We start from the raw sequence: 72,089 nt of genomic DNA, 5'->3' as shown, positions 1-72,089 counted from the left end.
GATCAATCAAAGTCAAAAGTTTTGGTCTTTGGAAAACAAATGTGGCCAATGCAGCAAGTAACACCTTTCTTTACTCAGTGTCACTTTTCTCCGAGACGGAATCTTGGATCTGCCGTCATCAAAGGAGCTCACCTAAAGCAATGGCAGGATTGAACTTAAAGTTTAAATGCTTAAACTTAAAAAGGAAATCATAGCTATCCAGCTTTCTCCCCAGTTATTAGACAAGTATATAATGCCAAAGTTACCCCCAAGCCCTTCTATTGAACTGAAGTTTGGGGCTTAATATCTACCTCTACTGGAACAAGCCCAATCAGAGCACCTGAGGAGTATTTGGGGGGTGGATAAAAGGACTTCAGGTGCTGATTCAGAGCTGAGTTGGGAATTTCCACAATTTCCCCTTTCTCTAAAATCAGAGGAAATACAGTCATATGAAAAGGAAAGTCCGCCCTATTTGGGTTCTTACGATTTTATGTATCAAGACATCGGATAAAAAACCACCTGCTCTTTAGCACTTCTTAAAAGGAGGTAAATACAACCTCAGATGAACAACAAAATAGGACATATTACACCATGTGATCATTTCTTTCACGAAAAGAAAGCCAAAACGGAGAAGCCATGTTTGAAAAACTAAATGCACCTTATGATACAATAGCTGGTAGAATCACCTTTAGCAACAACAACTTGAAGTAATCCTTTTCTGTGTGACTTTATCAGCCTCTCACATCCTTGTGGGAGGAATTTTGGCCCCCTCTTCTTTACAACAGTTCATTAAGGTTTGTGGGGGTTTGTTTCTGCACAGCTCTCTGGAGGCCCCACCACCTCATTTCAATTGGGTTGGGGTCTGGCATGGACTGGGCCATTGCAATGCATGGATCCTTTCCTTTTTCAGCCACTTGCTGGTCGGCTTGGGGTCATCAGCCTTTTGCATGACCCAAAGTCCACCAAGCTTCAGCTGTCAGACAGATGGTCTCACATTGGACTCTGGAATGTATTGGTAGACAGAGGAGTTCATGGCCGAGTCAATGATTGCAGGGTGCCCAGGTCCTGTGGCTGCAAAAGAAGCCCAAATCCTCACCCCTCCATCTCCATGCTTGGCGGTTGGTGTGTCATGGTGCTGATATGATGTGTGTGGTTTCCACTAAAAGTGGCTCCATGCATTATGGCCAAACTTCTCCGCTCTGGTCTCGTCTGTCCAAAGGAGAATGTTCCAGAAGTCTTGTGGTCTCTTCAGATGCAACTTGGGAAACCTCAGCCGTGCTGCCATGTTCTTTTTAGAGAGCAGTTTCCTCCTGGCAACCCTTCCAAACAAACCAAACTTCTTCAGTCTTTCTCTGATTCTGCTGTCAGGAACTGGAACATTTACCAGGCTCACTGAGGCCTGTAGAGTCTCAGGTGGAACTCTTGGATTTTCTGCAATGTCTCTGAGCATTGCACAGTCTGACCTTGGGTGAACTTGCTGGGATGGTCCCTCCTGGGAAGATTGGCAGCTGCCTCGAATGTTTTCCCCTTCTGAACAATCTTCTTTGCTATAGAATGATGGACATTAAATTGTTTGGAAATGGCCTTGTAACCCTTCCCAGATTCATAGGCAGCAACAATGGCTTCTCTCAGATCACTGCTGGTGTCTTTATCCTTTGCATTGTGTTAACACAGACCTCAATGCTGGAGACCAGAAAACTCCTGAAACTTTGGCTTTTATAGAGGCCGTCACACTTGTGATGATCGATTAATCCAGGTCCCTTGATCAGCAGCACCAGGCTGCCTCTCAGCCTCTTCACACCTATGGAAGCAGTCAGGGTCTCCTTAGCCTTTCACGCCTGGCTCCTCCATTTCGGCTCTCTTTCTGTAAAATAAAGGAGGACAGGGTGTTATATCTCCTGTGTTGCTGTTCACCTGAGGTTGCATTGACCTCCTTTTAAGAACTGCTGAAGACCAGATGCTTTTTACTGTGTCCTGATACGTGAAACCACAGAACTCACAGAGGGTCTCCTTCCTTTTCCACAGGGCTGAATTTCTGAGTGTACAATTAAACCTCTGGAACCTGACAGAGTCCCCAAATTCCCTCGGTTAGAAGATGCAGAATTTCAAATAAAGCCCTCTAGGATTATGCAACTGACAAATTATATTAGGAGCTGTGGTCTCCTTATCTCTTGTGTAACTAGAGAACAGGCCCAAAAATAATCAAGGTGGTAGATAAATAAATAAACAAATATTGCTTCATCTGGAATATTGAATGTCAACTGCATAAGAAAGAGAGAGATGAGAGTCTTGGACTGCACATTAGACAAACAACCTATTGGGAAACTTGTGTTAAAGCAACACATTTGCTGTTCAGTCAGAATTAAAGATATAATACGGCCCTTTATTGGAACGAAACTCTCACTTGACACCTGCACATTTATTTACTTATTTATTTATTTATTTATACAAATGTATATGCCGTCCTTCTCACTAAGGTCTCAGGGCAGCGAACGCAGGTTAAAAACATACAATAATAAAAGAAAACGTAATTAAAACCAATTTAAAACAGTGACAATAAATAATAAAACCCAGGAATCAGAATCAACCCATTTGTAGAAACAGACAAGTCTTTAGGTCTCGATGGAAGGAGCGGAGGTCAGGCGCCATCTGAAGCTCGGTGGGTAACTCATTCCAGAGGGCAGGAGCGCCCACAGAGAACACTTTACCCCTGGATATCACCAGCTGACATTGTCTGGTCGACGGTACCCTGAGGAGGGCAGCCCTGTGTGAGCATATAGGACGGTGGGAGGCGGGTAGGAGATGGTCCTGCAAATACCCCGGACCTAAGCCATGTAGGGCTTTAAAGGTAAGTACCAGCACCTTGAAGCGATCCAGGGGACCACTGGTAGCCAGTGCAGCTCATGTAGGAGAGGTGTTACACGGGAGTAACGGGGAGCTCCCATAACCACTTGCACGGCCGCATTCTGGACCAGCTGGAGCCTCCGGGTGCACCTCAAGGGCAGCCCCATGTAGAGGGAGTTGCAGTAATCCAAGCGAGAAGTAACCAGGGCATGAGTGACTGTGCGAAAGGCATCTCAGTCTAGGAAAGGGCGCAACTGGATCTGATTGTCCCAAAGGTGCTTTTTTCAAGAGGCTACTGGACTTCCTGGTTTTTCTTTGAAGACATTTTGCTTCTCATCCAGAGCTGAAGAACCTGGACGACTGAGAATCTCCATAGACATGTGGGTCTGATTGCAATAAGTTGTGATACAGAAATATGTTTTTTTATTCTTATTCTTTTTTATTTAATTTGTTTCTTGGGCTCCATTTTTATATACAGTCTTGTTAACACTCTTTGCTTAATATTCTGTTTCTTGATATGGCATAATTGCTAATCAACAATAATCTATTTAATTTGTTCATTGATACCAAGTTGAATTTATTAAAAAATAAAGTTTTGGACTTTATCTGACCCCCAATATAACACAGCTTTCTTCATTGCTTTTTCAGATCAGTAAAAACCTTGTTTCAGAGGCTCTGAGTGATAAAAGCAAATTCCCCTTTTTCCACCAAATTAATCCCAAACAAGGATTCCACTACCCAGCAATTGTCCACCTGCTCCTCCATTTCAGATGGACCCTGATTGGCCTCTTTGCTTCAGACACAGAGAAGGGAGAGAATTTCATGAGGATTTTTCCTCCTGTGCTTGTCAGGAGTGGAATTTGTGTTGTTATATCACAACTGTTCTCAGCAACTGGTTATACAGTATCCCTCAGGGATTCCCTCTCTAAGTGGAGACAAGTCAACGTCTTTGTCCACTTCATAGAAAAGGTTCCCATTAAGAACAGAATCCTTCCTTTCCATTTAACACTTAGGCGTCTGCCAGGACCCATTGAAGGGAAAGTCTGGATCTATACAGCTTTGGGAGGATTAAGATTGAAAAGGAACAGACTTCTCAAATACATCCATAGTATTTGGAACTTTGGTTTTCTGGGGAAACAAATGCCAAGAGATTCTGCCTTTGAACCCCATTTCTTTGTGGAAGAAAAGTTTCAAGATCATTATTTTCTCTGTTCTCTTTCAAAGAACGTCTTTTCTGTCAAAGGCCGCAGAAGATGCACCCAGAAAGCCCCACTGGAGACCCAATGGAAATGGAACAGAAGAAAGATCCCAAATGATTACCTTTTCTACAGTCTCATTCAGACTCTGGCCCAGGCCTTGAACGCTGCCTATTCCTCCAGATGGAGGAGGGGAAGGAAGGAGGGCGAAGGGAGGTTGGGGGCTCCAAGGCTGCAGCCGTGGTAGGTATGGGGGTCCTGATATTGTGGGATGTGAAGAATTGCTTCTAAAATAATGTTTCATTACAGCTTCTGCTTCTGCGTAATAAATAAAGAAAATAAGGAACTAGAATGTTAAGGATTTTTTTGAAAAACTAGTTAAAATGGTATTGTTCTTAGAGTGAACAAAGTGGTTCAGAAAAGTCTAGAAAGAAAAGGGGGGAGGGATTTCTGAGCAAGAGCTTAATGGACACATTTCAAAATATAACCGATTTATGCAAAAGAGCAATGGAAAGTTAGTGATGCAGAATCACATGAGGCCATGGAGACAGGGGGTTGCTGGGGAAAATAAGGCCATATTGTTGAACAGGAGTTCCGGATAGGCCGAGAGCTTGCTAGTCCTTCAGCCAATAGATAAGCAGGACAGGGTTGAGTGACGGGAGGAAGGGCATAAAACCTCTTCCATGCTTTGATCCGGGTCCACCTGGTGGATTTAAATAGAATAGAATTTTTTTATTGGCCAAGTGTGATTGGACACACAAGGAATTTGTCTTTGGTGCATATGCTCTCAGTGTACATAAAAAGAAAAGATATGTTCATCAAGAATCATAAGGTACAACACTGAATGACTATAATTATAACCCTATGACTATAATTAAGTGTTGTACCTTATGATTCTTGATGAATGTATCTTTTCCTTTTATGTACACTGAGAGCGTATGCACCAAGACAAATTCCTTGTGTGTCCAATCACACTTGACCAATAAAAAATTCTATTCTATAGGGTACAAATAAGCAATCAGGAAACAATCAATATCAATATAAATCGTAAGGATACAAGCAACAAAGTTACAGTCATACAGTCATAAGTGGGAGGAGATGGGTGGTGGGAACAATGAGAAGATAAATAGCAGTGCAGACTTAGTAAATCGTTGGACAGTGTTGAGGGAATTATTTGTTTAGCAGAGTGATGGCGTTTGGGAAAAAACTGTCCTTGTGTCTAGTTGTTCTGGTGTGCAGTGCTCTATAGCGTCGTTTTGAGGGTAGGAGTTGAAACAGTTTATGTCCAGGATGCGAGGGGCCTGTAGAAATTTTCCCAGCCCTCTTTTTGACTCGTGCAGTAGACAGGTCCTCCATGGAAGGCAGGTTGCCATTGTTTTTTCTGCAGTTCTTTTTTTATTTTATTTTAAAAACAAACTTTATTAAACATATAAAAGTAAAATACTATACCATATATATACAAAATACATATATATTAATACAAACAACATTACATAAAAAGAAAAAGTGACTTTAGTCACACGTCCGTTATCTTATTAACGGTGCATATTTGTTCATTTTTGTTATCATACAGAATTTTACATTTACTCTCATTTCTATGAGTTATCCAATCATACTACCTATTCCATGCTATATAATATTTTGAGTCTACCTTATCCTTCAATTCAAATGTTAATTTATCCATTTCTGCACAATTATAGATTTTTTGGATTATCAGTTGATCTGTTGGCAGTTGATCAGTTCTCCACTGTTGAGCTAGCGCTAATTTGGCTGCAGTGACTATATGTAATATTAAATACTTTATTTCTTTCCTATAGTTTTCTTTAATCATCCCTAGAAGGAAAATTTCTGGTTTGAGTTCTATTTTTTCCGATGTTATTTCTATTAGCCAAATTCTTATTTTTTCCTAATACTTCCTAATTTTTGGGAAAAGCCACCAGACGTGGAAGAAAGTGCCCTGTGCCTGCTTGCACTTCCAGCAAGTTGGACTTAAATTCAAGTACATTTTTGCTAATCTCGAAGGGGCCAGATACTATCTATACCACATTTTGTATTTTTTTTTATTGAAAAAGTTTTTCAAATACAGATTTTTCCCCCTTTCCCCCCCCTCCTCCCTCCCCCCCTCCCCCCATGGCTTCTTCAAAATAAAATCATTGATATCAAATAATACTTTACCATCCTTTTACACCACCCCCCACATGCTAACCTTTTCTTTCTAACATTGTTATTATATCCCCTTATACTATACATTTCAAAGCAACCTTCAGCTATAAAACTATATAATAAATCCTAATTTGGCATTTATTCAACTCATAATCTACCCATTTCCTCCACCCCCATACATATATCTCTTAATTCAAATCTTTTACGTATATTAATATCTGAACCTAACATCCCTTTTCCTAAACTAAACAATCAGTAACCTAACCTATCTCCACCCATTTTCCTACAGGTCTACCATACATAATATTTTAATATCTTTGTTCTTCTGCCCATACCACACCACTAAAAAATATTTCCATATATAAACAAAATCCTCAAATGACTTTAAGTTTGTAATCCATATGATATCTTCTGTAATGTCTTTCAGCTAGATTATTAATTCCATCACCCATGTTAGGGTAACATCAAGTTCTATTTCCAACAGTATATTCAGTATCTTCAATTACCATCTGCCCCCATCAATAATAAATGTTTTCGTATATAAAAAACCACCCGAGTGACTTTATATTTATATTCCATATAATATCTTCTGTAGTGTCTTTCATCTAGATTATTAATTCCAACCACCATGTTAGGGTAACAACCAGATCTTCTGCATGCCTCACCATAATTCTCGTGCCTTATAGCTCAACATATACGTAATCCATTTTTCAAAGAGTCCAAAATAGAAAGTTCCAATCCACTCAGTTAGAGGCCTTCTTCCACATCCCTAAAGCACAGCACTGCAGAGATCTGTTATTCTTCTCAAAATAGTACAAGTCAATAATTTGCCTCAGCTATATTTTCATATATCAGCCATCTATAAATCCCGCTTATTATATTTAATCGTCTCTTAAGTAACTGGCATTAGACTGTTGTTTAATCTAAAAATTTTTAGTTTTGTAAGACCTGCTTCTTCTTTTCTTAACTTTTTGTGGTTTAGATCTCCATCCTGGTTGCCTTTCTAGGACTTGTATATCAGCTGATTGATTTCCATGCTGGTCTGTAACTTGATGAGACATCACATTAAAATCCAAAGCCGCCTCTCTTGTATTTATAGGTAATCCAGCTATAACCTCTAAAGGAGAATCCAAAAGCGACTCGTCCGCAAGGGCCTCTGTGACTTGTTGTTTTTCCATTACCTCCATCTCCATCTGCTTAGCCTGGGTTTCAGTCTCTTGTTCATTTTGCATTTCTTTATTCCCCTCCTGTGTTCCTAACACTGATGGCATACATGGAGATGTTAAATCCATTTTAAGAACCTTGTAGTAAAATTCTTCCGCTTTTTCAACAGTATTTAATTGATATCTTTCTCCTTGGTATCTCAATATTATACCAACTGGAGCATCCCACCTAAATGGGATGTTTTGTTTCTTTAGCTCAGTCACCCAAAATCCAAATTCCTTTCTATCTTTTAACATCTTGGACAGCAGCTCTTTATATATCCAAATCTTCCTTCCATTCATTTCTAGAGTGGAGTTAAAAGACTTTTGCACAATATCATTTCTTATTCCTTTATCAGTAAAGTAAATCACCACATCTCTAGGCAACTGCCTTTGCTTTGCAACCCAAGAATTTACTCTGTAGGCCTTATCAATCTTACAGGATACCTCTTCAAGACTAACCTTTAACATCATAGCCAGAACTTCAGCAGACATCTTTCTCAAATCATCTCTATTATTTTCCTGTAGTCCCCTCATTCTGACCGCAAATTCCATGGACCTGTATTGCATCATTGTAACTTCTTTTTCAATCCTTTGTTTTATATTATCTGCATTGTAAATCTCGTGATCAACTTCCTTTTTAGACTTTACTTCTGAGCTATTGTCTTGAATATTTATCAAATCATTTTCAATTCTTTGTATTTTATTGTCCAGATTATAAATCTTATGATCAATTTCCTTCATTTTAGACTCTAGTTCTAAGTTAATATCTTTATCCATCTTTATGACTATTTCTGAAAAAGTTTTCAAAGCTGTTACAAACTGTTGTTTCAGATTGGCATATTTTTGTTGTACCAACTCTTTAATTTCCTGCCTGAATTTTTCAAGATTCTGGTTCACAATCTCATCATGTCTTGCCATCTCCTCCAAGACAAATTCTTTTAGGTCTTTAAAGCCATTCTTCTGAGTCTGCAAGTTCAAAACTTGTTCAACCCCCCCCCCCCGCTGCTTGTTTGTCTGGCTTTATCAGTTTTAACGCCATCCTGCCACACAGACAAACTCTTTTTAAAGAAAAAGACTTCTCTCCAAACGGTATCAATATCAAGTCTCCAAGAAGGAAGAAACATAAAATAGAAATTTTTCTTTTCAATTCTAGCCAGCGCTATTATTTCTGCTACTTTGTAACGTGTTAAACTATTCAGGCGGAAGGACTTTCGCTTTCAGCTTTCTTCTTCTCAAGCCTCAGCCGGTCGCCATTTTAAACTTTTTTTTTTCTTCGCTTTTAAAATCACTTATAAAATTGTTAGAAATACTTGCGATTTAGGGTCCAAAATCCGGATTTTATCCTATTTGTTTAAACAATCTGTTGATTTTCATTAAATGGATTTGTCCCATCGCCTGGCTCTGCAAGAAGCAGAGTTCCCTCGAAGCCCGGAGCAGCGGCGAGCTGAAAAGGGAGCCACATTCTGCTTCCTCCCCAAGAGTAATAAAAAATGGTTGGAACAAATAACAAAAACACAGATTGAAAAAGAACCAGAAACATTTTTATTAGGAATCTTTAACAAATCATACCCTAAGGATATCAAATATCTTACAATTCACATATTAACTGCTGCAAGAATAACCTACGCAAGAAATTGGAAACAAGAAAAAATACCAAGTGAAACAGAAGTAATAGGGAAAATTTTAGAATGCGCTGAAATGGATAGGTTAACCAAAGAATTACAAGAAAGAGAAGAATCAGACTATTATAAAATATGGAATAATTGGTATAATTGGTTAAAAATCAGAAATATACAAAAAATATAGGGGATATATTACCGATTGATACATATATATATAATAAAAAATATTATTAGATTAAAGAGAGGTGAAGGAATATATTATAAGTAGAATTGTAGAACGTCACTCTGAAAAAATGCTTAAGAAGAAATTACACTCTTTTTGTGTATATGTTGTATAAATGTTTGTTGTGTATATGTTACGTATGTCTTTTTTAATATTTATATTCAATAAAAACTACTTTAAAAAAAAACTCTGGGGAGTTCGCAGAGGGCTCTACCTGTCCTCGCCGGCTCTATCTCACGTCTCCTCAAGGAGACGGAGTTTTTCGAGCCGTCTCTCAGCTGTAGAGATGGCTCTTTACAGGCAACGAGGCTGGCGGTCCCGAAAGACCGTCTGGCGGCGACGGAAGCCAAACCGGAAGCCTATACCACATTTTGTATTGATTCTCTTTATAAACCCCTGATTTTGTTATAATATAATTATTTTCCCACACTTTTTCCCAGTCCTCCAATTCTATGTTATGTCCAATATTTCTTGCCCATGCTATCATTTGTCCCTTTACTAATTCCTCTGCTAAATCAAATTCCAATAAATATTTGTAAATTTTTGAAATCAATTTTTCCTCTGTGGCTTCTAAAAGTTTATCCAACCGATTCGGTTTTAATTCAATTCCTCTTTCCTCTTGATCTTTTTTGTATCTTGTTTTTATCTGTAGATAGAGCCATCAGTCTATTTGTATTCCTTGATCTCTGAGTTCCTCTTGTGTTTTTAGTGTTCCCTGGGGATCCAATATTTCATAATATCTTACCATTTTTTAAATTGCTAAGGTATTGGGGTGTATCATCGCCTCCATTGTGGATAACCATCCAGGAACTTTCATATAGTGTTTACTTTTAATTTCTTGCCATGTATAAATTAATGAATCTCTTAGTATATGATTACAAAAATACCTATGCGTTTTGTTCCTGGTGTTCCATAAGAAGGCGTGCCACCCCATCAACAAATCATGTCCCTCCAAGGTTAGCAGTCTTTGATTTTTCAAATTAACCCATTCCCTAATCCATATCAAACTCGTTGCTTTATAATACGTTTCCCATGCTGGGAGTCCAAATCCACCTCTGGTTCTATCATCCTGCAATGTACTTAATTTAATTCTTGCCTTTTTTCCTTCCCACACAAATTTTGTAGTTATTTTATTCAGATTTACAAAAAAAAAAAAATTGTCCAATTTTACTGGAATTGTCTGAAATAAGTAAAGCAGTCTTGGCAGAACGTTCATCTTTATCGCTGCTATCCTCCCTAATAATGATAATTTCAGTTTCCCCCATTTTTCTAAATCCTCTTTTATTTGTTGAACTAAAGTTACATAATTATTCTCATTTATAGTTGTGCATCTAGCTGTCAAATATATACCTAAATATTTCACCTTTTTTACTACCTGTAATCCTAATTCTTTAATTAATTCCTCTATTTGTTTTCCTGTTACATTTTTTGTTAACATTTTGGTCTTATCTTTGTTAATTTTTAAGCCAGCTACCTTCCCAAATTCCTCTATCTCTCTTATCAGTATTGGTCCTGTTTTTAATGGTTCTTCTATGAAGAATACAAGGTCACCCGCAAATGCTTGGGCCTTGTATTCCTCTCATTTTACATTTAATCCTTTTATCTTTTCGTTTGATCTAATTCTTATCAATAGATTTTCCAATGTCAAGATAAAAAGTAAGGGTGAGAGTGGACATCTCTGCCGTACTCCTTTTTTATTTCAAAAAAAATTGGTAAAGTCTCCATTTACTATTATACTTGCTTTTTGTTTTGTGTATATGGTGGCTATTATATTTTCAAATCTCTCTCTGAATTTCATGTTTTTTATTTGCTGAAGCATAAATTGCCAATTGACCTGATTGAAAGCTTTTTGTGCATCCAGAAAGACCAGGGCTACCTGCTTTTCTGGATGCACCTCATAATATTTTAATACATTAATTACAGTTCTTATATATTTTTTTTTATTTGTCTCGTTGGTAAAAACCCGTTTTGGTCTGGGTGTATTCTACAATTCAATATTTTTTTCATCCTATTTGCCATTATATTCATAAAAATTTTGTAATCAGTGTTTAATAAAGAGATTGGTCTATAATTTTTTATTTGTGTTATATCTGCTCCTTCCTTCGGTATCAACAAAATGTATGCTTCTCTCCATGAGTCTGGTAGCCTTGCCTCTATTAATGCCTCATTACACATTTCTAATAATATCCAGTCCAATGCTTCTCCTAGTCTTTTATAAAATTCACTTGGTAATCCATCAGTCCCTGGGGTTTTATTATTTTTTTGTTTTTTGATCGCTTCTCTTAGCTCTTCTATAGTGATATCCCTATTTAATATCTCCTTTTCTTCCTCGCTTAAGATCAACATTCCCTCCCCACTTAGATATTGATTTATTTCTTCATCTGTCACTCTATCTTGCTCATAGAGTTCTTGAAAAAACTGTCATGCTATATCCTTTTTCTTTTCTAAACTATATTGCATTTTACCCCTTTTATCCTGTAGTTGCTGAATTATTCTTTTCTCCCTTTCTTTTCTCAATCTATAAGCAAGCCACCTCCCTGGCTTATTCATGTGTTCAGAATAGTTCTGTTTTATAAATTTCAATGCCTTTGCATAGTTTTCCTGTTCCAATATATTCAATTTATGTTTAGCTGCTATCCATTTACCTCTAATTTGCTCATCCCCAGGTTTATCTTGTAATTTTTATTCCCAATTTTTGATCTCTTCCTGCACCTTATTATATTCTTTTTCCCTTTCCTTTTTTCGTTTTGCATTGTAAGCTATTGTTAATCCTCTTGCATAAGCTTTCATTGTGTCCCACAGGTTCTGAAGGGAGGTGTGGTATTTTGTATTATCTCTGAAAAACAACTCTAATTCCTTTTTCATTTGCTCTATATATTCCTTTTCCTTCAGCAGCTGTGGGCTCAACGTCCATCTGCTCTTTTTCCTTTGATATCCTTTCCATATCAATATTATAGGGGGGGGGGGCAAAGCCCTACTAAGCAGGTATATACAAAAGTATGAAGGCTATTGCTTAACGCATTGTAAGCCACCCTGAGTCTCCAGAGAAGGGCGGCATATAAATTGAATCAATAAATAAATGGTCGGCCCAATTGTTCGACATTATTTCTACTGTTTCTACCTCTTGTATAAGTGTCTTAGTTATCCATGCCATGTCTGTTCTGGACCAGGAGTTATGAGGATTGGAATAATATGTAAATTTCTTTACCTCGGGGTTGTAGAATCTCCAACTATCTATTAAATTTAATTCTTCTACTAGATCCATAAAAGTTCTAGGAAGTACCGGCGGTGACGTCATCATGTTAGGGACGAAGGGAACGGATCTCCGCTCTCCAAGTCCCTAATATTCTCAATTTGGGAGCCGATTTAGGCACTATTGACCTCGGAGAGGTCAATAGAAAAAAGGGGAAATTCCAAGGGCCTCGGAGAGGACAGCAATCCTTCCGAAGGTTCAGGAAAAACCCCTTAATCCCGATCGAGGAAAAACCAGCCATTTTGGCTGGCCAGAAACATTGACAGCTGATTAGAGGGAAGCGAAAATCAAATAAAAGAAGACATTGGTGGAAAGATAGAAAGAAGAGCTCAAAAAGGTACATCTACAATCTATAATGTGTGGATAGAAAGCGGGGGAAAGTAAACTCCAACCAAGAGGCAAAATAGAGTTAGATAAGCGGCGACTGAAAATCAAGCGGAGCTGGAATCCATTTTGACAGTGACAGCACATAAATTAACAACCAGCAAAATCAGAGGAAATCCAGAGGAAAAATGTGAATCCGGAGAAAACTTGGATATTAGACAATGTTCTACAAAGCAAAGACGGGATTTAAGGAGAGAAGGGGAGAAGAACAACAGACTTTGCCCTTTGTGGAGAAGGTGATGAGGTGATTAACAAGTAGCAGATACCGGAAGAGAGAGCGACAGAGAAACTCTGTTTAAGTGGAAACTAGCGAACATTGGAATTAAATCAACTTAAACGCAATACTTTTCCTTGGACATTTGGACATTTGGAGATTTGGATGATATTTAGATATTTGGACTAGGACTTTCTGAGAGGTGGACGTTTTGGAAATTATGTGGATATTTAACTTAAAAGATATTGGGACATTGGACATGGAAAGCAAATAGCAGAGAAACATAAGTTGAAATGAAACAAGCTTGAAAAAAGAAGAGAGTTATCTAGAGGAAGAAGAACCAACTAGAGTGAAGTAAAAATAACTGCAATTAAGTTTGATTACTAATCAGTGATTAAAAAGTAATAATTATATTCTTTTTGAAATCTTATATATAATTGTTAGTCCAGTTTTATATATACCTAGCAAATTATTGTAATATTTAATCATCATCTTGTTTTATATGTTTAGATTTGAAGATTTATATTAGATAGACTAAATTAAGGATGGCAATTAAAGGTAATTGATATTTATTAATAATAATTTAAATAAGATATTAAGTAATTAACTGTAAGGATAATTAATTGATGAATTGCTGAAACTTTAGACTTTTCCCTCACTCACTCCCCCTACTCCTCCTTATTTTTATAGACTAATATTGATTAATAGTGACTAATATTGAAGAATTTTGAAAGATATTGAAAGGTGAAAGATAAATTTATACATAAACTTATATATATAACTTATATATAAACAGTGACTGTGTGATAAGGAAATATATTTCAATTGTTTATCACCTTGGGACTATTGAATGTTATAAATTGAATATTAATATCAATAGAAATATAACAATCTAAATAGTAATCAGTATATGAAACTCTGGGAAAAAATAATACAAGAAATACTAATGGCAACCACAGACTCAGCAACAATTACTAAGTCAAGCAAGAAAATACCAGATGATACTTATGGCCTCCCCAGCACAGCAAAAACCAGTTGAAACTATGGAAAAGGATAAGACAACCCCCACTCTTAGTATGCAAAACATCCATTCCGTACTAACGATGATCCAGGAAGGAATGAATAGAATGCAAGAGACTATGGTCCACAATCATGAAGAGACAAGGAAAAACCATGAAGAATTAAGGACAGACGTGGGAGAGATAAAAGATAATATCAGGAACATGGATGAGAAGATAGGAAAAAATACAACAGAACATAGTGGAAAATGAGCAAAGAATCCATAAGGTGGAGGAGAGAATAGAACACACAGATAAGAGAATGGAAAAGATGGAATGTAATCAAGTAGCAATAAATAAGGAACTGGAAGATTTGTTAACATATCTCAAGATGGAGAAGGCATCTTTTTACTTAAGGTTTCAAAATGTAGAAGAGCAAAAAGATGAAGACCTAGGAGAAATAATGACTGAGATACTTGCAGAAGTGACCCAGAGGGACAAAGATGAAATACGAAGTGGAATAGACCAAATCTATAGAGTTCATACGAATTATGCAAGGAGGAACAAGTTACCCAAGGAAATACACATCAGGTTCACAAAAAAATCTATAAAAGAAAAGATATATAGGAAGATGAGAGAAGAGACAACTATGTATAGGGGAAAAGAAATTTTAACTCTCAAACAAATACCAAGAAGGACAAGGGACCAAAGGAGGAACTACAATTCAACTACACAGTTGAATAAATTTAAAATAAAATTCCGCTGGCTAATACCAGAAGGTCTACTAATCTCCTGGGAGGACAGAAAGTATAGAATTGACAACTTAGAAAAAGCACAGGACTTTTTCGACCAGCACTTTGTATTGGAAGAGGAGCAGGAAAGCAGAGAAGAACAAGAACTCAAGAGGCAAAAGGAACAGCGGACAGAAAAAGAAGAAAGAGACAAAGAAGAGGAGAGAAGAGTGGAGAGAGAAAGAATGGAGAGAGAGGGAGCGAGGGAAAAGATGCAAAGAATCACTAGAAACACAAGAAGACTGAGAACAACAAATAGATAAACAAATAGAAATGGAAAGAGAGCTAAAAATTATCTCAATTAATATAAATGGACTTAATTCACCAACTAAAAGAAAATATACATTTACAAAATTTCAAAAACTGGAAATGGATATCATAACCCTACAAGAAGTACACATTAAAAGACAGCACCAAAAATTATTGGAAAAATTGAAGATTAGGAACATTATATGCATCTCTAGGAGACCAAAAAAAGAGAGGAGTCGTAATATATGTAAAGAAACACCTAAAAACAAAACAAATTTATACAGATACAGAAGGACGTATTTTAATAATAGAAATACAAACAGAATCAAAAACAATACTATTAATATCTATATATGCGCCCAATGGAAACCAAAGTGATTTTTTCAAGAAATTACATAATATAACTAAAGACCTAGAATACAAAACTATTTTCATGGTAGGAGACTTCAACGCAATTATGGATATAGAAAAAGATTACTGGAGCAATAAAAAAAGTAAAACCAGAAAGAAAACACTACCAGATACCTTCAAAGACATGATCGACAAATTGCACCTATATGACACATGGAGAGAGGCAAATAAATAAAACAATATACATACTATTCAAGCCCACACCAGTCATGGTCCAGGATCAACATGGCCTGGATGACCTCAGACCTCAGAGAGGAGATAAAGGACATTGAAATAACATTGAATACTTGGGCAGACCACAATCCTATTAAAATAGTATGGAAAGATATCGGAAGCAAAAGAGGTGGATGATGGATACTGGAACAATAAAGGACAAGGCATACATACAGATGATTGAGAAAGAAACTAAAATGTTTCTCCAAATAAATACCAAAGAACAGACATCACTCCAGAACCTATGGGACACAATTAAAGCCTACATAAGAGGCCTTACTATTGCGTTTATGGCCAAGAAAAACAAAGAGAAACAACAGACAAAGAACAATTTATTAGAAGAACTTAGAACATACGAATTAGAATTGCAGAAACAACCTCAGAATAAAACAATAAAAGAAAAATTAAACCTCGCCAAACATAAAATTAATCTAATTACGCAAACAGAAATTGCACAGAAAATCAAACTGGCAAAACAGAAACATTTTGAGTATGCAAATAAAACGGGTCATTGGCTAGCGTACAAACTGAAAAAAGAAAAAGAAGAACAATATTTCAGCTACAAGATGAAACAGGACAAATATACCATACGAACCCAGATAAAAAACACATAGTAAAAGATTTTTTTCAAAATCTCTATAAACAAGAGGAGATCCGGGATGAAGACATCAAGGAATATCTAAGTAAAACAAATATTACAAAATTAGAGGAGATCCATAGAGAAGCACTAAACAAAAGTTCTAGGAAGTACATTTTTCTTTTTTTTATTACTTTGATCACTGCTATAATCCTTTTTTACATCGACAATTGCATTGAAATCGCCAATCAAACTTATATTCTCTATTTTTTCTTCTATTATCTTTTCATGTACTTTTTTTATAGAATTCTAATTGTCCACTATTTGGCGCGTAGATGACCACCAATAGAATATTTTTATATTTAAATTTTACCTCTATCATCAATATTCTTCCTGCTTAATCTGCATACCTCAAATTACTCTCTATTCCTTCTCTAATGTACACCACTATTCCTCTTTTCTTTTCTTCCGCTAATGTTACAAATGATTCCCCTAATTTTTTACATTGTAAGTATTTTTCATCCTGTTTCCTTATGTGTACCTCTTGGAGGCCCACAATATCCATTTTTTGTTGTGCCACTTTTCTAAAAATTTGATGTCGTTTAGCCAGAGAGTTAAGACCATTTATATTTAATGATAAAATTTTTAAATTTTGTTCCATTCCTTTGTGGTTCTACTATGCAATATTTCCTATTACTTCCTGTCCCTTCTCTTAGCTCTTGTTCTCACTCCTTCTTCCTCTTGAAGTTCCCTTTTATTTCCCTCCTCTGGTACTTTTTCTTGCTCTCCCTGTCTCTGAGTCCCTTTAGTCCTCCGTTCTGGCTCCTCCCTGTTACTATTTGCTCCTTCTATGCCCATCACTTGGTCATGAAGGTTCTGTGCTTTGTTCTGTGAGTCCACTTTAATTTTTTTCCCTTGCCCTGACACCAACATTCCCTTCGGTGTTATCCATCTAAACGGTATGTGCCGCTTATTTAGTAATGTGGCTAGGAACCAGTATTCCTTTCTCAGTTCTCTTATTCTCTTAGGGACTTGCTTTAACGTAATTATTTCCTTGCCTCTATAAAACATGGGTTCATTTTTCGTTATTTTATAAACTATGTCTCTAACTTTTCTTCACACAAATCTTACGTGGACCTCCCTTGGTAATTTATATTGTCTGGCATAGTTCGTGTGGACCCTGTAGACCTCGTCCAGCTCATTTATTATTTCATCCTTATTCTGTTGGAGGGCCTCCACAATCACTTCCGCCATCACAAATGTCAAGTCCTCCTCTCTATCTTCGACCACGTTCTGAAATCACAAGTAGAATGCAGCTCTCTCCATCTCCAGGTGTGCCACTGTGTTTTCCAGTTCTTTATTTAATCCCATCATTTTCTGGACCAATTTTTCTTCTGTCTGTTCTGTTCTTTTCTCTATGACTGTTATTCGTTGATCATTTTTTTGTATGATTTCTTGTACTGAATCCATCTTTTCATCTAATTTTTGAATGTCACTTTTTACTTCTCTTTTGATCTCATCCATATCCCTCCTCGTTTCTTCATGGTTCTTTGTCATACATTCCTGCATTTTTATCATGGTTTCTTGAATTGTTGCAAGGGTAGCCTGCATGGTTTGCATACTCGAAGCGGGGGATTGTTTTTCTGATGGGTACATTCCTTCTATTGTTCTCTGCGCTGCAGGGGAAGCCGATGGTCCAATCAAAGTCGAGGTTGTTTTCTTTCCCGTTTTCACAGTGGTTGTGGTGGTGCTAGTCATTTCCTTTAGTATTCTATACTGTTCCCCTAAAATCCTATCTATCTTTTCCCAAATCACCATCCACTTCACTATTCAACTTCTTTTCCTTCCCTCCTTTCCCTATCCTTTCCTACTAGGTTATAAACTTGTCCTCTAAAATTCACAATATGTCATATCCCAAAAAACTTATTTATATAATATAATTCTAACTTAATAAAATTCTATTAAGAAGAAAAATTCATGAATACCTTAATTAATAATCTAATTACTAAAATTACTCCGCTTTCAATAGTTATACAATTACTAATTAATCAATTAAGAAGGTTTAATATTAACTTTAAACATTTGTTTTAAATAATCAATAAACAAGTCAAAAGGAAAAGGTAAAGAAAGGAGAGAAAGAAAAAATAGAAAAGAAAAGATAAAAGATAAAAAGATAATAGATAATGATAATTTGTTATTAATTAATTATAAATATAAAAATTATTCTATAGATAAATATATCAGTATATAAATTGTATATAAATGTACACATTATTTTCAGTTCTCGTATGTTTTAAAAGTTCAGATATAGTCTTTCCTTTGAGATTTTAGTTTTTCACTCAAATGTAATAATCAGCTAGTCCTTATCTTCAAAATGGCGATCTCTGATCTGCACTGTCACTCTCATGCGCCCTTTACTTTTTGCCAGTCCACACTTCTTCTTCCGTTAGAGCAGGAAATATAGGGATAGAAACAGAACCTCGTATTCAGTTCACTTCTCTTTCCCAGCTTCCTGGAACACTCACTTTCCTTCCGATCGTCTCCTTTTCCACTCCCCTGGTGTTCTTCTGCTGGTCTGAGATTCACCCTCTTCACATTTTTCTCTCCTCGTTGTTTGCCACCCGTTCACACTCGGAGTCTTTCTTTCCTGTCCACTGCCTCTCCAGACTCTTCTCCAATTATCCAAAAATTTGAAACTTTTATTTTCCTGCTCTCACTGCCGGATCTCACACCATGCTCACTCTCCACTTCCTACTGCTCTCAATCGGGACGTCAGGCCTCTGGGTCAGCCAGGCCGGCTGTCTTCTTCTACATCTGGATTGAGAGTCCTTCTTGGTGTGGTGGGAGACCGCACCTCTCCACACCTCCTCCGAAAATTCCCCTTCTTCTTGCTGGTCCCACCAGGACCGATCCTCACCCCTAAGGGTTACCAAAGCACCAGAAAATTGGCACTGGGAACAGAGCAATTTTTCCCGTGCTGCCTTGACCCCATGTCACTGCCGGAAGTTGTTTTTTCTGCCGTTTCAATTATCCTCTGAAGTCTGTGTCTGTCTTGTTGGGTTGCAGAGTCAAACCAGACAGTTATGGAGGTGTAGATGACAGAGTCAATAATTCCTCTGTAGAACTGGATCAGCAGCTCCTTGGGCAGTTTGAGATTCTTGAGTTGGCGCAGAAAGAACATTCTTTGTTGAGCTTTTTTGATGACATTTTTGATGTTCAGTGTTCATTTTAGATCTTGTGATATGGTAGAACCTAGAATTTTGAAGGTCTCTACTGTTGATTCTGTGTTGTGTAGTATTGTGAGAGGTGGAAGTATGGGAGGGTTTCTCCTAAAGTCCACCACCATTTCTATGGTTTTGAGTGTCTTCAGTACCAGATTGTTCCAGTCGCACCATGAGGCTAGTTGTTCAACCTCCCGTCTGTATGTGGATTCATCATTGTCTCGAATGAGTCCTATCAATCACTGTTGTGCCATCTGCGAACTTCAGTAGTTTAACAGATGAATCCTTAGAGATGCAGTCATTGGTATACGGAGAGAAGAGAAGTGGGGAAAGCACACAGCCTTGGGTGGGGGTGGGGGTCAGTGGTGGGTTCCTCCCGGTTCGGTCCGGTTTGGCTGAGCCGGTAGCGGTGACGATATGACATCACCGAACCGGTTCTCCCCCCCCCCGCCCTCCCCCCCCACCCACCCACGTTATTCTTACCTTTTATTTGGTCCCACCCCCAATCTATTGCTGCCTCCTGAGTCCCAGCTGATGACTAGAGGGAAAAAACTGTTTAAACTCTTGCCGCGGGGCTTCAAAGAGCCGTCTTACAGCTGATCAGTGTTAAAAGCAAACAAATGAGTCGGGTCATAAATGCGACGACTTGGTCGTACGTGCAAGGACCTTCCAGAAATGACTCTGACCAGCTAGCCACACCCACCTAGTCACATGACCTCCAAGCCACACCCACAAAATAAGCCACGCCCACAGAACCGGTAGTAAAAAAATTTAGAACCCACCCCTGGGGGGGGGGTGCTAATTGCAGATGCTTTGATAAACTTTTGCTCCTTTTGGGTACCAGATTGCCTTCCTTGCTTTATTGCTGCTTTCCTATTTCTAACAATATGGATCCATCAATCTTAGATCCTTCAGAGAAGGAACCCAAAGGAGAAGGAGGGGAACCTTCTCAACCACATTGGGCTTCCGAAGGTCAACAGTTGGGCCAATCTGATTGCTGGAGACATCATCTTCTTTTGGTTCTAAACACAGTTAATTTTAAAAAGATGTATGCATTTTTAAATACACTCGTGTCTTTATGGGTTTGTGATTAGCATAGCTGAATTTTACCTTTATAACTTTGAAGGACACTTTGAGACCATCTAGCCCAACCCCTCCTCTCTGCAGGAGTCCCAGTCAAAGCTTCTCTGATTGATGGCTGCTCAGTCTTTGCCTCCTCAGTGAAGGGGAGGCTGAACTTCTCTGCTTTGAGGGCTCATCTCTGAAATGGCTCCTCTTTTCAGGGTCTTTTTCCTCTCCTTCAGCCAGAATCTCCTCCCTTCTGACTGAGCTCATTTCCCCATTTCCCCTCCTCCCTCCGGAGCAACATGGAGGAGATCTGGAGTTTCTGGGCAACTTCTTCCAGTTATTGGAGGAGGGCTGCAGGAGGCAGGATTGGATTTACGAGCACAACTGAGCTCAGCATTTCTGTTGCTAAGCAAGACGGTCGTTAAGTAAGTTTTGCTCTATTTTATGACTTTCTTGCCTTTTCTTCTTATCATCGCAGTTGTTAAGTCAGCAACATGGTTGTTAAGTGAATCTGGCTTCCCTGTCGATTTTGCTTGTCAGAAGTCGGAAAAGGAGATCAGGCGACCCTAAAACGCTGTAACCATCATAAGTGGATGCCAAGAATTCAGATGTTGATCACCTGGAGACCCTGGGGATGCTGCCATGATCCTGGGAAAATGATCAGTGCCGTTGTAACTTTGAAATGGTCACTAAATGAACTATTTTTCATAATCAACCTGATGTTTTCCAGGCGTTTATGAATAATCTTTTTTTCCTATGATTCGTTTTATTTATCATCTTCTCTAGAATGTTCCCTATAACTTAATTAATTGCATCAATTATATTTTGTTAATATATATTTTGCCAATGTAGGGTTGAGCAATTTGCTGAACTTTTGTTTTATTTATGAAGGTAGTAACACCTATTTTTCTAAATGTATATTTTGATGTTAGACAGGTGTAGAAAAAGATTCAAATGTATAAAGGATAAATGGAATTTAAAAAAACGCTTTCTGATTTTAAACTTCCTGGATGTTCCCCTTCTAGTTCCATCCTTTCCTGCAAAAGAATCAGTTTTGCAATATTTCTGAGAGGAAACTCTACTTGGATCAAAATGGAGATGTAGCAGCAGATCTGGCAATTGTGAGCTGGTTGATTCTCCCCAAGGAGGATCCCATCAAACTTCAAATGGGGACTTTGGAGAGACAGAGACTTAATATCTACCAAGATGCTCTTTCACAGCTAAAGTTGCTCAACCAGGTGGGATAAATTTTGGTGTGATTCCTGTTTTTCCCAAAGATTTGGGACCCATTTCATGTGGACTAAGCCTAGTTTCCAGGGTCCATGACCTTCACTGGGAATTGAACATGGGGAGTAGAAACCTTATAGTTTCCTTTCTATAGGCCACTTGGGAGCCTTCAGTACTTTAGACCAAGCTGTTCTTCAGCTGCTGTAATACTGAAGACTCTTTGTAACTGGTTCAGCCGTGTCCAACCTGGGATGAGAAACCCTCAAGTGCTGGAGGTTGTGTTGTTAAGAGCCTCAGGTTCGCTTGTTCCTTATCCTGAAAGAGCAAAGCTGAAGGGGATTCTGTTGAAGAGACCCTGAACTGAGGTTTGGACTGAATAAGATGAAATTGGATCATGGCTGGATGGAGCTCCTGGGCGTCCCATTGGGAGAGAAGCTTCCTCTTGTCCTGCTTAGGGAAAGGCCATTGGGAAATGGTTCCCTGAAAGGGCAGCTCCATGGTCTGTGATGTATTTAAGTAGTCCAGACCTGATCAAAGTTAGCCATATCTGTCTTTCTTCCAACTGGGGGGGAGCAATTGGCCTTCTGCCCCTAGGAAGAAGGTCCAAGGCTTTCAGTTCACGTAAAATGACAGTGACCAGTGAGAGAATCCCTTGACCCAGAAACCTGAAACACAACTTTAGTTCAAAGAAAAGGTCTTCCTGCTGGCACCGCAGGGACACAGACGGGGAAATGGCGAGCTCCGCAGAGCTTCGCCAAAACCCCGTTTGCTAAGCTGCCGCCGACAGGTCTGCAGACCTCCCTCCTTGTAGGGACAGGGGGACAAGAAGGGACCCCTTGGGCGGCCGAGAGGAATGGGCAGGTTCCTCGGGGCCGGAGGCTTTCCCTTCATGCCGGTGGCAGTGGAACAACAGCCATGGCGGCTGTCCCGAAACTGCGGCAACCAGGAACAAAGATCGTGCTGGAGGAGAGGAGAAGAAGCGGAGAAGAATAGAGAGCGAGTATCTCGAAGCCAGGTGAGTGACACCAACCCAGGCAAAATAATACATTTATTTGGACTTAAAAAAAGAAGACCCCAAACTTCAAATAGCAGCTACAGAGCCGTGGGGCTTGAAGATTGAAAAAAAAAAATGAAGACCCAAAATAAACTTTGTTTTATTAAATTTGGATTAATTGGCTTTTAACAACTCAGTAAATTGACTTTGCTTTTATTTGGAACGGATTGGAGAAATGTCTCTTTGGGAGTTTACACCTTTGAAAGTTAATGAAGCTAATGAAGACAGACAGGCGGATGGCTACAAAATTGCCATGGAGTCTGCGGTGACTAAGCAGGAATGTGGATTGAAGTTATTTTTCTTTCCGTTTGAAAAAGGAACATTTTAAATGGCTTTTTACTCTGGATTGCCTTGAAATTTACATTAGATCTATGGACTTTGGAGATTTCTATTCTGTCCTAGATGATTTTAAGAAGAAAGAAGGAATACTTTGGACATTTGACAATGGAAATTAACAAGCTTAGCAAAAAAAATTAAATGTGGCACAGGAAAAAAAGACAGGAAGTTGATGCATCACACATGGAACAGACATTATAAAAGCATTAAAGGAACATACAGAATTTTTTAATTTGAACAAATGAACTTTGAAATGGAACATTTATGGACAGACAGAAAAAGGAAGAAAAGGAGGAAATAAAGTAATAAATTTTAAATGTAACTAAATTGAAATGTAAAGATTAAAATCCTAAAGGTATACATGTTTTTTGGATAAAAACAGAAAGGCTTCTGGAGTAATAAAAATAGAAAATAAGAGATGGCAATTAAAATAGAGGATGATATATAGGTGGTTAAAACAATAAAGAAGAGTATATATTACTGTGAGACAATGTTAAGAAAAATTTATTGCTTAATGTAACATGTTTTAATTTTAATTTGCAAAAAATGTTAGATTGATGATTATGCTGGATTAAGATTTTATTGAACAAACTATCAGACACACAGATATTAGCAACAAATTGTGATTTAATTTAATATATGACGGAATTGATGATTATTATGAAATATATTGAGAACTAATTTGAAACACTGCGCTGGAAACTGACATAAAATAGATAATTATATGTTAAGGGGAAGTTAAAATAAGAGGGATGAATACCAACTAAATAAGAGTTTGAGACTCGGAGGAAATATGTTGGAAACTAGTTAAAATGCTGGAAATAAGCCAAACACTTATAGGAGAGTTGGAGGAGACTCTGCTGGAAATCAGCCAAACAAGAGTGGGAGCCCTGGAGGGGACTATGCTGGAAATCAGCCAAACATAATATGCTGGAAATCAGCCAATAAAATGCTGGAAATCAGCCAAACAATGGAGGGAGTATAGGAGGAGACTATGCTGGAAATCAGCCAAACAAAATATGCTGGAAACTAGCCAATAATGGTGGTAGGCTTGGAGGAGATTATATTGAAATTAGCCAAAAATAGTTGGTGCTCTGGAGAAGAATATGCTGGGAATCAGCCAAACAGAATACGTTGGATAATAGCCAAATAATAGAGGGAGGTATGGTGTGATAAATCTGTGTAATATGAAAAGTGTAATAGATGATAAGTTGGATAAAATCAAAGATAAATTGATAAAATTTAAGATATTAAGAATCGAGGAAAGGGTCAAGAGATTAAGAATTAGATGGAATTTTATCTTACAAAGTGTAATAAAATGGAGTGGTATGGAATTTGAAATTAAGATTTGTGGTGATAAAATTGTAGGGTAAATAATTAGAATAAGTGATTAGAATATTGTCAAAAAAAAATTTTTTTGATGCTGATGGTAAAAGATATAAGGTGAAGAAGAACAAAATATAATTAAGATTGATATATAGATATAAAAATGAGTGAAAATTAATTTGAAATTAAAATTGTATTCATATAATGGAATTGTTTAGATGAAGATGTTAGAATTTATGTTAAAACTTGCTTTTTTATGCTTTGAATTTTCATTTGTAAAAGATGTAATGGGAAATTGTGAATGGAGCTTGTTAAAGAAATGTAAGCATGGTAACAATCTATGGACCGGATCGAGACTCTGCTCTTGAAAGTTATATTTTATGTTTAAGTTTAAAAAATAAAAAATAAAAAATTACAAAAAAAAATTACAAAAAAAAAAAAGAAAAAAAAAGAAATGGTCTTCCTGATATCAGAAGTAATGAGACAGATTGTGACAGGAAATGCTACTTAGATTTGGCCTTTGCTAATTAAGAGGGTTCTTCATCTGAAAATGAATGGCCTTGTGGATATTGAGTGTTAGCTATTTTCAGTCCCTCTGCTTGAAAAGGAGTCTCCAAATTCAACTACTATTAAATGTGGGTCAGTCTTTCCGTGCCAGCTGGAGTCTCCTAATTGGAGTTCTTCAACACAAAGGACTTTTTCTTGGATAACTGGATGGGCCTCAGAAATATCCCCTTCTGACCCAGGATTCACACTCATGCCCCCTCTGTTGCAGCCAAAGGTTTGCGACTTAATCTTTTTCAGGGACACCTCATGATCTCCCCTCAATCTCACTACAGTTGTAGAAACTATGCAGAAACCTTCAGTCTTAATAAAGGAGAATATTGGTAGCTCAGGGTTCACATGAGGGCTCCTTGGTGCTCTCTGAGCTTGCTTGTTTTCTTCCAGGCGTTTCATTACCCAACTAGGTAACATCATCAGCTATAATTTATGAGGAATTTTTGGTTTGTCTCTTAACGGGGAGACTGTTTTGAACTAGTGAACTAGTCCAGAAGAAACCTTTCCAGACCCTACTGGTCAGAGGTTTCCTTTTTAATAACGTTTTACTCTACTTAAATAAATCTTTATTAAATAAAATAATTTAATAAATCTTTGACAATGACTGTATTTAAAATTTTAATATGATCATCATCACCATGGATAGATAGATGAAGAGTGGAGGAATGCCTTTTAATACAGTCATGAGGGGGAACCTTTAAGTTTCTCACAATGCTTAAATCTTTTCTCAATTCCATCCTTCCAGACTTTATTAAGGAGAAAAATCCTTTATTATTCCAATGTGTTGTGCCAGAAGCAAAAGGGAGGAACTAAAGGAAGAACCTGCCAGGGTCACATCTCCTACACCTGTTTGGAAGGAGTCAGAGATTTCCTATTTACCTCAGTGAAGCATAGAGGCTACTTATCTAATGTCCATTTCTCCTCCCATTTTCCATGGATGGAGAGTCCTAACATATTTTCTTTGCCATTCCTTGTTTTTCTGCTCAGTCCCTGCCTCAGTCCAAATGTGTGGAAAGTTGTCATCCTGGATTTGTCAAGAGGGCTCGAGAAGGAGAGCCAGTTTGCTGCTATGACTGCGTTCCTTGTCCGGAGGGGACCTTCTCCACTCAGGAAGGTGGGTGACACCGGAGGAAAGGAAGGCCTGGTGGAAATGGACTTATCCAGAGCATTTTGATGAAAGTGCAAATTAAAACATGCCTTAAAGTTCAACTAAAGTTTTTTGTGTTTATTCAAAATGCACTAGAAATCCTCCAATTTCATATAGTTAGCTACAAATGTATTAGAAAATTATATTATCATTATTTTTTGTGGAATGGTTAAAGAACACATCTTGGAAAATATTGCTGGAATCAGTCCAAAAAAAGGGGGGCTTCTTGAAATGTAAAGGACAGAATATCGAGGAAATATTGCTTTTTCCTTTTCTCAGATACAGAAAAATGCACCAAGTGCCCAGATGATAAATACCCAAATGAGGCCAGAGTCCAATGTATCCCCAAAGTTGTAACCTTCCTGTTTTATGAAGAACATCTGGGCATCATCCTGGTCTCTTTTGCCCTATTCTTCTTCCTAACCACAGACCTTGTTTTAATCATCTTCATTAAGTATCTAGAAACTCCCCTTGTCAAAGCCAACAACCGGGACCTCTCCTACATCCTCCTGGTCTCCCTCCTGCTTTGTTTCTTGTCTCCTTCTCTCTTCATTGGTCAACCAAGGAAAGCCACCTGCCTTCTCCGACAAACGGTCTTCAGCATCATCTTCTCAGTTGCCGTTTCTTCTCTCTTGGCCAAAACCATCATGGTGGTGCTGGCCTTCCTGGCCACAAAACCAGGAAACCGGGTGAAGAGATGGTTGGGGAAGAGCTTGGCCAACTCCATCATCCTTTCTTGTTCTGCTGTCCAAATTATCATCTGCTCCATCTGGCTGGGAGTTTCTCCCCCCTTCCCTGACTCTGACCTCCACTCCCAGCCTGGAGAGATCATCCTGCAATGCAACGAAGGGGCCGTTGTCATGTTCTACGTCACCCTCAGCTACATGGGCTTCCTGGCTGCCATCTGCTTCACGGTGGCTTTCCTGGCCAGGAATCTGCCTGGGGCCTTCAACGAAGCCAAGCTGATCACCTTCAGCATGCTGGTCTTCTGCAGCGTCTGGGTGACTTTTGTGCCCACCTACCTGAGCACCAAAGGGAAATCCATGGTGGCTGTGCAGGTCTTCTCCATCCTGGCCTCCAGTGCTGGTCTGCTGGGCTGCATCTTCATCCCCAAGTGCTACATTATCCTTCTGAGGCCAGACCTCAACTCAAAGGAGCATCTTACGGGCAGAACAAATGTAAAACCATGAGATATAACACCTTAATATTTAAAGGGATTGTAAAATGTTCTTTCATTTGAAAGTACACATTAATTATTTCCTCTTAAATAGTATTCAGGAGTCAAAAAACAATCTACATGTTTCCAAATGAGAAATGACTATAATTCTTGTATCTTCTTAGCTCAATAAATTTTGCTAAAGAGAACTGTGTAGAAGTCATTCAGAGAAATTTGCTGTTCAGCAACAGCTACTGAATGTGACACCTTATAAAAAATAATTCCGGCACTTCTTCCTACAGCTATAAGTGTGTGTGTGAGAGAGTGAGGAGGAAAAGAGGTCAGAAGGAAGCTGCGGGAACCAGCCTGGTTGCCTGATCCTCTCCCTGAGAATGCCGGAATGATGTGAAATGCCATGTTTGACTGGCTCTCAGCTGAAGAGGGAAATCTTCATCTCTCTTATATAATTCTTTCTTGATTTCCTGATTAAAACCTCCTTTGCAGAAAGTGTTCAGCAGAAAAGCTTCTGGGATTTCAGTTTGGGATTGGTTTGGGGTTGTTGTTTTTTGTATGTGCTTCACACCAAAATAATAAATAAATATTAAAGTGTATTAAGAAATTGCCACTATTTTTTTTCTTTCATCAACTGTAGAATTAAAATAGCAGTTTTAGCAGAAATTATAATTTCTACCTAAAGCAATTTCTCTGCTCCTCTTCCAAGCTTGTCTTGTCTGTGAAGGGCTGGAGAAGATGTCCAGAGAAAGGGGACCTGGAGACTCTCCCCAGGAGGAGGTTGAGGGGATCCTGTCTAAAGGCAGCCGCCATCACTGACCAGGTCACAAACCTTCAGTGCTGCATAATATTCATCCAGGTCCAAGAAGGGGGTGAATAGAGGTGGGGGGGACTTCCAGGTTTCTAGGAAGAGGCACCCATGGAAGCTGTTCTGCTCTCCAACCACACAGATTGCTGATGAATTGGGAATCAATGTTTAGTTCTCAGAATGGCTCCTAATTACGAATAATTTGCAAATTCCATTTTAAGGAGCTAAGAAAAGCTCTGATGGATCAGACCAAGATCAGTCTAAGATTCACAGTGACCACACAAATCCCTCTGGTTCTCCCACAAGCAGAAGGCAGAGAGACTTGCGGCTTTGCCCACCATGGAACTGGTCTTTTCCCACAATTTCACTTTCCTCCATCACCCCACACAATATCGGACACTCGGCCATCTCACAGTCTAGGAATTCCCAATTCTGCCATCACAAATTAATCTGAGAAAATATTTCCAAGATTCACACACCCAATCCAAAAGGACTAAGGTGGGATTAGAACTCAGGAGTCTCCTAGGGATCAGCCCAAAGTCACCCAGGAAACTTTCTCGCCTAAGGGAGGATTAGAACTCAGAGCCTCCGAGACCTTGGCTCAAACTCGCCCAGCTGGCTTTCATGCCTGAGGCAGGACTAGAACTCACATTCTAATTCTAATGATTGCCTCAAAGTCGCCCATTTGGCTTTTATTTGAAAGCTGGTTTTGAAAGTCTGGATCTCTGCCCCTCCCAGGGCACTCCTGCCCCCCCTTATTCCCCCCCCCCAGAACAAAAGGTTCTTTCTGTCGCTGCTTCCCTTCTCCCCTCCCCCGTCGCCCGAACAGACAGCTGTCACTCAAGCCCCCGTCCTGCCGCCTCCCCTCCCGCCGCCTCGTCCCCGCAGGAGCCTCCTCGGGGCTGGCCGGGAGCCTCGCCAGGGAGCCGGTGGGGGCGGCTGGACAGGCTTCTTCCCAGCCGGGCTGCGGGCTCTCCCTGCGCCTCTTCCCTCCCGGGCCACGTCGGGGCTGCAGCTCCAGCGGCCCCCGGATCTGAGAGCGGGAGGGAGGAGCCCCGGGGGAGAGGGGTAGCCGAGGACCCTTCAAACCCCCCCAGGACCCAAAATCCCCCCTTCTGCCTCTCTCAAGGGCTGCGCTGAGGGCCCCCCCCCCAAAATACCCGGATCTTCTGTGTGGGGGGGAAGTTGCAGGGGGTGATGGGGAAGCTCATCGTTTTTGCCCCCCCCCCCAAACTACCGAGGGCAACATCTGGGCCAGGTGAGGCTTCGTCCACCTTGCGGGAGATACGAGAGATGCAGCCCTCCAGACGCCTCCCGCCACTCTCCAGAGACCGAAGCCCTGATCGGAGGAGGTTGGGGATTGAGGAGGCGCTTAAAAGGAAGGCTGCTTTTCTAGACCTGAAGGGGGGGAAATGGGGGGGGCAATGGATTGGCTGCCCTGACCCTAACCGTAACCCTCCGCGGGTGGGAGGTTGAAGGGGCGACCTCAGGGGAAGGCTGAGCGCTCCGGCTCCTTTCCAGAAAGCCACGAGGGATTTTGGCAGCGCTGGGCAAGGACTCAAAAGTCAGTGGAGGTTGTGTGGCTGGTGTGCCTTGTTCCCACGTTCCCCGGATGCAAAGGGAGTGGGACAGGGAAGGGGCGGGCTGTAAGTTTGGGCAAGGCGAGAGGAGGGTGGGGAGGAGCCTTACTATCCATCTGTCCATCCATCCATCCATCCATCCATCCATCCATCCATCCATCCTCCATCCATCCATCCTCCATCCATCCATCATCCATCCATCCGTCCGTCCATCCATCCATTTATCCATCCATTTATCCATCCATCCTCCATCCATCCATCCATCCATCCGTGCCTGAGACTAGGTTGAGTGTCCATCTCTCTCCGTTAAATAAACCCATAAAGAGAAGGTGGCATTTCTCTCTAATCTCCTGTCAAGGGCCTCATCCAGGCCCCCCTGGAGAATTGGGGATTTGCATGAAGTCTGCCTGAGTTGGAGGGAAACGGGGAGGGAAAGAGGGGTGGTAAGAGGAGGGGGAGGGGGAGGAGAAGGGAAGGGAAGAAACCCCCATCATCTTTCCTTGTCTTTGGGTGGTTTTGTAAGTTACAAATAACCGAAGGAGAATCAGCCTGACCTGCTCAAAACTTCCGAGATCAACGCAATCCGAAGGCCGCCTTCTTCAGAAGGGACCCCGTGCAGCTCTCTGGGCTTCTGGGCATTTGTAGATTTCTCTCCCTCCCTCTCCCCCTCCCTCCCGTCTTTTCGGTCCATGGACTTTTCTTCCCTCCTCACCTGCCAACAGGTGTCCGCAGCATATTTGTGACCTTCCCTTACGCAGCAGAGCAAACCCCACCCAGCCAGGCTACCTCAAAACCAGCTCTCACGGGTGAAGAGGCTCTCACGGAGAAGAGGGGCTCCATTCATCCTCCAGAGCCCCTGAAGGCAGGAAGAGAAGCAACGGGTGGAAGCCCAGCGAAGAGAAATGCAACCTAGAAGTCAGGAGAGATTTCCTGACAGAGAGAACTAAGAATCAGGGGAAGAGTTTGCATCCCGGAAGTTGTGGCTGCTCCATTGATGGAGGTTTTCAAGAAGAGATTGGAGAAGCCTTTCTCTGGAATCCTTTGGCATCTCCGGCTTGAACAGGGGGTTGGTCTTGAGGACCTCCAAGGTCCCTTTCAACTCTGTCCTATTCTATTCTATTCTATTCTATTCTATTCTATTCTATTCTATTCTATTCTATTCTATTTTCCATTTTCCATTTTCCACTATTCTGTTCTGTTCTGTTGTATTCCATTCTGAATAAGGAGTATTAATTCAAGTGAATTAAACAAAAACAGAAACACCCAGCCTAAAAAAGCAAGAGATTGGGGAGATTGGGGGTCCATCCTATGCAAGATGACCCCCAATCTCCCCTAAACTGCCAGGATCTGCTTAAGGACGACAACCGAGAGACCCGAAGGGTGGCCAATTTCCAGAGGACCCAGCGCCAAGCTCCATCCAGAGGCTCCCAGGCAGGGCCGGATTTTCCTATAGGCTAACTAGGCTTCAGCCTAGGGCCTCAAGATCCAGAGGGGCCTACACAGTGTGGGATTCTGGGTGTTCTAGGTGGCTCCACCGAACCCTTTGTTAAATTGCTGGCTTCCCCGCCCCTCCGCACCACTATTTATTGCCAATAAATAGTGGTGGGCGAGGGGCGGGGGAGCCAGCAATTTAACAAAGGGTTCGGTATTTTTTTTGTAATGTTATTGGCCCCCGGAGCTTCAGCATAGGCTAATTGGCCTCCCGGCTCTCAGCTGATTTGTCTCCGCTGTTTTGCTTCCTTCCAAAGAGTGCTGATTTTTTTTCCCCTAGCTATACTGAGAAACGAAAGTGAAACTGCTTTGCTGTTGCTGCAAGGTTGGAAAATTAGGCAGGCAGAATTCTTTTCTTTTTCCTCACCAAAAAAGGTACGTGCAAACAATGGGAAATTTAGGGGAAAAGAGAACAGTTCAGGATTTTAAAACACAAAAGAAAAAAAAGCTGTATTTAACTAGGGAATTGTAATAATTGAGATACTATTAATTGTATATTTCTGAAAGCAGAAATGGTTAAGTTGTGGTTTGGAGGAATATATGGGGGAAATTATTTGGTTTATTATTATTGGTAAATATAATTAATGGATTTGTAAGAAATTGGATTGCATGGAAATAATTGGAATATTCATGTTCATATTGATTAATATACAAAAAAGGTAGTTATATAACTAATTGATTTATATTAAAATGTTGAATTTATATTATTTATTTATTTATTTATTTATTTATTTATTTATTTATTGCGATTTATATGCCGCTTTTCTCCCTAGGGACTCAAGGCGGCTTACAAAATGACAACTTCAATACAAATCACAATACAATACCAAATTAAAATCAGTAACCCAATTAAAAATGATTTAAAATTATATCAGTGTACCCCCAAACGGATCAGTTTAATTGGCGGAAGAGCCACGTCTTCAGCTCGCGATGGAAGGAAAGAAGGTCAGGGGCTGTCCTGAGCTCAGTGGGCAATCCATTCCAGAGGGTCGGGGCTCCCACAGAGAACGCCCTCCCCCTGGGGGTCATCAGCCGACATTGTTTGGCCGACGGCACCCTGAGGAGGCCGACTCTGTGAGAGCGCACAGGACGATGGGAGAACGGCTGGAGATGGTCCTGCAAGTACCCCGGGCCTAAGCCATGAAGGGCTTTATAGGTGAGCACCAGCACCTTGAAACGTATCCGGAGTGCCACCGGTAGCCAGTGCAGCTCACGCAGGAGAGGTGTTACACGGGAGTATCTAGACGCCCCCGTAACTACCCGCGCGGCTGCATTTTGGACTAGCTGAAGCCTCCGGACACATCCCAAGGGCAGCCCCATGTAGAGGGTGTTACAGTAGTCCAACCTAGAGGTAACAAGGGCGTGAGTGACCGTGGCGAGGGCATCCCGGTCTAGGAACGGGCGCAACTGGCGCACAAGACGGACCTGTGCGAAGGCCCCCCTGGTTACGGCTGTCAGATGGTCATCTAAAGACAGCCGAGAATCCAGGAGGACACCCAAGTTGCGGACCCTGTCGGAGGGAGCAAGGGTTTCACCTCCGATCATTAAGGATGGAACCTCCAGATCCCGGGATGCCGGCATCCACAGCCACTCAGTCTTGGAATGGTTGAGTCTAAGCCTGCTCCTCCCCATCCAAACCCGCACCGCTTCCAGGCAGTGGGACATCACGGAAAGGGCATCCCTAGGGTGGTCAGGGGTGGAGATGTAAAGCTGGGTATCATCAGCATATTGATGATACCTCACCCCAAAACCACGGATGATCTCACCCAGCGGTTTCATATAGATATTAAAGAGCAGAGGAGAGAGAACCGAGCCCTGAGGCACCCCACAAGTGAGAGGCCTCTGGGAGGATCCCTGACCCCCCGCCCAAACAGACTGCAGACGGCCCGAGATATAGGAGGAGAACCACTGTAAAACAGTGCCTCCTAACCCTATCCCCCTGAGCCGCTGCAGCAGGATACCATGGTCGATGGTATCGAATGCCGCTGAGAGGTCAAGAAGGACCAGGATGGAGGAGGAACCCCCATCCCTGGCCCGCCAGAGATCATTTACTAGGGCGACCAATGCCGTTTCCGTGCTGTGGCCACGCCTGAAACCAGATTGGTAAGGATCCAGGTAGTCAGTTTCCTCCAGGAATTGAGGGAATTGCTGTGCCACCACGGACTCAACAACCTTCGCTAAAAAGCGAAGGTTGGAGACTGGACGGTAGTTGTTAAGTACGTCTGGATCCAGGTTAGGCTTCTTAAGGAGGGGTCGAACCACCGCCTCTTTAAGCGCAGCGGGAAAGACCCCTTCCTTTAGTGAAGCGTTGACAATAGCCTGGATCCAGTCTCCAGTCACCTCCCTGGCTGCCGAAACAAGCCAGGAGGGACAAGGGTCCAGTAAACATGTGGAAGACCCCAGCCTACCCATAATCCTGTCCACGTCATCCAATGAAACAGGCTCAAACTCAACCCAGATGTCTCCACCGAGACTAGGCCCTGTCACCTCAACGGACTCTGTCCAGTCGGAGTCCAACCCGGTCCGAATCTGAGTGATTTTATCTTGCAGAAACTGTGCAAAGTCCTCAGCACGGCCCTGTAAGGGGTCCTCCCTCGCTCCCTGATTAAGGAGGGAGCGGGTCACTCTAAACAGGGCTGCTGGGCGATTTTCTGCAGATGCAATGAGAGTGGCGAAATAGTTACGTTTCGCTACTTCCATCGCCACAAGATAAGACCTAATATGGGTTCTTAGTTGTGTTCGGTCGGACTCGGATCGGGAGGATCTCCAACCACCCTCCAGGTGTCTTTTCCGACGCTTCATTTCCCTGAGCTCCGCGGTAAACCAAGGAGCCGCCCGGGATCTGCGTCGGATCAGAGGCCGCAAAGGCGCGATTCGATCCAGGGCCCCCACCGCAGCCTGTTCCCAGGCCGCGACAAGGGTCTCAGATGAATCGTGGGCTAAGGAGGCGGGAAATGACCCAAGTTCCATCAGGAAACTTTTGGGTTCCATCAGGCGCCTGGGGCGGAACCATCTTACTGGTTCCACACCCCTGAGACGGGGGATGGCGGAGGAAAAGTCGAGTCTAAGGAGGGAATGATCGGTCCATGACAGAGGGTCAATAGATAGAGTCCCCTCCCCACGATCATTTATCCACTGTCCAGAGAGAAAAATAAGGTCGAGTGTGTGTCCTCCAATATGAGTTGGGCCCTGTACAATCTGAGTCAGGTCCATGGCCGTCATGGAGGTCATGAACTCCCGCACCAACTCAGATGACTCACCGGCCGATGGCAGATTGAAATCTCCCACAACCAAAAGGTTGGGGAGTTCCACCGTCAATTCGGCTAAGACATCTAGTAGTGCGGGCAGGGCTGAGGCCACGCAGCTGGGGGAGAGGTACGTGATCAACAGCCCAGACTGAACTCCAGGGTCCCATTTCAAAAGGAGGGATTCACACCCGCCAACCTGAGGAACAGTGACCTCCCTAGGCCTAAGACTTTCCTTAATAACTACCGCCACTCCTCCACCCCTCCCCTGGAGTCGTGGCTGGTGTAGTATTCGGAAACCTGGGGGACACAAATCCACGAGAGGGACACCGCCCTCCGGCCCCAGCCAGGTCTCAGTGATACAAGCCAGGTCCGCGTCCTCCTCGTCTATAAGATCTCGGACGAGGAGTGTCTTGTTCACCATGGACCTGGCATTTAAGTACACCAGTCGGAGTCCAGGGCTCCGCACTCTGTCGCCGTCGGGGGAGCAGGATGAGCTGAGAGGGCAGGAGGGCGCCACCGCTTGAACGAAGCGGCGGCGCCCTCCTAGCCCCCCCTCTCCCGACCTCTGCGTCTCCCAACTGTCACAAGGATTGGAAGACCCTCTCTCCGCTGAGCCTCTTTGTTCCCTCCTCCTCCCTCCCTCCCCCCACAACCATCCGACGGGCCCAATTGCTGAACCGTAGGAGCCACCCCCGGCTCAACCCTTACCACCCGCCTCTCGGGTCCCCTTAAAATTTGATTAAAAACATTAATTAAAAAACCCCTCAAACCACGCTTAGAAGCATGCCACCACTCGGGGTTCCAAAACCTGTCCTTGAGGTAGGCCTTCGATAAATTCGTAGGCCATGTCTGCGAGAGGGGGGCATCTTGCAGAGCAAGGAGGGTCGCCGAAGTGTAAGCCATAATAAATATGAGAAGTGGATGGAAAATATTAAACAACTAATATTACATAATTAACCAATGTGAGGATGGATATAAAAATAGATGACAATGGGAAGGAGTATAATATAGAATAGAAGGGAAAAATTGAATTTGATTAAGATTAGATTAGAGATGAGGATGAGGGTAATATTGGTTTTTTACAAAAATAGATGAGGAATAAATATGGCAAAAAGGAAATATAGAAATTGTAAATTTAATTGAAATGACTAAACACTGTTTAAATTTGTGAACCGGCCAAATACTCTGTTCAAAGAAAATAGATTGTATGTTTGTATGTGTGTTTCTAATTATTGTTATTTATTCATATTTGTTCTCTTTTATTCTTTAAAGTTTAACAATTCATTCTTTATCTTAATATCTTTATATTTGTTTGGGGTTGGCTTTCTTCCCTTTCATCTTTTTTATTGTATAGCAATCTTTCTCCTCAAACCTACCACCTTTCTTTTCTTTCCTTCTTACTTTCTCTTCCTCCCCCTCTTCTTCTCCTCCCTACTTCCTCTTCCTTTCTCCTTCTCCTTCTCTCTTCCTCCCTCTCTCTCCTACTCTAATTTCCCTTCCCTTCCTTCATCCCTCTCTATTGCTGTATCCTTTTATGCATATGGACTACTCAGAGGGCTGAAAAAGTTATTTCTGACTGGTCCTTGCACTTTTGACCAGTCCTCGAACTTACGACTGTCCTCACATTTTACGTTTTTGCCCTATCTTGTCACCATGGTGAAGAGAAGCAGTTGTGAAATGAGTGACATGGTTGTTAAGAAAGCTGCACGGGCATAAATGTGAGGATGGTCATAAGTGTGAGGACCGGTCAAAAGTGCGAGGCCCAGTCAGAAATGACTTTTTTCAGCCCTCTGAAAAAAGTCTATGCACATAGCCACGCCCACCCGGTCACATGACGAGTACCCACGCCTACAGTCACGTGACCAGCTAGCCACACCCACCCAGTCACATGATTGCCAAGCCACACCCCCAACTAAGCCACGCCCACAGAACCTGTTGTTAAATATTGAATCCCACCACTGGTGAAAGGGCCTCATAAGTGGAATAGCCTAGGGCCTCTTTCAATCTAAATCCGGCCCTGCTCCCAGGTCAAAGGCAACTTCGGGGCTTCCATCCCAGTCTGGACTCAGGACCTTCTGTTTGTTTGCAGGGCACCTCAATTGGGGCAGCCCAGCCTGGCTGCATGGGGACCCTGGTTGAGGCCCCCTCCCACATGCCTGGGAGACAATGGAGAGGAGTTGATGCTTCTGTCCAGGCTCTCAGGGTTCTCTCTGCTCCCCCTCCCAGCCCAACTTCAGGTGGAAGGGAAAGGCAAGCAGGTGAGCTCAGAAAGAGCTCTAAACTTCTAAGAGGCAGATTGTGATTTCTTCTCCACGCTAAGGAGATTCTAGAGTCCAGCCTCCCACACTCGGGCAAAGGGGCAAGGCGAGAGGGGAGCAGGGAGGCGCAGCTGCCTGGATGGTCTCTGGTGCTAAGCAGGGATGCTGAGGGTCTCCTCTGGATGGGCGACCACAGTGATCGCTGTGGAAAAGCCAGCCAGCCAGCAGGGAAGCCTGTTTCCCCCCAAGAAAAGCAGCCCCCCTCCTCAAAATCCCAGCTCCTCCTTCCCCTTCGCTCTGCCCCCCAGTTCCCAGGTGAGCCCCTATTAGGACAGCTCCGCCACCCACCCACCGCTAGTCTAGCCAGATCGCTGCCTCGCCCTTCCCACAGGGGGCGCTCTTCCTCCCCATTGGCCAAAAGCGTCCAGCCCCACCGAGGCTCCCTCCGCAGCCCCAGAGAGCCCCAGCCCCCCCTCCGCCCCCCCCCCCGCTCTTTGGACTCCAACGCGCAGGGACTCTTCCTGCTTCCTCTCCGCCTTCTCAGCCTGGCCGTCCCTCCCGCTTCTCCTGGGCCACGGAGCTGCTCTGGCCGGGGATGATGGGCGCTCCCAGGGATTCTGCCTTGGTGGTTGAGCTGGACTGGCTGGCTGGGCTGAACTGGTTGAACTGGGAAAGTCTCCGCCTGACCGACTCAAACCTTCAGAGCTCAACCCAAGGAGAAGCTTCTGGGCATTTATTCATTTCTCTCCCCCCCCACAGCCCCCCCCTTTCCTTCCATGGCGTTTTCCTCCCCATCGGCTGCCCCAAAGTCTCCGGAGCTCTTCGTGGCGCCTCTCATCACGCAGCCCTTCCACAGCGGAGCCCAACCCAGCCAGCCCCAAATCCCCGGAGCCTCGCTCAGCCCCGGGAAGCCGGAGGTCCCAGCCCCAGTGGCAGAGAGAGGGAGCCCGCGGGAGAGCCGCTCGGAGGAAGGCAGAGGCTCCTGGGACTCTCCGGGGCGGCGGAGGAGCCTGGGGGGGGGGCGGAGGGGAGGGGAGGGGAAGGGCCAGAAGAGCCGGGGGGGGGGCTTTGGGGACCATCGGGCAGAGCGAAGGCAAAGGAGGAGCAGCGCTTGTGGGCAGGGGAGTCTCTCCTGCTGCTTCTTCGGGGGAGGGAAGAGGGAGGGGAGGCCTTCCCGGCTCTTGGGCTCCTCCGCAGCGCCCATCCAGGCGAGACCTTCAGCATCCCTGCTTAGCAATTAGGAAATTGCAGGCCTTCACCAAATAGTGACAGTTGTCAGCCAGAAGACAAAGTAATAGCATTAATAATTTATTTGGAAAATCAGAATATAGGGTTCGAGAGAACCTACCGTATATTCCAGAACAGGACATAATATTGTACATGTGTTTGTCTTCCAGTTCTTATAATCTCAATGATCCTTTAGGACAATTGTTGAACAGGGAGGGCAAATTATAATTTAAAGGAATCGAGGAATAGTGACAATAATGGAAAATGCAATCGGTCAATTAAAATCCAAAGAATCAAATGTGTACCTATTCCCAGCTTTTCCCCCAAAGTTTGGTCAGAAGAGGTCAAGGAACAGCTGAGGTCTCCTTAGTGTTGCCTGCTTCCGTCCTCCAATTCCTCTGCCTTTCAGATGGGGATGGGCAACCAGAGTTTGACAGGCCTCCCCCAAGGTCTCTGCCACCTGATGTGGTTGTAAAGAGGGAAAGTCAAAACGTAACCCAGACTTGGGGTGCTTAAAAGCAGAGTGCCAGTCTCTGCCAAAGCTTCTTTCCACGAAGGCTTCTGGGGCTACCGGAGCATTTTTAGAAAAGACGGGCTGGGTGAGGGCATCTCAGGGCTTTCTCCAGAAGTGAGGCTTCCTGCTGAAAAAGGCAAAGGGCCAAAGGTGGAGGAGAAGTCATTGTGGGCACGGAAAGATGAACTGGGATCTCTGTGGTTGTTGAATTTAATTTTAAATGTCTAGTAGGTGACCAGTGACCTGCTGGATCCCCTTTTCAGATCTGCTTCCTTCCCAGGATCTCCCTCAGCTCCTTCAATGAGGTTGTGGGGAGGGGCTCCTCCTGTGTTGCTTCCCCTCAAATGCTGGGCAGACCCTCAGAGGGAGCCCTGATGGATGACCCCATGTAGCCCAGTCCACAATCAGCCCAGGAGAGGTTTCAGGACCTTTTGTGTGACATCACAATCTTGCATCCAGCTGTGGAGAGTCAGAAGCTGGAAGAGACATCCGGAGAGTCCCAGACAAAGTCTGTGGAGGGAAAAGGAAAAACTGGGAGTGAAAGGCCTTGGAAAGACGAGCTGAATGACTTGGGGAGGGGGAAGAGAGGGGGGGGGAGGGAGGGAGAAAGAGAGAGAGAGGAGGAAGGAGGGAAGAGAAAATACAGGGAAGGGAGGCTTAACTGCCTTTATGTCCTTGAACTGGGAAGACTGCAGGAGTTTCTTGCAGGCACTGGAGATAATCTTTGGATCTCTCTGTCCAAGGTCAAAGGGATCAAGTGGATCACTCAGCTCCCTCACAACCCACCATCTCCCCTCCCTCTCCTCTCTATCCTGGGTCCTCTAGTTGTAGCCCATTTCTTTTCTTTTATAGAACCCACCGGCTTCCCTCAATTTCCCTTTGAGGTTGATTTTGAGGTGGGAGGTTTGGGGCAGCTGGGAAGGAGAGATGCTGTCCGGTAGAAGAATTGGAGGGAAGATCAGATTTCAAATTTTTTTTGGTCCAGAGCTGGAAAATCTTCTTCCCTGAAAGTGCCCAACAGATGGAAAGAGGTCCAGGGGTGAGGGAGGGGGCATTCTTTAAGGGGGGCATCTGTGGCCCCTGCAGAGCTCCCCATTCCCTCCAATAGACCCCAACACCCTCTGTGGCCCTTTGGAATTTCCTCCCCCCAGAACCCAGATTGGCCCCTGAAGTAACAACTGTGCAAGACCATCCTTAGTTCAGGGGGCTGAATGAGAGATTTTGATTTCTTCTGCACACTGAGGAGATTCCAGAAGTTGAGAGTTCCTTCTGAGCTAACCTGCTTGTCTTTCACTTCTACTTGAAATTGGGGTGAGGGAGAAGAGAGAACCCCAAGATCGTTGAAATAAACATCAGCTCCTCTCCATAGTTTCCCAGGCAATAACCAGGGTCTCCATGCAGCCAGGCTGGGCTGCCCCAGTCTAGGTGCCCTGGAAACAGGCAGGAGGTCCTGAGTCCAGACTGGGATGGAAGCCCCGAAGTTGCCTTTGACCTGGGAGCCTCTGGATTGGGCTTGGCGCTGGGTCCTCTGGAAATTGGCCGCCCTTCAAGTCTCTCGGTTGTGGTCCTTAAGCAGATCCTGGCAGTTTAGGGGAGATTGGGGGTCATCTTGCTTGAGATGGATGCTTTTTAGGCTGTGCCTTTATGGTTTTGTTTAATTCTCTTGAATTAATAATAAAGCTTAAAATCTCTTTTTTCACTGGGGAGAGTAGAGTAGAGTAAGAATAGAATAGAATAGAATAGAATAGAATAGAATAGAATAGAATAGAATAGAATAGAATAGAATAGAATAGAATAGAATAGAATAGAATAGAATAGAATAGCTGTGCCTAAGTCCAGACCCTCCCCCATTTCCCCCTTTGCCTTTGTGGAGAGCGGCTGGGCTAAGTCCTAGGGACTCCAGAACCTTGCCTCCCTCCCCCCCTCCCCCGCCACATCTCGGGGTCAGGTTTATTGGGAAGTTGCAGGTGGGAGGAGGGGTGATTGAGACAACTCAGCCCTTTTTCACTCCTACAACTGTAGGCAGCAACATCTGGAGAAGGAGGGGCTTCCTCTGTCTTGGGAGAGGATAGAAAAGATGGCAGGTGCTCAGATTCGGGGGGGGCATGAAATCCTCCTTTTGTTGGAGTTCAAGTGGACCCAGATCCTCCCCGTCAGACCTTCCGGCTCTGGAGATCTGCAGAGGCCCCTCCACCTCCCTTACTTGGCCAAACCTCTCAGACTGGCCGTCCCGCTGGATCCCTTCCTCTTCAACTGGTCCCATCGCCTGGCTCTGCAAAGCGCAGAGTTCGCCCGAAGCCCGGAGCAGCGGCAAGGAAAATAGCCACATCCTGCTTCCTCCCCAGAGGTAAAAAAGAACTCTGGAGACTTCGCAGAGGGCTCTACCTGCCCTCGCCGGCTCTGTCTCACGTTTCCTTACGGAAACGGAGTTTTTCGAGCCGCCTTTCAGATGTAAAGGCGGCTCTTTACGGGCGACGGGGCTGGCGGTCTCAAAGGACCATCTGGCGGCGACGGAAGCCAGACCGGAAGCCCACTCACCACAGTTTTCAAACCAGCTTTAGAATAAAAGCCAAATGGGAGACTTTGAGACAATCATCGGGAGATTGTGAGTTCTAGCTCTGCCTCAGGCATGAAAGCCAGTTGGGGGAGTTTGGGCCAAGGTCCAGGAGGCTCTGAGTTCTAATCTTCCCACAGGCATGAAAATTTCCTGGGGGACTTTGGGCCAATCCCCAGGAGACTCTTGAGTTCCAGTCCCGCCTTAGTGCTTTTTGATTGCGGGTGTGAAAGTTGGAAATATTTTCTCAGGTTAATGTGGGAGACCAGAATTGGGGATTCCTAGAGTGTGAGATGGCTGAGTGTCCAATATTGTGTGGTTTGATGGAGGAAAGTGAATTTGTGGGGAAAACACCACTTCCATGTTGGGCAAAGCCATAAGTCTCTCTGCCTTCTGCTTGTGGGAGAACCAGAGGGATTTGTGTGGTCACTGTGAATCTTAGACTGACCTTGGTCTTATCTCCTTAAAATAGAATTTGCAAATAATTCACAATTAGGAGCCATTCTGAAAGCTAAACATTGATTCCCAATTCATCATCAATCTGTGTGGTTGGAGAGCAGAACAGCTTCCATGGGTGCCTCTCCCTAGAAACCAGGAAGTCCCCCCTCTATTCACCCCCTTCTTGGACCTGGATGAATATTATGCAGCATTGAAGGTTTGTGACCTGGTCAGTGATGCGGCTGCCTTTAGACAGGATCCCCTCAACCTCCTCCTGGGGAGAGTCTCCAGGTCCCCTTTCTCTGGGCATCTTCTCCAGCCCTTCACAGACAAGACAAGCTTGGAAGAGGAGCAGAGAAATTGCTTTAGGTAGAAATTATAGAGTGGAAAATTAAAGGACCTGAAATCTACTATTTTAATTCTATGGTTGATGAAAGAAAAAAAAAATACAGTGACAATTTCTTAAAACACTTTAATATTTATTTATTATTTTGGTGTGAAGCACATACAAAAAAAAACCCCAAACCAATCCCAAACTGAAATCCCAGAAGCTCTTCTGCTAAACACTTTCTGCAAAGGAGGTTTTTATGAGGAAATCAACAAAGAATTATATAAGAGGGATGAAGATTTCCCTCCCCAGCTGAGAGCCAGTCAAACATGGCATTTCACATCATTCCGGCATTTTCACGGAGAGGATCAGGCAACTAGGCTGCTTCCCACAGCTTCCTCCCGGCCGCTTTTCCTCCTCAGTCTCTCTCTCTCTCACACTTTTAGCTGTAGGAACAAATGCCCAAATTATTTTTTATAAGGTGTCACATTCAATAGTGGTTGCTGAACAGAAAATTTCTCTGAATGACTCTTACAGAGTTCTCTTTATTTTGCTGAAAGGGAAGAGAGCTAGAAGAATTCCAGTCATTCATTTGAAACATATAGAAATGATTTTCTTTTCCTGCATACTATCAAAATGGAAAGAATTCATATCTCCTTTCAAATAAAAGAACCGTTAACAATTCTTCCAATATCATAATGGTGTTATATCTCATGTTTTTACATTTGTTCTGGCTGTGAGCTGCTCCTTTGTGTTGAGGTCTGGCCTCAGAAGGATAATGTAGCACTTGGGGATGAAGATGCAGCCCAGCAGACCAGCACTGGAGGCCAGGATGGAGAAGACCTGCACAGCCACCATGGATTTCCCTTTGGTGCTCAGGTAGGTGGGCACAAAAGTCACCCAGACACTGCAGAAGACCAGCATGCTGAAGGTGATCAGCTTGGCTTCGTTGAAGGCCCCAGGCAGGTTCCTGGCCAGGAAAGCCACCGTGAAGCAGATGGCAGCCAGGAAGCCCATGTAGCTGAGGGTGACGTAGAACATGACAACGGCCCCTTCGTTGCATTGCAGGATGATCTCTCCAGGCTGGGAGTGGAGGTCAGAGTCAGGGAAGGGGGCAGAAACTCCCAGCCAGATGGAGCAGATGACAATTTGGACAGCGGAACAAGAAAGGATGATGGAGTTGGCCAAGCTCTTCCCCAACCATCTCTTCACTCGGTTTCCTGGTTTTGTGGCCAGGAAGGCCAGCACCACCATGATGGTTTTGGCCAAGAGAGAAGAAATGGCAACTGAGAAGATGATGCTGAAAACTGTTTGTCGGAGAAGGCAGGTGGCTTTCCTTGGTTGACCAATGAAGAGAGAAGGAGACAAGAAGCAAAGCAGGAGGGAGACCAGGAGGATGTAGGAGAGGTCCCGGTTGTTGGCTTTGACAATGGGAGTTTCTCGGTATTTAATAAAGATGATTAAAACAAGACCTGTGATTAAGAACAAGAGTAGGGCAAATGAGACCAGGATGATGCCCAGAAGTTCTTCATAAGACAGGAAGGTTATAATTTTGGGGATACATTGGACTCTGTCCTCATTTGGATATTTATCATCTGGGCACTTGGTGCATTTTTCGGTCTCTGAGAAAGCAAAAAAAGCAAAATTTCTTTAATATTCTGTCCTTTTATCTTACAGAAAATACCTTCTTTGGATAACAGCTGATACCCCAGGCATTTTCCAAGAAGTATTTCTTAACAATTTCATTGAACAGTCACTCCTTTGAAATGGCATAAGGTCTCCTGCTTGAGAAGGGAGTAGGACTAAATGACCTCCAAGCTCCTTTCCAGCTCTGTTCTGATTGATTGATTGATCTACATGACTGGCAGAATATTTGTGTAATGAGTTCCCCCCATAACTATCCACAGCACCACATTATGGACCAGTGACACCTTCTCAGTGATCCTCAAGGGGAGGATCCAATATACAGATTACAGATTAACAGAGTTGGAGGGGACCTTATAGGTCATCTAGTCCACTCCTCTCTGCCTAAGCAGAGACCCTACACCATTTCTGACAAATGGCAGTCCAGTCTCCTCTCGAAAGCTTCCAGTAATGAAGCTCCCAGAACTTCTGAAGGCCTTTCAGAAGGTGGACGTATAACAATTCATCAATTTTCAAAGAACTCAAATGTTCCTAGAAAGATGAATTTAGCAGCACATATCCAAAATGAAAAGCAGAAGAGATGTTTCCTCTGCTGTTAGTAAAGCTTGCCCACTCTGCCACCCCCTCCTCCCATCTCTTTCCCAGCTCCTCCTTCAAAGTCTTTTTGATTTACTTCCATTTAGATAAGAAATTGTGCAGGTTAAAAATAAAAAACCAGGTGAGCTTCAATCTGTCTTTTAATTTGGGTCGAATTCCATAAAGCCTCCCATTTTCCTCTGCGTGAACCACCTTCCTGAGTGGAGAAGGTCCCCTCCGGACAAGGAACGCAGTCATAGCAGCAAACTGGCTCTCCTTCTCGAGCCCTCTTGACAAATCCAGGATGACAACTTTCCACACATTTGGACTGAGGCAGGGACTAATCAGAAAAACAAAGAATGCCAAGGAAAAGGTGTTAGGACTCTCCATCCATGGAAAATGGAGGGAGAAATGGATGTAGACAAGTAGCCTCTGGTCTTCATTGGGGTAAATAGGAAACCTCTGACTACTCCTAAACAGATGCAGGAGGTAAAACAACTGGCAGATTCTTCATTTAGTTCCTTTTGCTTTCGGAATTTAACATTACAATAAAATAATTTTCTATTTACTAAAGTCTAGACAGATGGAATTGATTCTTTCTAAGTATGATGATATATTTTTAATAAAACTGATAACAAAGTTTACTGTAAAAGATTTAGGAAATTTTATTCTATTAGGTTTTTTAATATGAAATTAAACATTGATGGAGAAAGAAAGCTCTGACCAGTAAGATTTTGAAAGGTTTCCATAAAACATGGCAAAGCCACTCCACTTAGGTCCCGTCTCTTGAAGAACTTCCATTAGATGACACCACCTGGCATGGGAGGCCAACCACCCTGGAGACTCCAGGCTTTGCCCCAGTGGTGAAATGTAAAAATTGTTGTGACTGGTTCTGTGGGCGTGGCTTGGTGGGCATGGCTTGGTGGGGTCATGTGACTGGGTGGACTTGGCCAACTTTTTTTTTTTTTTACTTTTTTAAAGCATTTTTTTTTACTACCAGTTCAGGAGAAAAGATAGTAAAACAATGCTTTAAAAAGTAAAAAAAAAAAAAAAAGGTTCCGATGATCACAGCTTTTTTTACCTTTTAAAAGTATTTTTTACTACCAGTTCGCCTGAATGGATAGTTTTTATTACTACCGGTTTGCCCAAACCAGAGTGAAGTGGTAGCATTTCACCCCTTCTTTGCCCACTTGAAATGGGACCTCAGGCTTTGAAAAACAGAGAAAAGACACCAAAATTTCTCCCACCTTATTGAGCAACTTTAGCCGTGAAAGAGCACCTTTTTTGATAAAAAGTCTCTGTCTTTGAGAATACACCAGAAACTCTTCCTTGACATCCCCCTTGGGGAGAACCAAGAAGATTCTGATGCCCAGATCTGCTGTTATCTCTCCATTTTGGTCCAAGTACAGTTTGCTATCAGAAATATTCCAAAATTCATTCTTCTCCAGAAAGGGATGAAACTAGAATGGGAACATCCAAGAATTTGAAAAACAGAAAACTTTATTTCTTATCCCACATTGAATCTTTCTTCCACTATTGTCTCATCTCCAAATATGGTTAAATAGGATACAAATACTGCCATTATCTTCATAAGTGAATGAAAAGTTTTGAGAAAGATTTGTCCATCATATACTGACAAAGCATAGAGAAAATATAATTGACACAATTGGTCAATTATAGGGAACATTCTAGAGCAGATGACAAATAAAATGAACAGAGGGGGAAAAAGATGATTCACAAACTCTTTGAAAACAAGAGGTTGATTCCCAGAAAGCATGGGTTGATCAAGAAGAAAGTTGTCAGGCTAATCTTCTCCCTGGTCATCCTGATGGAAAACACCTCCAGATGGAGAGTGGCTGGCTCTGGAGAATTTGATCGCTGAAGAGCGAGCCGGGTTTAGAGAGGGGAGAGGCAATACCGATCAGTGCTTAGTTCTTCATCAACTGATGGAAAAATACATATCAAATAGACCTGCATCATTCTACGCCTGCTTCATAGATCTCAAGGCAGCCTTTGATACGGCTACCAGGACTAAGCTATGGGAGAAGCTGGAAGCTGCCTCAATTGACCACAGGCTTCTTCATCTATTACGTGCCCCACATACTAAGACATCCCTCAAGGTGAGGTGTGATATGCAGGGGTCCCTCTCGAAGTCAGTTAAAACTCAAAAGGGGGTTAAACGGGGACATTTTGGCCCCCCTGCTTTTCAACTTTTACATAACCGTCATGGTAAAATGGCTAAACAAACCAAATCACCCCCCCACCCAAAAAAATAGGTGACCGAAGCATCGCCCTCCTGCTCTATGCAGATGCCTCTGTGATCCTCTCCAGGACACCAGAAGGCCTGAAAAGAGCCTTGCGAGCCCTTCTCCAGCACTGTAATTACAATCAACTGGGCATAAATGATGAGAAAACAAAGATCAAAAAGGGCAAAACTTGATTCATGGTATCCAAATGGCCACAAAATAGAGCAGGGAAGCCCCTTCAGATCCCTGGGGGTGGCCATTCAGGCCAAGGGTTCAAGAAACATGCAGCAGAGTATAAGATGCACCTACCTTTTTTGGTGAGGAAAAGAAGACAAAGAAATCTCCCTCTGCCTCTGAGCAATTTTGCCTCATTGCAGCAAACAGCAAACAGCCTGCTTTACTTTCATTTTTGTTTTCAGCATAGCTTGATTAGCACAAGGAGGAAAAAATCTGCCCAGCAATTTACCTCTTTGCAGTAACGTAGCAGAGCCCTGCGCAAAACAACTGAGAGCAAATCAGCTGAGAATTGGGAGGCCGATCCAATCAACTTGTGCTAATTAGGCTTTGCTGAAGCTGAAAAGAGCTGTTTTTTCTTGCTGTTTGCTTGCAAGGAGGCAGAGGGCAAAGGGTGGGGGCCAGTGGGTGGGCAGGGCTATATTTGGTGTATAAGACCCATCTAAATTTTCACCCCCTTTTAGGGGGGAAAAGGTGCATTTTATACTCTGAAAAATACGGTAACTGGAAACAGAATCTGAGTCAGCAGGAAGATGTTCATGTAAAGAAGGCAAATGCAGCCATCATTTCAGGAAGTATCAGGAAGTGACCATTCTGGTTTGGGGAGACCCCAACTCAAGGACCACGTCCCCTCGCAGGCACCACACTTGGAGGAGAATTTGCTGTTTTAGAGCTGAGCCAGTGAAGCAGAGAAGTTCAGTCTCCTCTTCATGGATTATCTGCAGAGACTGAGCAGCCATCAGTCAGAGAAGCTTTGACTGGGATTCCTGCAGAGAGGAGGGGTTGGGCTAGATGGTCTCAGGGTCTCCTCCAAATTGATAAAGGTTGTCATGCCACAACATGTATCTATTGGGCTGTTGTTGCTCTAGCCCCACCTAGTGGCCAGGGGCAGATAAGCCTAACTGTATGGCCTGAAGCCAGACTCCCTTTTCTCTCAGCCTTTGGAGGAGACGGAAGCAGCCGGTTTGACCGAGACACATGGTCATCCGGAGGCCTCCGTCCCTCACACGGAGCATCCCTGGAGAGGTTCCAGCTGCTTCTTTGTTGGCTGTTAGTTAATGCTGCCTATCTCCTATTTATATTTGATTCTCACTCTTTGCATTTCCTCAGTTTCTCCGTGCCCTTTTCTCCCAATGAAACACCCAGATCCACCCCAGGCTCCCTTTCACTGGAGGAGAAGAGGCAGGTTTAGCTGCCTGTTGAGCTGCACACAGACCCACCTGCAGTGGGGACGGAACAAAGGGAAAATTCCACCATGCTCATCACAAACCCACAAATACAGGAATTTTATTTAAAAAAGAATACAGCATTTTCAAATTAGCAGTTTGTAATATCAAAATGCCATGGTATCTACTCTTTGGAACCATTATTCCCTGAGTAATTGAATTGGACAGATCTGTTGAGTTGGTTCCTCTCCTTCTCCTCTGGATTCCTCCTCCAAAGGATCTCCGATTAATGGATCCATATCAGGACCCCCATACCTGCCACGGCTGCAGCCTTGGAGACCCAAAACTCTTTTCTCCCTCCTTCCTTCTCCTCCTCATTCTGGAGGAATAAGCGGCATTCAAGGTCTGGGCCAGAGTCTGAATGATACTGTAACATAGATAGTGATTTGGGGCCCGGATCCTGTTCCTTTTCTCCTGGGTCGCCAGTGGGGCTTTCTGGGTGCATCTTCTGCGGCCTTTGACAGAAAAGACGATCTTTGAAAGAGAACAGCGGAAATAAGGATCTTGAAACTTTTCTTCCACAGAGAAATGGGGTTCAAAGGCAGAATCAATTGGCCTTTCTTTTGCCAGATGACTAAAGTTCAAAATACTATGGATGTATTTGAGAAGTCTGCGCTTTCTATGCTTGTTTATTTTATACCCTATAAAATTTGTGAGGATCCAGACTTTCCCTTCAATGGGTCCTGGGAGACACATAAATGTTAAATGGAAAGGAAGGATTCTCTCCCAAATGGAACCAAATTCCATGAAGTGAACAAAGACCTTGACTTGAGGTCAAGGTCCCCTGAGGGATGCTGTATATCCAGTTGTTGAGAACAGTTGTGATATAACCACACAAATTCCACTCCTGACAAGCATAGGAGAAAAAATCCTCATGAAATTCTCTCCATTTTCTGTGTCTGAAGCAAAGAGGCCAATCAGGGTCCATCTGAAATGGAGGAGCAGGTGGACAATTGCTGGGTACTGGATTCCTTCTTTGGGATTCAGCCGGTGGAAAAAAGGGAATTGACTTTTATCACTCAGAGCCTCTGAAACAATTGTATGACTGATCTAAAAAACAATGAAGAAAGTTGTGTTATATCTGAGGTCAGATCAAGTCCAAAATATTAGATTTTAATAATTCCAACCTGGTTCTCATGAATGTATTAGAATAGTTTGTTAATCAGACATTGTTTAAAATATTAAAGACAGACTATTAATAAGATTGTATAATTTATCACAATTATATTAACACGTGCAAATGCCAACTGGAGTATTCTATTCCATTAAAGGGCCTATTATAATTTTCGAGGTGCATCTTTTAATTGCTGCATCTTTTTTTGCTTCTATATCCCAGATTCTTTCTGGAGGAAATTTTTTAACTTCTTTCTCCAGTTATACAAGAAACAGGCAGACCTCAAAGATTTGTCAGTTGCTTAATCCAAGTTTGGTCTCTAATTGAAGTTTTGTCTGTTCCAACAGCCACAATTTTCAGAGTCTGTCAGTTTCCATAGATTAAATTTCATGCCAATAATACCCATATTTTCTGAATTGAGACAAAACAGAAATTGGGTCAAATTCCCAAATCAGCTCTGAGGGCAGCAGCTGGAGTCCTTGAGTACCCCAAGATCCTCCTCAGAGGCTGAGATTGGGTTGGTTCTGCTGGTGGTTTCTCTCTGAAGCCCCAAACATCAGATTGATGTAAGAACATGGGGGAAAACTGGGCCTCAGATACTTTAATAATTGGGGCTGAGGAAGCTGGAGAGCTGTGAGGTTTTCATTTAAGCACCACTTTCACTCCTGCCCTTTCTCTAACTGAGCTCCTTGGATGATGAGGGAGCCAAGATTCAGGCTCAGAGAAAACAACCCCAGGTAAGGAAAGATGTTACTTGCTCTAATGGCTATGATGACATTTCCCAAAGACCATAACTTTTGAATTTGCTTTATTAATTATCAGATAATTATTAAGACAAAACAATCCAAGTCTATACAATACAATGTGTAAGTTTGATAATATCACATTATCTGTATAAATCAGTGTATTCCAATAGGAATTTAGCAGGCTAAACATGTGTACCTATAACAGAACTTATAACAAAATAAAAGGGTTGGAAGGGCTCTTGGAGGTCTTCTAGTCCAACCCCCTGTTCAAGCAGTAAACCAGGCATAATAGCAGTAGCTGTGAGAGGGATCCTGGAGTCTTAGTGGACAACCAATTAAATATGAGTCAAGAGTGTCCAGCGGCAGCCAAAAAAGCCAATGTAATCCTAAATCGCATTAACAGAGGGATACAATCAAGATCAAGAGAGGTACTAATACCACCCTATAAAGCCTTAGTAAGACCACACCTAGAATCCTGCATCCAGTTTTGGTCACCACACTATAGAAAAGATGTTGAGACTCTAGAAAAAGTGCAGAGAAGAGCAACCAAGAGGATTAGGGGACTGGAGGCTAAAACATACGATGAACGGTTGCAGGAACTGGGCATGGCTGGTCTAGTGAAGAGAAGGACCAGGGGAGACATGATAGCAGTCTTCCAATACTTGAGGGGCTGCCACAGAGAGGAGGGGGTCAAGCTATTTTCCAAAGCACCCAAAGGCTGGACATGGAATAATGGATGGAAACTGAACAAAGAGAGATTCAACCTGGAAATAAAGAGATAAAGTTGCCTTCAGAAGTTGTGGGAGCTTCATCACTGGAAGCTTTCAAGAAGAGACTGGACCGTCATCTGTCAGAAATGGTGTAGGGTCTGCTTGGACTAGATGACCTACAAGGTCCCTCCCAACTCTGTTAATCTGTATCTATCGATACTATTCCAGACAAGTGGCTGTCCAGTCTCTTCTTAAAAGCCTCCAGTGATGGACCACCCACCATTTCTGAAGGGTAGACGTTCCATTCCTCACCATTAGGAAATTTCTCCTTAGTTCTAGGTTGTTTCTCTCCTTGATTAGTTTCCCTCCTTGGTTTCTTGTCTTGCCTTCTAGTACTTTGGAAAATAGGATGACCTCCTCTTCTCTGTGGCAGCCCCCCAAATATTGGTACATTGCTATATGTCACCCCTCGTCCTTTTTACTACCCTAGATATACCCAATTCCTGCAACTGTTTCTCATAAGTTTTAGTCTCCAGGCCTTTAATCATCTTTTCTGCACTCTTTCCATAGTCTCTACATCTTTTTTATAATATGGTGGCCAAAGCTGGATGCACTAATCCAAGTGTGGTCTTGCCAAGGCATTATAAAGCGGTACCAATACTTCATATGTATTCTTGATTTTATCCCTCTGTTAATGCAACCTAGGACTGAATTAGCTTTTTGGGCTGCTGCCACACATTGCTGGCTCATATTTAGGTGATTGTCCACTGGGACTCCAAGATCCCTCTCATAGTTACTGCTATGGAGCCAGGTTTCACCTCATCTGTAAGTGTACATTTGGTTCTTCTAGCCTAAGTATGAAACCTTACTTTTCTCTACAATGAATTACAGTTTGTTAGATAGGCCCAGGGTTCAAGTCTATCTCGATCCATCTGGATCATCAGTCTATCTTCTGGTACGTTGGCTATTCCTGCCACTTTAGTGTTGTCTTCAAATTTGATGATTTCTCCATTTCTCCTCTCATCCAAATCATTGATGAAGATGTTGAAGAGAACTGGGCCTAAAATGGAACCTTGGGGTCCCCCACTTCTCGTTTCCCTCCATGCAGACGTAGTTCCATTGAGGACCACAGGCTGACTCCATCTGGGGGTGATGCTGTCTATCCCAGATATTTTCAGCTTCCTGAGAAATAGGTTGTGGTTTCTCTGTCAAAGCCTTTCTGAAATCCAAGTACTGTATACTACGTGCCCTGCATTTCATTGGTCCACTAATTTAATCATTTTTGTCAAAAAATAAAATAAGATTTATTAATGATCTGGGTTTTTGTATCCTTCATTATTCCTAGTAAGTCATTCATATTTACACTGAATAAGAAGGGTTTAAATATGCACTCCTTCCCTTCCTCCTTGGTAAGTGTTATGATCTTATAAGGACATCCGCCAGGGGATTGGCTGATTCCACCGGCAGGAACTTTAAATAGCTGTCATTGGCCGGCTGACTTGCCAGAGCCGCATAAAAGGAGGCTCGGCAGCTCACCCGGCAGTTCGTTTTCCTATTGAAATAAAGTGCTGATCGGACTATAGCTGAGTCACGTCTCTTTTCCCTGCGCTGATCTAACACTGGCGACCAAGGACGAGGAAAGAACCGACAGCAGATCAGCGGGCACGATCGCCACCACCACCCAGAAAAAGAGCTGAATCACTGAAGCAGAATCGCCAAAGCTGAGTCACAGAACCATGTCCGGACCACATATCTCGCTGGCTCCGTTCGAGCCAAACCAGGAGAAATGGAAGTCCTTCATGGTCCGATTCAGACAATTCCTGGCGGGCAGCGGATTCACTGATCTGGACAACAACAGGAAGAGAGCCCTCTTCCTGGCTCACTGTGGCTCAGGGGTCCTGGAAATGGCCATGGACCTCGTGACACCGAGAGACATCGAGCTGATGCCATGGTCTGAGCTACAAGAAGTCCTTCAGGAACATTACGCTCCATCAAGCACCCCGTTAGCCAACTGGTTCGACTTCCATCAGTGGAACCAGCACGATGGGGAATCAGTCAAGGACTTCATATTGGCGCTCCGGAAAATCGCGGCCAGCTGCGAGTTCGAGAATGTGGATGTCCAGCTAAGGGACCTAATTGTCTTCGGAATGAGGGACAGCACAGTCCAAAAGAAACTCCTCAGCCGGAAGAAAGTGTCCTTAAAAGATGTGATCGAAGAACCTACAGCCGCTGAATCTTTCGACAGAGCAGTAGCCGCGATGCGGAGATCCAAGGGGATCAACAAGATCCACAGGGATCCCCAACAATCTTCAGACGAGACCACCACTGGGTCTGACTCTGAATTTGAAATGGCTGTCCATAAGGTCACAAGACCCCAAAGGCAGAAAAAGCCTCAAGATGGTGGCCGGGAGGAATGCTGCGCCAGCTGCAATGGGGACCATCCATGCGCCAGATGTCACTGGCAGGATGCGACCTGCAGGTGCTGCAGGAGAAAGGGCCACATCGCTGAGGCATGCAGAGCGGCAGAACCAGTCTCAGAGGCTCCCAGGAGTTAAATAAAACTTGCAGACAATAAATTCCTTCGATAACAGGATTGGCAGCAACCCAGTAACTGCTTGCCAAGAACTTTACTCACAGAGAACCAAAACAAATACACAAAGCCACAGAATTGTCAAGTCCAGTCCATATTAAATCCAAGGCAGGCAGATAACGTAGTTTCAGAGATACAATGCGACTCACTAGTTGTTTAGTTTTGTCCGTCACAGAGCCTGAATGGCCACCACACCCCCTTTTATCCCCTGTGGGGTCCAACTGTCCAACTGCAACTGCTCGGCGATACCTGGCTCCTGGCCAATCTCTTCTCCTTTGGGAGACACCTGAGGCATTGCCAGAGAGGAGGGAGGCCTGGCCAACTCCTCTCCTTCACTTTTGGAGCCTTCTCCCTCCAATAAGACGGGCTCGGGGGTCGGAGTCACAACACACTGTGACCCCAATGAAGCATGATGGATCTGTGTGCATCTGTGCAGATTATAAGTGTACCATTAACAGGGCACTTCAGCAGAGCGCATACCCAGTGCCAGTGGTGCAACATCTGTTGCATTCACTTGGTAGTGGGACCGTATTCGCAAAACTGGACCTGGCCCAGGCTTACCAGCAACTGCCAGTTGATGAAAAAACTGTGGAGGCACAGACCATTGTCACACACAGGGGCACTTTTAAATGCAACTACCTCCAATTTGGACTCAGCGCTGCCCCGGGCATTTTCCAGTCGATGATGGAATGCCTGCTTCAAGGCATTCCAGGGGTGGTGCCATATTTCGATGATGTCTTTGTCTCTGGAGACTCAGAAACCCAACTAATGGAATGGTTCAGGCTTGCCCTGCAGCGGTTCCAGGCGAAGGGTCTAAGAGTCAGGAGGGACAAGTGCGTTATCGGAGTCCAGGAGGTCGAATTCCTGGGCTACCTAATTGATAGCAAAGGCATCCACCCCACCAAAAGCAAAATAAAGGCAATCCACGAAGCTCCAGCCCCCAAAACCAAAATGGAGCTTCAGGCTTTCTTGGGACTACTGAATTTTTACAGTGTCTTTTTAAAACAGAAAGCCACTGTTGCTGAGCCACTCCACCGACTCTTAGGGAAGGCAGTCCCTTGGAAGCATGGAGAAAATGAAGAGGCAGCCTTCCGGAAAATCAAAAGACTCCTCTCCTCAGACAGTGTCCTCATGCAGTACCATGAGTCACTCCCCCTGTCCCTGACCTGCGATGCCTCACTGTACATAGTCAGAGCTGTCCTCAGCCATCAGCTGCCCAACGGCTCTGAAGCCCCCATCGCCTTCTTTTCAAAGACAATGTCCTCGGCAGAGCGGAACTATAGCCAGCTGGACAAAGAAGCCCTAGCAATCGTAGCTGGCATCAAGCGATACCACGAGTACCTTTATGGAAGGACCTTCACAATTATTACAGACCACAAGCTGTTACTGGGACTACTCGCAGGGGACAAGCAAACGCCCACCTACATGTTGCCCAGGATGACACGCTGGGCCATCTTCCTCTCCGAGTATTCCTATAAACTAATCCACAGATCTGGCAAGAACATCTGCAATGCCGATGCCCTCAGCAGATGTCCTGTACAAGAACCAGTGGTAGACCCAGCACCCACTCTCGGGCTATTACACATCGATGATGACCAGCTGTGCCCAGTTTCATCAACCACAGTGGCAATTCACACCCAGAGGGACAAAACCCTCAGGCAAGTTCTGTCTTGGATCTTGAGGGGCTGGCCTACGGGGAGAGTGGGCGAAGAATTCAGCCCATTCGTGCGAAGGCAAAAAGAACTGTCCGCCATGAAAGGGTGCCTCCTCTGGGGTGACAGGGTGGTGATTGCTCACACCCTGCAGAAAAAGTGATTGGAGACCCTGCACAGTGGCCATCCGGGGATAGCCAGGATGAAGGCACTGGCACAGAGCTATGTCTGGTGGCCAACACTGGACAAGGATATTGAGGCTTGGATCGCCAGATGTGACCCATGCCAAGCGGCGAGACCGGCGCCCCCGCAAGCCCAACCGGCGGAGTGGGAACCACCCAGCAGCCCATGGTCAAGAATCCATATCGACTTCGCGGGGCCAATGGAGGGAAAGTTCCTCCTTATCATGGTGGACGCATTCTCGAAGTGGCTGGAGGTAATAGCGATGCCCACCACCATGACAGAAGCCACCATCAAGGCACTCCGCCGGCTGTTTGCCACGCACGGCCTGCCGGATGTCCTGGTGTCCGACAACGGCCCGTAACTCACATCCAAGACTATGGAGGCCTTCTTGGCGGAACAGGGCATCAGGCACACCCTCATCGCCCCATACAGGCTGGCTGGAAATGGACAAGCGGAGAAAATGGTGAGACTCACCAAAGATACGCTCGCCAAAATGGGCGAAGGGGACTGGCAGGAAAAAAATGACAAGTTCCTGTTCGCCCAACACATTACTCTGCACTCTACCACCAAGAAAAGCCTGGCAGAACTCCTGATGGGGAGATGGCTGCGATCACCGCTAGATCGGCTTCACCCCCAATACAACCCGCAAAGCAAACCGAACAACTCACAGCCACCGCGGAGTTTCAGAAGCGGAGACGTGGTGTTTGCGCTAAACTTCCAGGGCCCGCCGAAGTGGAGCTGGACGATGGACGAACCTGCAGACGGCACATCGACCAGCTCCAGAAAAGGTGGAGGGAAGTCAAGGGAAACCACCCCGACGAGGTAGGCCTGTGCCACCCCAACGAGGTAGGCCTGTGCCACCCCAACGAGGTAGGCCTGCGCCACCCCGATGAGGTAGGCCTGCAACACCCTGATGAGGTAGGCCTACAACACCCTGAGGAGGTAGACCTGCCCCACCCCGACGGGGCAGGCCAGCACCAACCTGGCACGGTGGGCTGCCTCCACCCCAGCGAGGCAGACGAGGTAGACCAGCACCAACCCAGCACGATGGGCCATCATCTCACCAACAATGCTGACTGGCGATTCCCCAGCGAAAGGGACTCCCACCATCATGACAGGGTAGACTGGTGACAACCCAACATGGCAAGCCTACACCGACCCAGCGGGGTAGGCATCCACCACCCTGGCAAGGGAGACCGACACTACCCCATCGGGGGAGGCCTACCCGACCCCGACAAGGTAGGCCAACCCCACCCCAGCGGGACCGGCCAACAACAACCACAACTACAAGCGGGAGCACATCCATGGGGATGTTCCGCTACCGCCGACGGCGAGAGACCCAGAACAAGAGGCAAAGAAAAGGGAAAAGAGCCAAGGGTCCTACCGCGATTCAGCTGTCCAGTCTGAGCGAGAGGCGAACACCAGGAACCGAGCATCTGTCATCCCGGCCAGGAAGAGGGACCTCACCGACCGCAGAACGATTCCTCCACTCCAGCCGGAGGCGCTAGGCGAGGCCCCGCACACTCAACGGCCGAGTCCCGGGATGTTCCACCGCAGGGACGGGAGAGAGCAGGAGGCCAACTCATTCGGAGCAGCGTCGATGAAAGAACTGAGCTGCACAGGTCAGGTAGGACTATTAGCCGCCCCGCCTACCTGCGCGATTACGTGACCTACGTCGGCCACGGATTGACTGACTAAGAACTAGGAGGGGGGGGAGTGTTATGTCCTTATAAGGACATCTGCCGGGGGATTGGCTGATTCCACTAGCGGGAACTTTAAATAGCTGTCATTGGCCGGCTGGCTTGCCGGAGCTGCATAAAAGGAGGCTCGGCAGCTCAGCCGGCAGTTTGTTTTCCTATTGAAATAAAGTGCTGATCGGACTATAGCTGAGTCGTGTCTCTTTTCCCTGTGCCGATCTAACAGTAAGCATGGATCCTTCTTCTCTTGGCTCCATTGAGCCCAAACCTCCCTCTCAAACAAGGGCTTGGATCAGGGCCAACAGTGTCACAAGTAAATGCCTTATTCTTCATTATGTAAATAGTACATGACCAGGGTATCAGGGGTTAACTTATTCTTCACTACTTAATATATTCATATTTAACCACTCCCATATCTAGCTCCACCCTATGTATATATAAGGAGCTGTATGCATTCTCTCTGTGCTTCTATCTGTGATTATTCAGTGAATATAGAATGCCTTCTGTAAATAAACAGTGCTTTATTTGAATATCTAACTCTTAATTCATTTATTGAGTCTGATCCTGAAAATATCGCAACAATCTGGTAGCAGAGGATGGTTGAATTGACTCAATAAAACTTTAAATATGTCTGAGAGAGAAAACTCCAGAAACAAAAGAGAAAGGCCCAACACCAGGGCATACAGTAAAGAAATGGAGGCAGATCAAGAAATGATCGATGAGACTTCCGGTTTTTGCCAGCTCCGGTGAAGACGGTGCCTTTTTAAGGACCGCCAGCCCCGTGAGAAGCGGCTTGAAAACTCCAGAATCTGTAGGATTTGAAGGAGAGAGCAAGCAAGGCGCAGGTTGAGCCCCTGTGAGCCCCCAGAAGTTTGCTATTGGGGGGGAAACAGGCGCGGCTCCCTTTCAACTTGCGAAGACTCCGAGCGGCGTGGGACGACTCTGCTTTTTGCAGAGCAAGCCGGCAGCAGCAAACACAAAAATTGATTGAAACTAATTTTACCAACTAAAAGAAAACCTGAACCCTCAAATCAAGGAACTGCAAGTATTCTCTCTTTCTCTTTGTGATTTCCCGATTTTACTAAAAAATAACACGAGCGGAAGCGGCTTGAAAAGATGGCGCCGCTCCAGCGTTAACAAGTTAACAAGCTGAAAGGGAGAGTGATTTCCTGAAGTTATTCCAACAAGTTACATTGTTGCGCTGTTTGTAGCAAGCACAGGAGAAGAGGGGGAAAAAAAATCCCTTTTTAAACAAGTTGATCTCACAGTTTAATTCTATTTCTAATTTGCTTCAAAACTGGGGGATTTTTTCAGAGGACTTTGTGGTGTTGCAAAAGGAAAAAGGATTTCTCCTTTTAGAAAATCTAACCTACGTGGCAAAATGGCTACTAAAAAACAGGAAAGCAAGGCAGCAGGGGGGGGATCCCCCACACATAAGCCTGAAGAGCAGTTTGACTTTGAAAATTTAAAAAAATTTATTACTCAGGCTTTGGATGACAATTTTCAAAAATCTCAACAGGAAATGGATGATAAATTTCAAAAATCTCAACAGGAAATGGATGACAAATTTCAAAAATCTCAACAAGAAATTAAGCAGGAAATTAGTGAAGTGAAAAAATTGGTGAAAGAAAATTATGATAAGGTGACTGATAAATTATCAGATGTGGTTTCTGGCTTGTCAGAAATTATTATTAAAGTGGACTCTAAATTGGAAGATTTTAAATCAGAAGTCAATGTCAAAATGAAAGATACTGATTTTAAAATTGCTGATGTGGATAATAAAATGCAGAGAGTCGAAGACGAGATTACGATGATGCAATTCCAGTCCATGGAATTTGCCATAAGAATTAGAGGTATTAAGGAGAGTGACCGGCAAGATTTGAGACAGGTTTGTGCTGATGCCTTGGCTGTGTTGTTAAAAATTAATTCTGATGAGATTTTTTACAAAATAGACAAAATTTACAGAGTGAATTCGTGGGTGGCCAGACAAAGACAATTACCAAGAGATGTGGTGATATACTTTACTGATAGAAGAATGAGAAATGATATTTTGCAAAAATCTTTTCTTTCCTCTGTGCAAGTGGAGGGAACCCAAGTTGGAATCTATAAAGAATTACCCCCAAAGATGCTGAAAGATAGAAAAGACTTTGGTTTTTTAGTAAAGGAATTAAATAAATTAGAGATACCATTTCGGTGGGATGCCCCAATGGGTATAATTTTGAAGTATCACGGGGAAAGATATCGACTGAATACTGTTGAAAAGGCGGAACATTTTTATCATACTGTTTTTAAGGAGAGATCACCATCTCCACGTTCATCTACTGTATTGGAGATAAAGGAGAGTGACAAGGAGAAGCAACCCCAGCAAGAGTTGGAAGCGCAGCTTAAGCAGGCTGAATTAGATCCAATAGAAGCACAGGGTGCTACAGGAGGTTTTCTGGAGGAGCCCCTGTTAGAATCCTCTCCAATTTTGACTACAAGAGATGTGGCTTTGGATCTAGCTCGTATGGCTGAAGCTAAAGACCAGCGAATAACTCGTGCGGTTTCAAAACAACTCAAAGAAAAACAATTGCAAGAAAGAGCTAAGACACAACAATACAAAAAAGGAGCTAAGAGTACTACAGAATATAGTGAAGCCATGGGGAGAGCAAAGTCGGTGGCCTCGGAAGACATCCGGCAATTCTGCTCGTTGCTTCAAAAAAGTTTGCATGATGGTTAAGTTTTTGTCATGGAATGTGAATGGTCTGAACTCACCACAGAAAAGAAAGAAAATATTTACATATTTGCAACAATTTAATAATGATATAATTTGTTTACAAGAAACTCATATTAGAACGCAAGATCAAAAATATTTGATAAACTCCAAATTAGGATTACATTTTATAGCTTCAAATTTGGAGAAAAAGAATGGTGTGGTTATTTATATAAATAAAAGATTATCAGCTAAAATTATAGAAGTGGATGAAGGTGGTAGATTTGTAGCAATTGAACTGCATACTGTACTTGGTCAAATTCTTGTGATTGGAATTTATGCTCCTAATCAACAACAGGATCACTTTTATAAAATTTTGCATACTAAAATATTGCAGTGGGATTATAGATCTATTTTGATTATGGGAGACTGGAATGGAATAATTGATTCTAAATTAGATAAAAAAAGTCTGGCGAAGTCTAGGATTAGACTACCACAAACTTTTTTTGACATGAAAGAAGATTTGGAATTAAAAGATGTTTGGAGAATACACAATTCAAAAGATTTGGACTATACTTTTTTTTCTGATAGACATAGATCCTTTTCAAGGATTGATTTCATTTTATTATCAAATGATTTACTTGTTAAAACAAGAAGAACTAAAATCTTTCCAAGAATCTTATCTGATCACAGCTCAGTATGGATAGAAATTGAGATTGGAAAAATTGAGAGAAGATCATGGAGATTAAATGAAAATTTATTTAGATATGAAAAAAATATAATAGAACTTAAGAAGCAGATGAAAGAATTTTTTGAAATTAACTTGAACAAGGGTACCCCTATTGAAATTGTCTGGGATGCAAGCAAAGCGTATATGAGAGGGGTACTCATTCATATGAATTCTAAACATAAACTGAATAGACAAAAGAAAAGATTAGAAATTGAAGCAGAAATAAAGAAAAAAGAACAGTTACTTATCAAAAATCCAGCAGATGAAAGAATACGTGGAGCAATAAGACTTTTGAAAGATCAATTCCAAATGCTTATGGCAGATCAAGTTGCAACAAACTTACAATACGCAAAGCACAATACATTCTGTAATGCCAACAAACCGGGCAGATGGCTGGCCTATACATTAAGGAAGAAACAGAGTATGCGGACTATCGACTGTATTGATATTGGAGGGAAATAAATTTTTCAACAAAAATTAATTAAAGAAGCTTTTGTAGATTATTATACTAAACTATATGCTAAAGATGATATACAGAATGGACTTATAGAAAAATATTTAGAAAATAAAAGAGTTACAAAAGTTATTAATCAACAAAAGGAAAGAATGAATCACCCTATAACAGTGGAGGAAATAATTGCAGCAATTAAACAACTGAAAACTGCCAAAGCTCCGGGAACAGATGGTCTGACTGCAGTGTATTATAAAACTTTGCAAGCAGAAATGGTGGAACAACTTAGAGACTTATTCTGCAATATACAACAAGGGGGTAAAATACCCCCATCATGGAAAACAGCTTATATTTCTTTGATACCAAAAGAGCAAGCAGGTCCAAAAAAACCGGAGAATTATAGACCAATATCTCTTTTGAATAATGATTATAAAATTTATGCAAAAGTACTAGCCAACAGGTTGATGCCAGTAATTCAAAAGGTGATTCATGATGATCAAGCGGGATTTATAGAGGGCAGATATATGAAGGACAATGTAAGGCAAGTTATAGACTTATTGGAATATCTTGAGAAGAATAAACAGATCCCTGCAGTGCTGGTTTTTTTGGATGCGGAGAAGGCCTTTGATAGAGTGGATTGGAATTTTCTACTAAAGACTTTGAAAGAGATGGACGTTGGGGACCAATTTATACAAGCGGTATCAGCAATTTATCAAGAGCAAAAGGCACAGATTATTATTAATGGAAATTTAACAACAGATTTTAATATTGAGAAAGGAACAAGACAAGGTTGTCCGTTATCCCCTTTGTTATTTATTTTAACACTAGAAGTCTTGTTGAATATAATACGGGATTCGAACAATTTGAAAGGTATAGTGATAAGGCAAGAGGATTACAGACTAAGGGCATTTGCAGATGATCTGGTTGTTACCCTTTCACAGCCAATGGAATCAATAATCCAGATGAAAGACATTATAAAAGACTATGGTACAGTATCAGGATTTAGACTGAACCAGAAAAAAACTAAGATGATAGTTAAAAATATGACACAAGATCGAAAACATGAACTTGAAAGGATGGCAGGTTTTGAGATTGTACCAAAGGTTAAATATCTAGGAATTCAGGTGGCAGAATCAAATATGAAATTATTTCAAAACAATTATGAGGTGTTATGGCGAGATGTTCGAAAAGATATGGAGACTTGGAAAAAGTTGCAGCTTTCGCTACTTGGAAGAATAGCAGCAGTTAAGATGAACATTTTGCCAAGATTTCTTTTTCTGTTTCAAATGATTCCGGTGCTTAAAAGTGATAAACAACTGAAAGAATGGCAAAGTGGAGTGAATAAGTTTGTTTGGAATGAGAAAAAACCGAGAGTGAAATTAAAAATTATGCAAGATGCCCCAGAGAGGGGAGGCCTTAAACTTCCAAACCTACAGATATATTATGAAGCAGCAGCTTTGACTCAAGCAAGCGATTGGTTTGGAAGGAAAAAGACTGGAATATTGAACATAGAAAGCTTCGACTTGGATCTTGGTTGGCATGCTTACTTATTTTATGAAAACAAAGTGGATAAAGTCTTCAAAAGCCATATACTTAGAGATTCGTTGATGAGAGTTTGGAAGAAGCACCGATTTAAATGGGATTACAAAATACCGTTATGGTTGGATCTTGGTCATATCATGTGGAATACAAATATAATGTCACTCGGGGGGGGGGGGGGTTATATAAAGAAGTTCTTTTTACAGATGCGGGCAGATGGCAACTAAAGACATTAGAGACACTGTTGGACGAAGGGATTAACTTAACCTGGTTACAATATAATCAACTTCAACAGAGATGGAAAGAGGATAAAAAAACTGGTATTATGTTGCATGAGGAAGAATTGGTTAGACATATAAAAGAGAAAGGTCCAATGCATATTAAAAGGTTATATAATGTTTTGTTAGAAAGGGATTCAGAAACTGAATTGGTTAAAGATTGTATGATTAAATGGGCACAGAATTTTGCAGAACCAGTAATGTTGGAAACATGGGAGAAAATATGGGTTCAGAATGTTAAATTTACACAATCGCAGAATTTGAGGGAAAACTTTTATAAAATGTTTTACAGATGGCATTTAGATCCCAAGAAATTATCTTATATGTATCCTAATGTTCAGCCAAAATGTTGGAGATGTGATAGTTTAGATGCTACATATTATCATGTTTGGTGGAATTGTAAGAAAGTCAAGGCTTTTTGGATAAAAATATGGTGGGTTATGCAGAATGTTTTGAAGAAAAAAATTCAATTTTCTCCACAACTGTTTTTATTGGGTATAGTTAAGGGTTTTACACTGGATGAAACTAAGTTGATATTGTACATGATAACAGCAGCGAGATTATTGATAGGTAAATATTGGAAAAATGCAGCTTTACCCACTATTGAAGAATGGACTTTCAAGATGGCCAGTTTTGCGGAGATGGCGAAGATTTCAGCATACCTAAAAGATCACTCACAAGAGACTTATGAATGGGAATGGAAAAAATGGATAGATTATGTGCAAAAAAAATACCAAGTTAGGAAGTATCAAATTGTTTTTCATTGAAAGTTATATAGAAATAGAAATGTATGAATTGTGAAGAGGGGGGGGGAAATTATAGGGGGTTTGAGGGGTTTGCAAATGCTCTTTGCAGCATTTGGACCAAAATTGAAAATCACAAAAGAATCAACGAAAAGACAAGCAAGCAAGCAAACATCTCAGAATCTACCCGCTTCTATCCAAACGACGAGAGCACCGACGCCTGAACCCAGAGAGCCTTGCAGATACCATCCCACACCACAGACGATCCCAGGGGCCAGCGTTCTCAACAAAAGAAAGCGAGCACCTGCTAACACCAGGACTCCCAAGATCGAGCCGGAGACCGATTCCTCGGAGGAAGAGCGATGCGGGGGAGCTGCAGTAGCGAGAACCTCTCATGACGGCTTCAGGAGCGAAATGAACAACGCGCATGTGCAAGACTACGCAGACAGCTTCGGAGGACATGAGGAATGGAGAGAGCCATTCAGACTCGTTGCAAGCATACCCACGCCATTCTGCAACTTTCAACATTTACAAGATCATGAACTACCCCCAGTTGTAAGTAATGGATCTAACAATATTGGGAATTTGCCCAATGATTTCCCAAAACTAAGAATAGATGGTATTAATTTGCAAGAGTGGTGTCAACAGCTCCAGGTTGTCTTTCTAAAAGAAAACTTATTATTTTTTATTACTAACCCCCCCAAAAGACCTTGGACTCTAAAATTGGACTGCCTACACCATAGAGCATTTTTCTTATTAATTTCCAGTATATCTCCTGCCATGTACCACAGTATTAAGCAAAATCTGACTGTCTCAGAAATTATTCAATGCATGTTTAAATTGTTTCACAGTGAAAGTGTAGCCACTACAACAAGGATGTCTAAAGATTTCTTCTCAGCTAGGATAAAGCCAGGGGTTACCATAAGTGAACATTTAATATCTTTAAACAAAATCAGAGCAGAACTGCATTTAAGGGGGGGAGATAATTTCAGATCAAACAATGAAGAGTGTTATCATTAACTCACTAGACCCATCGTGGGATAACTATATATCACATTTAGACACAATCAATTTAGGATATTTATCCATAGAAAATCTATCTAATAAGCTAATAGCTGAAGATAATTCAAGGAGGAGTCGTTGTAACAACCACATGGAACATAAACAATATAAGAAGGTAGCATTTCAAGAAAGATATCATGAACCAATTGGATGCCACAACTGTGGATCCAAGGAACATAATAGGAGAGATTGTCCTAAATTCCTTAGGGAAAGACAAAATCAGACCATAGAAATAGATACCACAACAGACAGTCATCCATTGATAGACATAGATATAGAAGTCCACCCAACTATAGAGAACATAGAGGGGGCAGGGATAATTCAAAGGATAGAAGATCTGGTTCACTGAATGGGTTAAACAAACATAACAACACTAACATACAACAGTCAGAGGACAACGATTGGCTTATCGATTCTGGGGCAACTAATCACACTACACATAATAAAGATATATTATTTTCATTTGTAGAAGATAAATTTGTAATTAAAGTAGCTAATCAAGAAAGGGTCCAAGTCATAGGTAGAGGGAATATAATCTTACCTGGTCTAGGAAAAATAGAGGGGGTATTGTTAATACCTGAAATACCTCATAACATACTTAGTGCAATAAAACTAAGCAGAGATTCTGACATAAATATTGTGTTCTCAAAAGGAAGAGCAACATTAGAGAAAAACAGAATAAACATAGGTACTGTGGTTATCAAAGGAGGTCTACCTTATTTAATGACAAAAGAGAGATGGTTACACAACATTGATTCCAACATGGAAGATAACAATGACATAGATAATGGAGACAATAGTAATAGTGATAATGAGGAACATGAGATAATTCATAATCACAAAGACACATCCAATGACAAAAAACCTAAAATTGGTAAACCAATTCATGATGAGTGTGCTCATGTCTTACATAGGAAATTAGGACATGCCAGCTTTCCTGTAGTACAAAAGATGACTGAACATGCTGAAGGTGTTAAAATAAAAAATTGTAAAAACTATTTGGAATGCTCAGTATGTAAATCCACAAAACTCAAAACTAGTCCCAAACCAAGAAAGTCAACAAGATCAACTAACCAAATTTTTGACTTGGTACACATGGATCTAGTTGGTCCATTAACACCATCAATCACATATAGAAAACGTTATTTTCTAACCATTGTGGATGACTATAGTCGTTATGGGTTTGTCTATACATTAAAACACAAAAATGAAACTTTTCAGAAATTTAAAGAATTTTACAAACGTGTAGAAACGCAACATAATATTAGAATAAAACAAATTATGACAGATAGAGGATGTGAATTCATGTCAAAGGAATTCTCCCAATGGCTAAAAGACAAAGGGATGTTACATTACACATCTAGCCCTTTCTCTGCATTCCAAAATGGAGTGGCAGAGAGAAAGAACTCAACATTACAAACCATGATTAAATGCACACTAGAAGATGCTGGCTTAGGTAAACAATTCTGGTCAGAAGCTTTACAATATTCCAATTATACACAAAATAGAACTTGGTCCAGCATTGTAAACAAGACACCATATGAAGTAATGTATAGTAGGAAACCAAAAATAGCACACATGCACATATTTGGAGTCACTGCAGACGTACACATACCTAAGCAATTGAGACGCAAAGGTGAGAACGTATCCAGAAGACTTAGGTTCATGGGATACGAAACAGGCACAAAAGGGTACAGATTTATCGATAATAATAACAAATTTATAATTTCTAGAACGGCAGTATTCCATGAACAGGCCAACTGGTCTAAAATACATCTTAATGAAATATTCCCAAACACTAATCCAGACACTAAACATCAAGATAAAATGACTAGAGAAGAATACAATCACAACTCACATAAAAACAAAATCAAAACATGGACAAACAGTCAACACAAAATAAAGACAGATTCATTAACAAAAAAGGAAGCAAGGTATTTACATGACAATGATAGTAAACCAGAAAGAACGATCAGAAGTAACAGGAATCAGGTGCCAAACAAATACAAAGATTATGTAATGTATATGGATGGAGAAACATCAACACCAAACACATACGAGGAAGTGTTAAAACTTCCCCCCGAAGAAAAGAAAAAGTGGGAATCAGCCATGACTAAGGAGATGGATAGTTTACGAGAATTAAATGTATTCACACCTACACCTGCACCTAAAGATAAAACTATTATTGGCACCAGGTGGATATATAAAATCAAAAATTTAGAGGGAGGCAACACTTTATACAAAGCTAGACTAGTTGCACAAGGTTATGCTCAAAAATATCCCGAGGATTACACAGACACATACTCTCCCACTGTAAGAACTGAGAGTGTTAAAACAGCTCTAGTTATAGCATCAGCACTTAACCTTGATGTATTCCAATACGACATACAGACTGCATTTTTACATGCAAAATTAGATAAAGACATATATGTAAGAGCACCTCATAGTCAATACACAAACAAAAATGAAACGTGGTTGCTAAACAAAAGTTTATACGGATTGAAACAATCTGGCAAACGATGGTATGAATGTTTAGTCAAAGTACTCAAAACTATGAATTTCAATGCTACTACTGCTGATAACTGTTTCTTTGTCAAAAAAGAGGGTGATTCTTTAGAATTTGTGTTAATTTATGTGGATGATATTTTGTATATAGGTAAACATAAAGAGAAGAGAGAGACATTTGTAACAAAACTAAATGAACATTTTTCTTTGAAATCATTAGGGAAGGTAAATAAGTATCTTGGAGTTCAAATCAGTAAAACAAAAAGGGGGTTCAAACTTTCTCAAAGAGATAAGATTATAGAACTCCTGAACAAATGTAACTTAAATAATGCTAAACCCTGTGATACTCCCATGCAAACTGATTTTTTAAGGAACACAGATGAGTCATCCCCCGAATTTAAAGATAATACACTTTACAGATCAGTCATCGGTTCCCTTCTATATATTTCCAATTGGACTAGACCTGATATTGCTTTGCCTCTCAACTTGTTGTCTAGGCACGTCAGCAAACCATTATTATATCATTGGGAAGCTGTCAAGAGAATATTAAGATATTTAAAGAATAGTTTAGACTTCTGTTTATTATTGGAACCTAATAATGTCAAAGAGCCCATCCTCACGTGTTATGCTGATGCGGATTGGGCTGGCGATACAACATGTAGAAAAAGCACATCTGGCTATATATTTTTCCTTAACGATTGTCCAGTTTACTGGTACACTGGTAAACAAGATTTAGTAGCCACCTCAACGACTGAGGCAGAATATGTTTCTCTGTCTAAAGCCTCAAATAACCTCGTATGGTTTAATGACTTATTGTCAACCACTTGGAAGAAACCTTCATTACCATTTATCATGCACGAAGATAACAAGGCTGCTATTGAAATATCTAGATCTGATGCTATTGGACAAAGGTCCAGACATATAGATATAAAATTCAAACATGTGAGACAATTATCTCAGGATGGATTTATTAAAGCAGTTCATTGCGAAACATCAGAGCAAATAGCTGACATATTAACAAAGCCTTTGCCTTCTAAACAGCACAAATACTTGACTTCTAAGTTACAAGTTTTATATTGTTTTGAATCTGAATGGAATTGTTGTTGTATATCGAATCGGCATTTAGAGGGGGATTTGTCACAAGTAAATGCCTTATTCTTCATTATGTAAATAGTACATGACCAGGGTATCAGGGGTTAACTTATTCTTCACTACTTAATATATTCATATTTAACCACTCCCATATCTAGCTCCACCCTATGTATATATAAGGAGCTGTATGCATTCTCTCTGTGCTTCTATCTGTGATTATTCAGTGAATATAGAATGCCTTCTGTAAATAAACAGTGCTTTATTTGAATATCTAACTCTTAATTCATTTATTGAGTCTGATCCTGAAAATATCGCAACAAACAGTCTAAGCTCCATTTTGAGGGCAAAACATTTTCTCCATCATATTTCTCTGTTTATTGAGTCAAATGTTGCACTAACATCTAGAAAGCCAGCAAACCTTATTTTACCTTAATGATATAGATTAGATATTTCAAGACAAATTTGTTGCCAATATTAGATTGTTAGCTTGTGCATTATTCCTTATAAAATCTATATAGCTTTTAACTCTACCTTCTGGTTTTTCTGCAAGGAATGATTTTTTCTCAAGTTTAACTAAGAGGATCATGGCATAAATTTTAACGACAATATCTGCTAGTCTATTTGGCCTATAATTTTTATTCCATTTTTTTAGATAGGTAAAATGCTACTATTGCCAACTTCAATCTCAGTGGATAGGGCAGGCATCATTTATCTGTGAAAATGAAGATGCTAATAGGGGCCCCAACAACCAAGGATACTTTTTGATCGGTTAAATAGTTGGTAGAATATCTTCTCCAGGGAATGTATTGCTTGTATTTCAGGCCTTTTATGATTAATCTCAACATGAACATAATGGGGTAAAATATTGAGAATATGGAGAAAAGCAGCTATTGAATTCCATGGAGAAGACATGATTGCATCTATTGCTCACCCACCACCACCCACCCCTCACTTTACCAGATGGAGAGAAACACACACAAACCTGTGGGACTTTGTAGGTGCCTCCTAATGTTGACATCTGGATGGAGATGTCCTTGTCAGCTGCATCAATAAGAGACAGGAGGTTCTCCTTCCTTCCACAGCTGTAGTTGGGGACATTGGCTTCTCCAGTGGAGAGAATGTCCAGCAAGGCATCTGAAGTGTGGAAAGGGCTCCCATAGTTGTTATGGATGTTGTAGCCAAGTGTGAGATTGTGCAAGAGATGGGAATTCTTGTTGGCCAGTTGAATGTTGAAAATGAACCGTAAGCCATATGAAAACCAATGAAGATTCCTATTGTTAAAACATGTTATTATAATCAAAAGCAACAATAAATACTGATTTTAATATATAATCCTCCACAAGCCTACTGAGCCTTAAACCAACTTTGTTCCAAAACCAATGATCAGTTACACAAATATGGGAATGGGCTGAGGTATGGCAACTACAACTGATTCCACCACTACTTTAAATTCATTATCCAAGTGATAAATTAAGGATTGAAGTGAGAAAGGAAAATAATCTGCAGTCCTTTCAGCTTTTTTTCAGATCCATTTTTGGATTTGAGTTCCTTTCACAAAATCAGAGAAAAGAGAGAAGCCATGGAAATCAAAATCACTCAGGAAATTAGACATATTCCCCAATATAGGAATAAATGAAAAATAAAAAACTGAAAAGGAGAAGGTTAGAATGGATGAATGACTGAATGACTTACAAATCATGGAAAACAAACTGAAGAGAAGGAGCCATGTTGAAAAGCAACTTTCCATGCAATCTTTCACTTCCAGTGATGACTATACCAATGAGATGGTCTCCTGGGCTGTAAAAGCTCTGTGGTTGTTTTCCATCCTGGTTCTCCAAACTCAGCGGGCATTTCATTCTCAGCTTCCCAGAGACTGGATGGGACAAAAGCAGCAGCAGAAGCAGAAGCAGGAGGTCCATCATTCATGAGGTGAATCAATGAATCCCTTTCCTGTTTCTAAAGAAGAATTAGAAGAATCAAAGGACTCTCACAAGGTGGAATCTGAGGTGTCTTTCCTGATTCAAACACAGAGAAACACTCAGCTTTATCTTGAAAGGAGAGAGACGTACATTCAAGAGCACAGACCCTGCCTGTCCCCAAACTCCATATTTCTCTGCCCAAAGTCTCCCCTGGAGGATTCGGCCAAAGAGCAGAGCTGAAACTTTTACCATAATTCTCCCTCTCAGGAGGGATCCCTGGATAATTCAGCTAGTTCTTGCAGTCAGAGATTGTTGGGAAATTCTCTGGAGGGAAATGAAAGGGAAATAATTTCCATGTGACTCATAATAACAGGGGCAGAGATGGAATTAAATCGGTCATCTAGAATTGAGAGGTTTGGGAGCTCCATGCTTGAAAGTGGCCCCAGAGGGAATGCATGGCACCTGTGGCTGAAGAAACAAATAAACCTGATATTTATTTGCATAGTGATCAAAGACAAAACTCCGGAGGCCAGTTAATGCCGGAGCATGTCACAGATCTGAAATAGCTGCCAGCTGAGTTGGAGCCAAAATTTACTTTATTTTGAAAGCTAATACTCAAGAGCACCACACAAAAGGGCTGATGCAATAGTGTGGCCAGACTCCAAGAACAAAATCAACCTTAGTGAACAACTAGTTTTTCGAACTTTGCAGAGTTAAATAAATCACATCCAGAGAGAGAGAGAGAGAGAGAGAGAGAGAGAGAGAGAGAGAGAGAGAGAGAGAGAGAGAGAGAGAGAGAGAGAGAGAGAGAGAGAGGGAGGGAGAGAGAGAGAGAGAACCTAATGGTTACAGAATCTAGTATACCAGTATATCATATTCTAGTATTATTTATTATATCCTTATTATTGTTTCCCTTCATTCCACACTTTTTATTTAAATGATGGAATGCTTTCCATCGCGGGAATCATGTGACTATTCTTTGGATTAAAGGAATGAGACAAGGGAGAAGAAGGAGACCTCCAAGGGTTAACAATCATCAATTTTGCAAACAAAATTTGTGAGATTAATTTTTCCATACACACCTACTTTTGCTAACAAATAGTGTACAGCAAGTCTATTCTGGGATATTGCTGTTTTCAACAGAGAGTGCTGTTTAGCTAAGAAATTTAGAGCACTAGCAGTTGTATTAGGTATCATTGCAATCATTGGCTGTAACCTTACAATTCTATTCAGCATATAAAGGGAGTTCTGTACCATCTTCTGCCCAGGTGGCTGGTCCGTATACCTGAACTATTATTTCTGGAGGCCACTCATCTTTCTGTGGCCTACATCCACATAAATAGGTATACCCAGTTTTTCACCTTATTGTATGGGCAGTAGAAAAAGGAAGAAAAATAGATTTCACAGTTCCTAATACACATGCTTCATACCATCGTCTAGGCAATTGCACATAGGCAAATTTTCCATTTATCCAATATAAGCCATCTGGAGCATGCCAATTAAGAGTTACCACATCCGTCCATAACCCACTCAGTCTAGGTATATTTTCAAATGGGTTACTAGGTTGTGTCAGGTTAATTCCAGACTAAAAAGTAACAATAAGCAAAGAAAACACCCTTACGTGTAAAATGATTTTTCACACTGATCATTGCATTATATTCTCCTCATATTAGTCCTATGCAGAAGAAAATTAGTCCCAAATATTGAACCATTGCATTAAATCAAATATAGAATTGAATCATTCTATATCTTCAGGGATCATGATATCACTATCTCCTAGGACTACTGTGTTCAAGTCAGATTGACCTGATTCAATGTCTCAATTCTCCAGTGTAGGACAGATATATACATGGGAATAGAGTTTCTATGGGGAGCCATCCCTTGCACATTTACACAAGCACAGTGTCCCATTATTCCCCACAGGTGCGTATAAGTTCACAATTACAACAAGAAAAACAATAACATTCAGTGATACAGTTACAATCATGGGACCAACACAATCTGGAGAGTGTGAAGTTGCACAGCTACTTCTGGGATCTTCAGATGGAATAAAAGAGGCCACCACTCAGGCTGGAAAGTCCAAAAAGTTGCTACTCCTGCAACAAGAAAAATCACAAACAAAACCCATTCATATCACAATGACCACACCAGTTTTTGGAAAAATTTATTCTCAGCAGGTCTTCTTCAGGAATCACTTGCCACTCTTTAAGTTCTTCCACTGGTCCTTTTACATGGGTGTAGTGGTCCACCCTTTGTCTTTAGGTTGGACTGCTGTTTCAGTAGTCAGCAGGACTTGGTAGGACCTGTCCCAGGCTTGGCTAAGTTTGTCCTCACGTCAGGTTTTATCAGGACCCAATCACCAGGCTGGAACTTATGAATGGCAAAATTAAGAGGTAGGGTTTGAGCTAGGAGTCCTTTGATTCTGAGGTAAGATGAAGAAGAAGAGAGGCCAAGTATACAGTTCTTTACAAACATTTCTTTAGTTTCATGGTGTGGAATTTCCCCCATTCTGTCCAAGCATGGTAATCCAAACATCATTTGGCAAGGCAAGCGTAAAGATTTGGATCACAGCAGAGATGATTTTGCA

The sequence above is a fragment of the Pituophis catenifer genome, unplaced genomic scaffold, assembly GCF_029215685.1.
Source record: "Pituophis catenifer annectens isolate HBS135680 unplaced genomic scaffold, rPitCat1.0.hap2 SCAF_19, whole genome shotgun sequence".
Lineage (NCBI taxonomy): Eukaryota > Metazoa > Chordata > Lepidosauria > Squamata > Colubridae > Pituophis > Pituophis catenifer.
This window is presented reverse-complemented; position numbering follows the sequence as displayed.